Genomic DNA, 69,717 nt, shown 5'->3' on the forward strand with positions numbered 1-69,717 from the left:
CTAAGAGACTTATAGAGCAGCCTGATAATAAGGAGTTGACCTAAGAGACTTATAGAGCAGCCTGATAATAAGGAGTTGACCTAAGAGACTTATAGAGCAGCCTGATAATAAGGAGTTGACATAAGAGACTTATAGAGCAGCCTGATAATAAGGAGTTGACATAAGAGACTTATAGAGCAGCCTGATGATAAGGAGTTGACTTAAGAGACTTATAGAGCAGCCTGATAATAAGGAGTTGACATAAGAGACTTATAGAGCAGCCTGATAATAAGGAGTTGACCTAAGAGACTTATAGAGCAGCCTGATAAGGAGTTGACTTAAGACTTATAGAGCAGCCTGATAATAAGGAGTTGACCTAAGAGACTTATAGAGCAGCCTGATAATAAGGAGTTGACATAAGAGACTTATAGAGCAGCCTGATGATAAGGAGTTGACTTAAGAGACTTATAGAGCAGCCTGATAATAAGGAGTTGACTTAAGAGACTTATAGAGCAGCCTGATAATAAGGAGTTGACCTAAGAGACTTATAGAGCAGCCTGATTATAAGGAGTTGACTTAAGAGACTTATAGAGCAGCCTCATAATAAGGAGTTGACCTAAGAGACTTATAGGGCAGCCTGATAATAAGGAGTTGACCTAAGACTTATAGAGCAGCCTGATAATAAGGAGTTGACCTAAGAGACTTATAGGGCAGCCTGATAAGGAGTTGACCTAAGACTTATAGGGCAGCCTGATAATAAGGAGTTGACCTAAGAGACTTATAGAGCAGCCTCATAATAAGGAGTTGACCTAAGAGACTTATAGAGCAGCCTGGTAATAAGGAGTTGCAGTAATCCAGTCTTGAAGTAACGAATGCGTGAACCAATTGTTCTGCATCTTTTTGAGACGTGCCTGGTTGTTTCAACGTAGATGAAAGAATGCAGTCCTTGAGATGTTCTTCACGTGGAGTTAAAGGACCCGATCAAAGAGAACAGAGGTTCTTTACATGGTGTTGGATGCTAGAGCAATGCCTCTACAGAAACCACATCACCAGATCATTGATCTCTCAGGTGTTCAGAGTAAAATTACTTCAGTTTTGTCTGAGTTTAACATCAAGAAGTTGCAGGTCATCCATGTTTTTATGTCTTTAAGACATGCTTGAATTTTACCGAGTTGGTTGCTCTCCTCTGGTTTTATCCATAGATATAGTTGAGTATCATCTGCATAGCAATGAAAGTTTATGGAGTGTTTCCTGATAATATTGCCCAGAGGAAGCATGTATAAGGTAAATAAAATTGGTCCCAGCACAGAACCTTGTGGAACTCCGTGACTAACGTTGGTGGTTATATATCTGTGTATATATATGCATATATTGCTGATATTACTGCTTTTATTACTAATGATATGAATCAGTTGTCATATGTTGTTCACATGACCTTCATCCTGATTCATTAACCAACATCTTGAGCCAAGCTCACATAATGCACCAGACAGGAAGTAGTACTCTCAACACACAGACACTATTTAGTGAGTTGATGTTTTATTGTGAAAAGCAGGAAGCTGGAGGCTCCAGCAGCCGGAGCCACACCCCCATCCAAAGGCAGACATCCGCTCCACCTGCCCCCGTTGGCCAGGGTTTAGAGGCGGAGCTTCATAAAAAGGAAGGGGGAGGGGCTTGGTGCTGAACAGCCAATCAGCTGACAGACAGGCGGTCTGAACGCCACCCAGCTGGTCCACAGGAAGCTGCTCAAGCCTTCCTGTGGGCAGAGCCGGGGACAGACAGACAGACACACACACACACACACACACACACACACACACACACACACACACACACACACACACACACACACACACACACACACACACACACACACACACACACACACACACACACACACACACACACACACACACACACACACACACACACACACACACACACACACACACACACACACACACACACACACACACACCTATGACAGGCTGGGGGCGGGGCTAGCAGAGTTGTCCTGATTGGCTGCCGGGCTCCCTCTTGGCGGCACCTCGATGATGCGTGGCTTCTCGATGATTCGCGCGCGGCGGTCGCCTTTCTCCACGATGCCGATGATCCAGGCTCCTCCGGCGGCGCCCTGACCCCCTGCTGAGCCCTGGCTCTTCATCTCGGAGCAGAACTTGGCGGCCTGTTCCCTGGGGAGGCAGACCAGCAGCCCACCTGGGGGGGGGGGGGTGGTTATTACACACACACACACACACCTGTCCTCGTGTGGATCAGTCGTACCCGACGTCTCGGCCGACGTGCCCTGGATGAGGTTGAACATGTTCCCACAGGCCTTGCTGATGGCGGCCATCTTGGCGATGACGGGCAGGTTGTGGATCACGAAGGCGACCTCGCTGCGCTGCGCCGCCGCCAGGTTGTGGGCGTGGCCCAGCAGCCCGAAGCCCGTCACGTCCGTAGCGGCGTGGGCCTGGAACTTATGCATCAGGCCGGCCGCTGGGGACGAGAACCATTCAGACACGAGGTTCTGCTGGACCAGCACCATCATCATCATCACCATCACCATAAATAAAACAATAAAACTTCTCTGCATCCTGAGTTACTAAGAGCAGCTGAGGGTTCAGTGCCTACGAGGAGAGCGGGGATGGAACCGGGGACCTGGTGGTTACCATGACGACCACTCTCCCATGAGCTGCAGCCCTCTCAGCTCTTCACTAACAAACCACGTGGGGGTCTCATTGAGGTCTACCTGTCAAGTGTGACCCTAGTGGTGGAGGTCGGTACAGCAGCTCAGTTTGGGTCTGCTCTACAGAACCACGAGGCAGGAGCCTCCTCACAGGTGGGCGTGAGCTCCGCAGGTGTGTGTACCTGTGCGGTTGAGTGTTGCCATGGAGAACATGGCTTCCTGGTAGGCCTCTCGGACTTCCTCCTTGGTGACCACCAGCTTGATCTTGTTCCAGCGTTCCGTCTGACAGGAAGTAACAGAGACATGAGACAGCACACCAAGAGGACTCAACACCTGTCCATGTGGGAGGAGCCTCACCTGGTCCAACCACTGGTGAGCGTTCACAGCCACCTGCGTGCCCAGAGGTTTGGTCAGAACCAGGACGTCTCCGGGGACAGCGCCATCGGGCCTGAGGCGACACGGAGGACACGGTTACCAGAGACGGCTTCCTGAGGTCAGACAGGTGAGAGGACGTTCTACAGGAGGCCCGGGACACCTCCCCCTGCTGGACAGGTGAGAGGACGTTCTACAGGAGGCCCGGGACACCTCCCCCTGCTGGACAGGTGAGAGGACGTTCTACAGGAGGCCCGGGACACCTCCCCCTGCTGGACAGGTGAGAGGACGTTCTACAGGAGGCCGGGACACCTCCCCCTGCTGGACAGGTGAGAGGACGTTCTACAGGAGGCCCGGGACACCTCCCCCTGCTGGACAGGTGAGAGGACGTTCTACAGGAGGCCCGGGACACCTCCCCCTGCTGGACAGGTGAGAGGACGTTCTACAGGAGGCCGGACACCTCCCCCTGCTGGACAGGTGAGAGGACGTTCTACAGGAGGCCCGGGACACCTCCCCCTGCTGGACAGGTGAGAGGACGTTCTACAGGAGGCCCGGGACACCTCCCCCTGCTGGACAGGTGAGAGGACGTTCTAGCTGGGATGCTTATGATCATGTCGGCTCTGGCCCCCTGCTGGTGGATTTTATGGCTGCAACTAACCAACACTTCAGTAATAATGGACAAATAGTGAGTCAAGTTGTGATCTATTTCCCACAGGTCAAAGGTCAACCAAAACTCTCCACTGAAGCTGGAACAAGGTGATGAAACCCCTCGTGACTCACGCGATGCCCTCGCGTCTCACGCGATGACCTCGCGTCTCACGCGAGGTCATCGCGACGACCTCGCGACTCACGCAACGACCTCGCGACGACCTCGCGTCTCACGCGACGACCTCGCGTCTCACGCGACGACCTCGTGTCTCACACGATGACCTCGTGACTCACATGATGACCTCGTTAGGCTGGCACACAACAGACGCGACTCCTCCCACGATGATCCAGGGGTTGATGACGGTCTGGCCGCCCGTCACTGAAGTCCCGCCCTCCTCCGCAGCGTCCCGGAAGCCTTGAATGATGAGCGGCATCACGCGCTCACGGTCCTGACACACACACACACACACACAGAGTAGCTACAACAGCTGGTTTAGCAGGAACACGCAGGCGGCGAGGAGCCTCTAGGGGGAGGAGCCTCTAGGGGGAGGAGCCTCTACATGGCGAGGAGCCTCTAGGGGGAGGAGCCTCTACATGGCGAGGAGCCTCTAGGGGGAGGAGCTTCCCCACCTTGTCGTTCATCTTCTGGCTGACGCTCAGCAGCATCAGCATGTTGTCACACTCCGTGATGCCCATGGCGTAGAGGTCACTGAGGACGTTGGCGCACGCTATCCGGCCCTGAGGGAGGACAGGGGTCAACACAAGAGACACGGGGGGGGGGGGGGGGGGGTACTCACCATCATGTAGGGGTCGTCCACCAGGGGGGGTACTCACCATCATGTAGGGGTCGTCCACCAGGGGGGGTACTCACCATCATGTCACCATCATGTGAGGCCCTCAACCAGGGGTACTCACCATCATGTAGGGGTCGTCCACCAGGGGGTAGAAGAAGTCCGTGGTCTGGACCAGAGAGAGTCCTCCGTGCCTCAGAGGGATCACACAGCAGTCCATCCCCACACCTGGAGAGGGACAGTCAGGTCACCTGGTCACCTTCCTGGAGCCCGCTGGCCACCGGGACTGGGGGAATGGTACTGGGGGGACTGGTACTGGGGGGAATGGTACTGGGGGAATGGTACTGGGGGAATGGTACTGGGGACTGGTACTGGGGACTGGTACTGGGGGACTGGTACTGGGGGGACTGGTACTGGGGGGACTGGTACTGGGGGACTGGTACTGGGGGGACTGGTACTGGGGGACTGGTACTGGGGGGACTGGTACTGGGGGACTGGTACTAGGGGACTGGTACTGGGGGGACTGGTACTGGGGGACTAGCAGCTCCCTGGAGACCAGCGTCACGTGACGCACCTCAGGCGATGAACCATCGACCTCAACTGTCTGTTAAACATCAGTTGATCCACTAAACTGACCTCAGATCTGCCCTGAGAACAAACACTGGGAAAGCTAGCTTTACTTTGTACTGTAAATTATATTCCACACACGCGCGCGCACCGCCTCCAACAAAGCTACACTAAGTAACATCTCTAGCTCGTGTAGGTGAATATGTGACCTCGCGTGACCTCCTGTGACCTTTGACCTCGCGTCGTTCTGCTGTGTCACATCTGGTCATTTGACAAGTCGCGTGTCTCTTAGCTCAGTGGCTAACGAGTGGCTAACTAGCTACTGACGCTAACTACGGGTTGGGGTTAGCTCGCTGATAGCTCACCGCCGGCTGAAGTAGCTGCTTATATGTATGTTATGTATAAATAAGACTGAAAACCACAAGCTGCCCATCTGTCACATGACTAACTGTTAGCATCAGAGTTAGCAACAGTGATGCTAGGTGACGGACAGACGTGAACCAGCTTCGTGACGTCAGCGCTAGCTCTGCTCCCCCAGGACGAGTCTCTTACCGAGGCGAGGCAGCTGTTGGCCGAGCTCTGGAGCCTGGTCTTCGGCCTTGCCGGCCCCCTCGGCCCGGTCCGCCTCCAGTCCCGCCAGGAGCTTGAGCAGAGTCTCCTGCGGGACCTTGCAGCCTCATCCTTTCAGGTCCGAGAACGCCGTGAGACGGAAGCCGCGTTCGAGGCCGTGCTCCTCGGGCTTGAAGGGCTTGTACCCGGGGGGGAAGCAGCCCTCGGCCGCCGCAGTCTCTGCCGAGCGAGGCGGGGAAGTTGAGCCTGACATGCCGGGATCAAGAGCTTCAGACATACGGCCACCGGCAGCTGAAGGCGCAATGAATGGAGCGTTGAACCGAGACGTCAAACGGACCAAAGCGACTTCCGGTCGGAACCTTCACAATAATGTTCATGTCGTGCACGTCTCACGGATCCTACCCCGCACATGTCCACCATGCCCGGCCGTAGACTGTGGAGTAGACCTACTACGGGAGAACAAGTCTCTTTAAAGCCAAAGCGACGGCTCAGTTGTCATGAGATATCGGCGTGAACTTTACTTTGAAGGGCGGCCGTGACCACTTCCGGTTCAGGTCTGTGTCTCCCTGTTCAACTTCATTCAGCTCAGAGCTCGTTAACATCGGCTCTGTCAATTATTTACATTTATATCAATTATTTACTGTAGAACTATTTGCACAATTGCCGTTAAAACTGAATGTAGAGAAGCTAAAAGAACATTTATGATTAACAGCTCGTGAATCCCTAACTCGCCACAGCCGGTCCTCTGGACCACGTGACCCAGTGGTGCTGGACTAAAGAGAGCCGGTCCTCTCTTCTGGATGGATTTGTCACACGGTGTGCACTCAACACTGATTCATTATTATTTTATTTCGTAAATCAACAGTTCTGAAACATCTTTTGCACCAAATGATGGATAATTGCCGACAATATTCACACAACGTTTAAAAGCCCCTCAATGTGCTTACCTGGGCGGATACAGGGCCACAGGTAAAGAGGGGCCTGTGGGGTCAAAGGTCATCAGAGACAAAGCAGTGGTACTGAGTAAATCCATCTCTGATACATAACACTACATGTTTGATGCAGCAACATGTATGACCAACACAGACTTGAATATTCTATATTAAAGCTCACGAGGTTGTTCTGCCCAGCGATGGAGAACGTGCACGAGACGACGTCATCAGGAGCACGAGACCGATGAGGTCAGGCCAGAGGAAAGGGGCGGGGTCGCTGCAGCACATTTATAATCCACAGCGTCTGATTGGTCGTCTGCATCCCATCACAGGAGGACGTGCACCTGTCCAGGCTGAGCCACCAGGGGGCGCCCCAGGAGCACGCGCGTGTGTGTGTGTGTGTGTGTGCGCGCGCGTGCGTGTGCGTGTGCTGCTCATGCTACTGTATACAGTCCATGACGTGGATCTGCAGAGTGTCCATATCCGGGGCCTGGTAGTGGCACTTAGGACAGCAGAGGTGTGGCAGCTCCTCGGCGCCGGCGGGCCCCTGGTCCCCCGGCGGTACCGGGCCCTGGTTCCTGAACGAGGGGGCCGGGGGGGCCGTGTTGAACGCTGCAGGGGGAGCACACGTCCAGCAAGCCCTCCGTTATAACTTTATACTAATGTCACTCTGGGGAGAGATTATTATATAATACAAGATGATGATAATACTATATGATGATACTATGTGATAATAATACTATATAATAATACTATGTGATAATAATACTATATGATAATACGAGATGATGATAATACTATATGATGATAATACTAAATAATAATACTATATGATGATAATACTATATGATAATACGAGATGATGATAATACTATATGATGATAATACTATATAATAATACTATGTGATAATAATACTATATGATAATACGAGATGATGATAATACTATATAATAATACTATGTGATAATACTATATAATAATACTATGTGATAATAATACTATATGATGATAATACTCAATTATAATACTATATGATGATAATACTATATGATAATACTATGTGATGATAATACGATGTGATGATAATACTATATAATAATACTATGTGATGATAATACTATATGATGATAATACTAAATAATAATACTATATGATGATAATACGATGTGATGATAATACTATATAATAATACTATGTGATAATAATACTATATGATAATACGAGATGATGATAATACTATATAATAATACTATGTGATGATAATACTATATGATAATACTATATAATAATACTATGTGATAATACTAAATGATGATAATACTATATGATGATAATACTATATGATGATAATACCAAATAATAATACTATGTGATGATAATACTATATGATGATAATACTATATAATAATACTATGTGATGATAATACTATATGATAATACTAAATAATAATACTATATGATGATAATACGATGTGATGATACTATATGATGATACTATATGATAATACGATGTGATGATACTATATGATGATACTATATGATAATACTATATGATAATACGATGTGATGATACTATATAATACTATATGATGATACTATATGATAATACTATACTATATGATGATAATACAATATAATAATACTATGTGATAATAATACTATATGATAATACTATATGATGATAATACTATATAATAATACTATGTGATGATAATACTATGATGATAATACTATATAATAATACTATGTGATAATAATACTATATGATAATACGAGATGATGATAATACTATATGATAATACTATATAATAATACTATGTGATGATAATACTAAATAATAATACTATATGATGATAATACAATATAATAATACTATGTGATGATAATACTAAATAATAATACTATGATGATAATACAATATAATAATACTATGTGATGATAATACTATATGATAATACTAAATGATGATAATACTATATGATGATAATACTATATAATACTATATATGATGATAATACTATATGATGATAATACTATATAATAATACTATATGATAATACTATATATTAATACTATATGATGATACTATATATTAATACTATATGATGATAATACTATATAATAATACTATATGATATGATGATAATACAATATAATAATACTATATGATGATAATACTATATAATAATACTATATGATAATACTATATAATAATACTATATGATGATAATACTATATAATAATACTATATGATGATAATACTATATAATAATACTATATGATGATAATACTATATAATAATACTATGTGATGATAATACTATGATGATAATACTATATAATAATACTATGTGATAATAATACTATATGATAATACGAGATGATGATAATACTATATAATAATACTATGTGATGATAATACTAAATAATAATACTATATGATGATAATACAATATAATAATACTATGTGATGATAATACTATATGATGATAATACTATGTGATGATAATACTAAATAATAATACTATATGATGATAATACAATATAATAATACTATGTGATGATAATACTATATGATAATACTATATGATGATAATACTATATAATACTATATATGATGATAATACTATATAATAATACTATATGATGATAATACAATATAATAATACTATATGATGATAATACTATATAATAATACTATATATTAATACTATATGATGATACTATATATTAATACTATATGATGATAATACTATATAATAATACTATATGATATGATGATAATACTATATAATAATACTATGTGATGATAATACTATATGATGATAATACTATGTGATGATAATACTAAATAATAATACTATATGATGATAATACAATATAATAATACTATGTGATGATAATACTATATGATAATACTAAATGATGATAATACTATATAATACTATATATGATGATAATACTATATAATAATACTATATGATGATAATACAATATAATAATACTATATGATGATAATACTATATAATAATACTATATGATAATACTATATATTAATACTATATGATGATAATACTATATATTAATACTATATGATATGATGATAATACTATATAATAATACTATATGATAATACTATATAATAATACTATATGATGATAATACTATATAATAATACTATATGATGATAATACTATATAATAATACTATATGATAGAATAGAATAGAATATACACTTTTATTAATCCCCAAGGGGAAATTAGTTCTCTGCATTTAACCCATCCTTGGTTATTAAGGAGCAGTGGGCTGCGGTGAAGCGCCCGGGAAGCAACTGGGGGTTCAGTGCCTTGCTCAAGGACACTTCGACTTGCAACTAATGGGGAGAGCGGGGATCGAACCCACAACCCTGCGGTTGCAGGACGGCCCTCTTACCCCACTGAGCTAAAGCCGCCCTAAATACTATATGATATATAAATGATAATACTATATGATGATAATACTACAAATCAGAATAACTCAATATGCTGCATCACTTTTATTTAAATTGAGGATAAGGGTGATGATGTCAGAACATAGGGGGAGGGGCCTCAGCTTAGCGAATCACAGCTTTCGTAGAATATGGATATTTTATTTCTTATTTTAATATTGGTCAAACAAATGAATTTTCAAAATGAAAGAAAGTAAAGAATTAATCCGGGCTCAACACAACCTTTAAGATTCTCCACGCTGGCCACGAGGCCTCAGCTTTGGGGCCAGAACTACAAACATGGCTGCTGTTATCAATGAAGATGTGATGCAGCTTCATAGTGACATGTGGAAATACAAGAGGTCACTTATGACATCATCAAGATGTGTGAACGCAGCTCTCACCTTGAGGGGGGGGGATGTGGGGGGCCCGGGACGGGAAGTCCTCCAGGTGCCTCAGCTTCATCTGCTCCATACGGGCCCTGAAACACCACCAGCACCTCATGAGGGGGAGGAGCCAGGGGGAGGAGCCAGGGGGAGGAGCCTGTGTGAGTGTGTGTGTGTTACCGTGACGTGGCCTCCTGCTTCAGCCGGTCTCTCTCCACCACGGCCTGCGTCAGCTGGTCTTGTAGCTCCTCCTTCTTCTGGTTCAGCTTCTCTCGAGCTTCTCGCTCCGCCAGGAAGTCGGCCTTATAGATCTCAGCCTGAGGAGACAGGAGACAGGAGAGACAGAGGAGACAGAGGAGTCAGGAGACAGGAGAGACAAGAGTCAGAGGAGTCAGGAGACAGAGGAGACAAGAGTCAGAGGAGTCAGGAGACAGGAGAGACAGAGGAGTCAGGAGACAGAGGAGTCAGGAGACAGGAGAGACAGAGGAGACAAGAGTCAGAGGAGTCAGGAGACAGAGGAGACAGGGGAGTCAGGAGACAGGAGAGACAGAGGAGACAAGAGTCAGAGGAGTCAGGAGACAGAGGAGACAAGAGTCAGGAGACAGAGGAGACAAGAGTCAGAGGAGTCAGGAGACAGGAGTCAGAGGAGACAAGAGTCAGAGGAGTCAGGAGACAGGAGAGACAGAGGAGACAGGAGAGACAGAGGAGTCAGGAGACAGAGGAGTCAGGAGACAGGAGAGACAGAGGAGTCAGGAGAGACAGAGGAGTCAGGAGACAGAGGAGACAGGGGGGCGTGGCTAATGGAGGCTGGTGTTTACTTCAAGTGTAGAAATTAGGGCTGTCAGCGTTAACGCGTGCGATTAATTTGGCCGCGTTAACACACTAAAATATTTTAACGCAATTAACGCATTTTTTTTTTTTTTAAACCGCGGCAGTACGGTTTGACACTGTTTCCGTTTTTAAAACAATCATTTCTCCGCGAAGATAAGGAGCAGAAATCAGTTTAACTCGTGGATGAATCAGTCGGGTTTCCTCCTGCTCCTCCTTCCTCCCGTCTCCCCCTCTGATACACAGAGGAACGGAGGGGCGACGTGTCGGGGGACGCGGCGCGGAAAGAACTCGTCACACGAAACCTTCACCGTGATTGGTCAATCCGTTTGTCTGTCAACATTTTGGCGAAAAAACAACCAATGAACACTCAGTAAATCACAAAGGACCTCCCACCTCACAGGTGAGGCTCATTAGCAGCCTGTCAGTCAGAGAGCAGAGAACACGGCACCAGGACAACTGAGCCTCATTTCAGAGCTGAGATTGTTCTGGAATGTTTGATGTATAACACGTGGGGATGTGTCACATGCAAAAGACTTTAAACGGTGAATTTAATTTATTTTGTAAAATGTATAAAATGCCCCCAGCCTCCAGAGGGTTAACGTGACATATGTGAATGTCAGTCAGTTACCAAGGCCACTGGTTCTGCTGCTCAGTGGTAAAGATGACAGGACCAATGGGGTCTCAATGTACTTCTTTTTTTTTTACTAATCTGATGTTTCACTGAAGAAACAATTTATCATCCACGATATTAAATACCTCGCTGGCACTTTATAGGTAGGAGCCTCTTTGAAACACAGCTCTGTGGGAAGTTTGGTCTTTAAAAAGAATGAACTTTTAACTGCGATTAATCGCGATTAATCGTGATTAATTAATCGCAATTTCAAAATGTGCGATTAATTAGTTAATTTTTTTTAATCGATTGACAGCCCTAGTAGAAATACTTTCTTAAATGCATATATATACACACATATATACACACATATATATATGTGTAGATAATATATACACATATATATATTATATATACACACACATATACTTACATATGTGTGTATATATATATGTGTATATATTATATACACATATATATATATACACACACATATATATTATATATATATATACACACACATATACACATACATATGTGTGTATATATATATATGTGTATATATTATATACACACACATATATATATATATTAGTGCTGTGAAAAATAACGCGTTAACTCAGTTAATTCAATTTCAGGTTTAACTAGTTTTTTTTTTTTAACGCATTTAACGCATGCGCAGAATGAGCTTCCAATCCGTCTGTTGTTGGTCGTCGGGACGAAAAGAAAGTCACTTGCAAAATGAGCTTCCAATCCACCACTTCAATCTGAACTCTGTCCGCTCTCATGCAGACGGTCTGTTCATCGGTAATGATCCTTCCGCAGGTTCACCTCCGGAAACCTTGTGACGACTTTTACTTCCTGTAGATCAGGGTCTCAACACGTCGATCGCGACCTGCCAGTCGATCGCGGCGTAGTGTCGGTAGATCAATGACATTAAAAAGATCGGCCCGCCCCCTGACATGTTCTCTATAGCACGTCTTTGTTCTTTTATTAAACTAAACGTCTGTTGTTGATCGTATCTCCACAGCAGCATGTCATTTCTGTCTCTTCAGAGCTCCGTGCGCGCGCATCGGGACCGAGCAAAAAAAAAGTCACTTGTCAATCTGTCCACCTGTCCGGGCCGGTGAGGTTTCAGCTTTGCAGCGGTGTCCCCGCCGTCCCTTTCATCACGGCCCAGTTCATGAAGAAAACCCACACAGTCAGTTTGCCTCAGCAGCTGCTAGAGGAAGACTAGAGGCCTTTAGATTGTATCATGGTGGAGTTAATGGTTGACAAACAAGAGAAAAATGTTCTGTTTAACCTCCTGTTACCTTTACATTTACTAACATATTTTACCCTCGGGGTCAATTTGACCCCAGCAATTAAAACCTCCAGAAAATTATTAGAATTAATATTGCTTCCCAAGTTTAAGTGTGAGGTACTTTATGTTTGGTTGTTGACTACCTAAATAGCCCTTTAAATAAATAAAAAAGTTGATATTTCTTATGTTTGACACAGTGAAAAACAGCCTGTGTATATGTGTATTTATATATACTAGGGCTGTGAAACGATTAAAATTTTTAATCGGGTTAATCACAGGTTTTTGTGGATTAATCATGATTAATCACATATTACCGATATTCTCGGTATATTTTGTGAGAACATAAGAGATTTATGACAAAAGACGGATATATACATTTATACATTCTTCTATACAATGGTGCTGCAACTCAGCAGTTATTTTGCAGTTTTCTTCCATATGGAACATTAATACATCTTCATCCGAAACAGAATGTTTAACCCTCCTGTTACCTTTCGGGTCAATTTGACCCCATTCAATGTTTAATGTCGGTGTTCTTTGGGGTCAATTTGACCCCAGGCTGTTTTTCACTGTGTCAAACATATCAGAAATATCAACTTTTTTATTTATTTAAAGGGCTATTTAGGTAGTCAACAAACAAACATAAAGTACCTCACACTTAAACTTGGGAAACAATATTAATTCTAATAATTTTCTGGAGGTTTTAATTGCTGGGGTCAAATTGACCCCGAGGGTAAAATATGTTAGTAAATGTAAAGGTAACAGGAGGGTTAAACAGAGCATTTTTCTCTTGTTTGTCAACCATTAACTCCACCATGATACAACCTAAAGGCCTCTAGTCTTCCTCTAGCAGCTGCTGAGGCAAACTGACTGTGTGGGTTTTCTTCATGAACTGGGCCGTGATGAAAGGGACGGCGGGGACACCGCTGCAAAGCTGAAACCTCACCGGACACGGACACCGACAGGTGGACAGATTGACAAGTGACTTTTGTTTTGCTCGGTCCCGATGCGCGCGCACGGAGCTCTGTGGCGCGCGGGACGGAGATCGATAAGTGTTAACGCAACGCGAAGAGACAGAAATGACATGCTGCTGTGGAGATACGATCAACAACAGACGTTTAGTTTAATAAAAGAACAAAGTCGTGCTCTAGAGAACATGTCAGGGGGCGGGCCAATCTTTTTAATGTCATGCGATCTACCGACACTACGGGGCGATCGACTGGCAGGTCGCGATCGACGTGTTGAGACCCTGATCTACAGGAAGTAAAAGTCGTAACAAGGTTTCCGTAGGTGAACCTGCGGAAGGATCATTACCGATGAACAGACCGTCTGCATGAGAGCGGACAGAGTTCAGATTGAAGTGGTGGATTGGAAGCTCATTTTGCAAGTGACTTTTTTTTCGTCCCGACGACCAACAACAGACGGATTGGAAGCTCATTCTGCGCATGCGTTAAATGCGTTAAAAAAAACAAACTAGTTAAACCTGTAATTGGATTAACTGAGTTAACGCGTTATTTTTCACAGCACTAATATACATATATATATATGTATATATAAACACATATATACACATACACATTCATATCAATATACACATACATATATATATTTGTGTGTAATTCTGTGTGTGTATACACATTTATGGACATGTGTGTGTGTGTACCTGTGTGTGTGTGTACCTGTGTGTGTGTGTGTGCACCTGTGTGTGTGTGTGTGTACCTGTGTGTGTGTGTGTGTGTGTGTGTGTACCTGTGCAGTGAGGACCGGGACCGTCTCCAGGGAGCCTCTCTGCTGCTCCACCTCCTCCTTCAGCTTATCGATCAGGTCCTGCTTCAGGGCCAGAGCTCGCTCCGCCTCCTCCAGGCGGCTGCACAGGTCTCCACCCTGGAGTGTGCAGTAGAGGGCTAGATGAAGCTCAGTAGAGGGCTAGATGAAGCTCAGTAGAGGACTAGATGAAGCTCAGTAGAGGGCTAGATGAAGCTCAGTAGAGGACGAGATGAAGCTCAGTAGAGGACTCGATGAAGCTCAGTAGAGGACGAGATGAAGCTCAGTAGAGGGCTAGATGAAGCTCAGTAGAGGACGAGATGAAGCTCAGTAGAGGGCTAGATGAAGCTCAGTAGAGGGCTAGATGAAGCTCAGTAGAGGACTAGATGAAGCTCAGTAGAGGGCTAGATGAAGCTCAATAGAGGACTAGATGAAGCTCAATAGAGGGCTAGATGAAGCTCAGTAGAGGGCTAGATGAAGCTCAGTAGAGGGCTAGATGAAGCTCAGTAGAGGACGAGATGAAGCTCAGTAGAGGGCTAGATGAAGCTCAGTAGAGGACTCGATGAAGCTCAGTAGAGGGCTAGATGAAGCTCAATAGAGGGCTAGATGAAGCTCAGTAGAGGACTAGATGAAGCTCAGTAGAGGGCTAGATGAAGCTCAGTAGAGGGCTAGATGAAGCTCAGTAGAGGGCTAGATGAAGCTCAGTAGAGGGCTAGATGAAGCTCAGTAGAGGGCTAGATGAAGCTCAGTAGAGGGCTAGATGAAGCTCAGTAGAGGGCTAGATGAAGCTCAGTAGAGGACTAGATGAAGCTCAGTAGAGGGCTAGATGAAGCTCAGTAGAGGGCTAGATGAAGCTCAGTAGAGGGCTAGATGAAGCTCAGTAGAGGGCTAGATGAAGCTCAGTAGAGAGCTAGATGAAGCTCAGTAGAGGGCTAGATGAAGCTCAGTAGAGGGCTAGATGAAGCTCAGTAGAGGTGTACCTCAGTCTTCAGCTTGGAGTCGTAGTCTCTGAAGAGGCAGGTGTAAGCGTGCTGCAGCTGGGTCAGCTTCTTCCTAGGGGGACAGAGGACAAGCCGTTACCGCTGTGGTCAATGTGCTGCTACCAGCACCTGGAGGCCTGAGGCCTAGAGGCCTGAGACCTAGAGGCCCGAGGCCTAGAGGCCTGAGACCTAGAGGCCTGAGGCCCGAGGCCTGCAGACGCTCCTCTGGGGGACCCACTTCTCCTCGGTGACCACGTGTCTCTCCGTCTTCAGGCCCTGCTCCAGGCTCTGGGTCTGCAGCAGCAGCTTGTCCATGGCCACATGGTGCTGCTTCCTCTGCTGCTCCAGCTCCCGCTCGGCCGCCTGCAGGGCCTTCACCTTGCTGCACAGCCTGGACCACAGAGAACCAGGAGAACATCACAGGAGAACCAGGAGAACATCACACAGGAGAACATCACACAGGAGAACCAGGAGAACATTACACAGGAGAATCAGGAGAACATCACACAGGAGAACATCACACAGGAGAACCAGGAGAACCTCACAGATGTCCTTACTTGTCCTCCGTGGCTCGGCGGTCCTGCTCGCTCTTCTCCAGGCAGCTCTGCCTCTCGTTCAGTTCTCCTAGCAGAGACGTGGCCTGAGCCTTCAGGGCCTCGCAGTCCTTAGAGAGCTGAGCACAGGACAGGGTGATGTCATACCTGGACTACTGTAGAGGGGTGATGTCATACCTGGACTACTGTAGAGGGGTGATGTCATACCTGGACTACTGTAGAGGGGTGATGTCATACCTGGACTACTGTAGAGGGGTGATGTCATACCTGGACTACTGTAGAGGAGTGATGTCATACCTGGACTACTGTAGAGGGGTGATGTCATACCTGGACTACTGTAGAGGGGTGATGTCATACCTGGACTACTATAGAGGAATGATGTCATACCTGGACTACTGTAGAGGGGTGATGTCATACCTGGACTACTGTAGAGGGTGATGTCATACCTGGACTACTGTAGAGGAGTGATGTCATACCTGGACTACTGTAGAGGGTGATGTCATACCTGGACTACTGTAGAGGGTGATGTCATACCTGGACTACTATAGAGGAGTGATGTCATACCTGGACTACTGTAGAGGGTGATGTCATACCTGGACTACTGTAGAGGGTGATGTCATACCTGGACTACTGTAGAGGGGTGATGTCATACCTGGACTACTGTAGAGGAGTGATGTCATACCTGGACTACTGTAGAGGGTGATGTCATACCTGGACTACTGTAGAGGGTGATGTCATACCTGGACTACTGTAGAGGAGTGATGTCATACCTGGACTACTGTAGAGGGTGATGTCATACCTGGACTACTGTAGAGGGATGATGTCATACCTGGACTACTGTAGAGGGTGATGTCATACCTGGACTACTGTAGAGGGTGATGTCATACCTGGACTACTGTAGAGGGTGATGTCATACCTGGACTACTGTAGAGGGTGATGTCATACCTGGACTACTGTAGAGGGGTGATGTCATACCTGGACTACTGTAGAGGGTGATGTCATACCTGGACTACTGTAGGGGTGATGTCATACCTGGACTACTGTAGAGGGGTGATGTCATACCTGGACTACTGTAGAGGGTGATGTCATACCTGGACTACTGTAGAGGGTGATGTCATACCTGGACTACTGTAGAGGGGTGATGTCATACCTGGACTACTGTAGAGGGTGATGTCATACCTGGACTACTGTAGAGGGTGATGTCATACCTGGACTACTGTAGAGGGTGATGTCATACCTGGACTACTGTAGAGGAGTGATGTCATACCTGGACTACTGTAGAGGGGTGATGTCATACCTGGACTACTGTAGAGGAGTGATGTCATACCTGGACTACTGTAGAGGAGTGATGTCATACCTGGACTACTGTAGAGGGGTGATGTCATACCTGGACTACTGTAGAGGAGTGATGTCATACCTGGACTACTGTAGAGGAGTGATGTCATACCTGGACTACTGTAGAGGGGTGATGTCATACCTGGACTACTGTAGAGGGGTGATGTCATACCTGGACTACTGTAGAGGGGTGATGTCATACCTGGACTACTGTAGAGGGGTGATGTCATACCTGGACTACTGTAGAGGGGTGATGTCATACCTGGACTACTGTAGAGGAGTGATGTCATACCTGGACTACTGTAGAGGGGTGATGTCATACCTGGACTACTGTAGAGGGGTGATGTCATACCTGGACTACTGTAGAGGAGTGATGTCATACCTGGACTACTGTAGAGGGGTGATGTCATACCTGGACTACTGTAGAGGAGTGATGTCATACCTGGACTACTGTAGAGGGGTGATGTCATACCTGGACTACTGTAGAGGGGTGATGTCATACCTGGACTACTGTAGAGGAGTGATGTCATACCTGGACTACTGTAGAGGAGTGATGTCATACCTGGACTACTGTAGAGGGTGATGTCATACCTGGACTACTGTAGAGGGTGATGTCATACCTGGACTACTGTAGAGGGGTGATGTCATACCTGGACTACTGTAGAGGGGTGATGTCATACCTGGACTACCGTAGAGGGGTGATGTCATACCTGGACTACCGTAGAGGGGTGATGTCATACCTGGACTACCGTAGAGGGGTGATGTCATACCTGGACTACTGTAGAGGGTGATGTCATACCTGACCACCGTAGAGGGTGTCTCTACCTGGACTACCGTAGAGGGGTGATGTCATACCTGGACTACCGTAGAGGGGTGATGTCATACCTGTCCTATCATAGAGGCGTGTCTCTACCGGTCCTATCATAGAGGCGTGTCTCTACCTGTCCTATCATAGAGGCGTGTCTCTACCTGTCCTATCATAGAGGCGTGTCTCTACCTGTCCCATCATAGAGGCGTGTCTCTACCTGTCCTATCATAGAGGCGTGTCTCTACCTGTCCCTATCATAGAGGCGTGTCTCTACCTGTCCTATCATAGAGGCGTGTCTCTACCTGTCCCATCATAGAGGCGTGTCTCTACCTGTCCCATCATAGAGGCGTGTCTCTACCTGTCCCTATCATAGAGGCGTGTCTCTACCTGTCCTATCATATAGGCGTGTCTCTACCGGTCCTATCATAGAGGCGTGTCTCTACCTGTCCTATCATAGAGGCGTGTCTCACCGGTCCCTATCATAGAGGCGTGGCTCTACCTGTCCTATCATAGAGGCGTGTCTCTACCGATCCTATCATAGAGGCGTGTCTCTACCTGTCCCTATCATAGAGGCGTGTCTCACCGGTCCTATCATAGAGGCGTGTCTCTACCTGTCCTATCATAGAGGCGTGTCTCTACCTGTCCTATCATAGAGGCGTGTCTCTACCTGTCCTATCATAGAGGCGTGTCTCTACCTGTCCTATCATAGAGGCGTGTCTCTACCTGTCCTATCATAGAGGCGTGTCTCTACCTGTCCTATCATAGAGGCGTGTCTCTACCTGTCCTATCATAGAGGCGTGTCTCTACCTGTCCTATCATAGAGGCGTGTCTCTACCGGTCCTATCATAGAGGCGTGTCTCTACCTGTCCTATCATAGAGGCGTGTCTCTACCGGTCCTATCATAGAGGCGTGTCTCTACCTGTCCTATCATAGAGGCGTGTCTCTACCGGTCCTATCATAGAGGCGTGTCTCTACCTGTCCTATCATAGAGGCGTGTCTCTACCGGTCCTATCATAGAGTCGTGTCTCTACCGGTCCTATCATAGAGGCGTGTCTCTACCTGTCCTATCATAGAGGCGTGTCTCTACCTGTCCTATCATAGAGGCGTGTCTCTACCTGTCCTATCATAGAGGCGTGTCTCTACCGGTCCTATCATAGAGGCGTGTCTCTACCTGTCCTATCATAGAGGCGTGTCTCTACCGGTCCTATCATAGAGGCGTGTCTCTACCGGTCCTATCATAGAGGCGTGTCTCTACCGGTCCTATCATAGAGTCGTGTCTCTACCTGTCCTATCATAGAGGCGTGTCTCTACCGGTCCTATCATAGAGGCGTGTCTCTACCTGTCCTATCATAGAGGCGTGTCTCTACCTGTCCTATCATAGAGGCGTGTCTCTACCTGTCCTATCATAGAGGCGTGTCTCTACCTGTCCTATCATAGAGGCGTGTCTCTACCTGTCCTATCATAGAGGTGTGTCTCTACCTGTCCTATCATAGAGGCGTGTCTCTACCTGTCCACAGTCCTTGTCCTTCTGCTTCAGCAGAGCTTCAGTTCTGTCCCTCTGAGCTGAACTCTTCTGAAGATAATCCAGCTTCTCCTCCAAGTCACGATACCTACGACAGGTACACAACTCAATGTATACATTATATATTTATACATGTGTGTGTGTATATATATATATTATTGTTTTCCTTATTAGGAAGTGAACAACAGAGTTATAAAGTAACATGCACACAGTGAGAAGAGGAAGCCTCACAGAGCTGTGGGCTCACCTGCCCTGTGTGGCCTGGAGCTGCTCTGTGAGTTTAGCCAGACTAGAGCTGAGGAGGAGGAGGAGGGTTATGGTGGAGGGTGTTGGTGGAGGAGATAAAAGACAGGGAGGAAGAGGAAGAAGAAGAGAAGGAAGACATGTCACATGTATTAGGAGTAAGAAGTGACTCTCAGGTTTAAACTCAGGTTAATAAACAGGAAGTCCATTCAGGGCGAGTCGTACCTGTCAGAGGAATGTTGAGCCTCAGAGCGATGAAGAGGCACCTCCTCAGGAGCACTGCTGGCCTGGAACACAGGAGAGGAGCAGCTACTACAGGGGCTCAGCCTTAGAGATAGGGTAAGGAGATGAGGTTCCTCTAGGAGCCTTAGAGATAGAGTAAGGAGATGAGGTTCCTCTGTAGGAGCCTTAGAGATAGAGGAAGGAGATGAGGTTCCTCTATGAGCCTTAGAGATAGAGTAAGGAGATGAGGTTCCTCTAGGAGCCTTAGAGATAGAGGAAGGAGATGAGGTTCCTCTAGGCGCCTTAGAGATAGAGGAAGGAGATGAGGTTCCTCTAGGAGCCTTAGAGATAGAGGAAGGAGATGAGGTTCCTCTAGGAGCCTTAGAGATAAGGTAGGGAGATGAGGTTCCTCTAGGAGCCTTAGAGATAGAGTAAGGAGATGAGGTTCCTCTAGGAGCCTTAGAGATAGAGGAAGGAGATGAGGTTCCTCTAGGAGCCTTAGAGATAGAGGAAGGAGATGAGGTTCCTCTGTAGTAGCCTTAGAGATAGAGTAAGGAGATGAGGTTCCTCTGTAGGAGCCTTAGAGATAGAGGAAGGAGATGAGGTTCCTCTAGGAGCCTTAGAGATAGAGGAAGGAGATGAGGTTCCTCTGTAGGAGCCTTAGAGATAGAGGAAGGAGATGAGGTTCCTCTAGGAGCCTTATAGATAGAGGAAGGAGATGAGGTTCCTCTGTAGGAGCCTTAGAGATAGAGTAAGGAGATGAGGTTCCTCTAGGAGCCTTAGAGATAGAGTAAGGAGATGAGGTTCCTCTAGGAGCCTTAGAGATAGAGGAAGGAGATGAGGTTCCTCTAGGAGCCTTAGAGATAGAGGAAGGAGATGAGGTTCCTCTAGGAGCCTTAGAGATAGAGGAAGGAGATGAGGTTCCTCTAGGAGCCTTAGAGATAGAGTAAGGAGATGAGGTTCCTCTAGGAGCCTTAGAGATAGAGGAAGGAGATGAGGTTCCTCTGTAGGAGCCTTAGAGATAGAGGAAGGAGATGAGGTTCCTCTAGGAGCCTTAGAGATAGAGGCAGGAGATGAGGTTCCTCTAGGAGCCTTAGAGATAGAGTAAGGAGATGAGGTTCCTCTAGGAGCCTTAGAGATAGAGGAAGGAGATGAGGTTCCTCTAGGCGCCTTAGAGATAGAGGAAGGAGATGAGGTTCCTCTAGGAGCCTTAGAGATAGAGGAAGGAGATGAGGTTCCTCTAGGAGCCTTAGAGATAAGGTAGGGAGATGAGGTTCCTCTAGGAGCCTTAGAGATAGAGTAAGGAGATGAGGTTCCTCTAGGAGCCTTAGAGATAGAGGAAGGAGATGAGGTTCCTCTAGGAGCCTTAGAGATAGAGGAAGGAGATGAGGTTCCTCTAGGAGCCTTAGAGATAGAGGAAGGAGATGAGGTTCCTCTGTAGGAGCCTTAGAGATAGAGTAAGGAGATGAGGTTCCTCTGTAGGAGCCTTAGAGATAGAGGAAGGAGATGAGGTTCCTCTGTAGGAGCCTTAGAGATAGAGGAAGGAGATGAGGTTCCTCTAGGAGCCTTATAGATAGAGGAAGGAGATGAGGTTCCTCTGTAGGAGCCTTAGAGATAGAGTAAGGAGATGAGGTTCCTCTAGGAGCCTTAGAGATAGAGTAAGGAGATGAGGTTCCTCTAGGAGCCTTAGAGATAGAGGAAGGAGATGAGGTTCCTCTGTAGGAGCCTTAGAGATAGAGGAAGGAGATGAGGTTCCTCTAGGAGCCTTAGAGATAGAGGAAGGAGATGAGGTTCCTCTAGGAGCCTTAGAGATAGAGGAAGGAGATGAGGTTCCTCTGTAGTAGCCTTAGAGATAGAGTAAGGAGATGAGGTTCCTCTAGGAGCCTTAGAGATAGAGGAAGGAGATGAGGTTCCTCTAGGAGCCTTAGAGATAGAGTAAGGAGATGAGGTTCCTCTAGGAGCCTTAGAGATAGAGGAAGGAGATGAGGTTCCTCTGTAGGAGCCTTAGAGATAGAGGAAGGAGATGAGGTTCCTCTAGGAGCCTTAGAGATAGAGGAAGGAGATGAGGTTCCTCTGTAGGAGCCTTAGAGATAGAGGAAGGAGATGAGGTTCCTCTAGGAGCCTTAGAGATAGAGGAAGGAAATGAGGTTCCTCTAGGAGCCTTAGAGATAGAGTAAGGAGATGAGGTTCCTCTAGGAGCCTTAGAGATAGAGGAAGGAGATGAGGTTCCTCTGTAGGAGCCTTAGAGATAGAGGAAGGAGATGAGGTTCCTCTAGGAGCCTTAGAGATAGAGGAAGGAGATGAGGTTCCTCTAGGAGCCTTAGAGATAGAGGAAGGAGATGAGGTTCATCTAGGAGCCTTAGAGATAGAGGAAGGAGATGAGGTTCCTCTAGGAGCCTTAGAGATAGAGTAAGGAGATGAGGTTCCTCTGTAGGAGCCTTAGAGATAGAGGAAGGAGATGAGGTTCCTCTGTAGGAGCCTTAGAGATAGAGTAAGGAGATGAGGTTCCTCTAGGAGCCTTAGAGATAGAGTAAGGAGATGAGGTTCCTCTCGGAGCCTTAGAGATAGAGGAAGGAAATGAGGTTCCTCTAGGAGCCTTAGAGATAGAGTAAGGAGATGAGGTTCCTCTGTAGGAGCCTTAGAGATAGAGGAAGGAGATGAGGTTCCTCTAGGAGCCTTAGAGATAGAGGAAGGAGATGAGGTTCCTCTGTAGGAGCCTTAGAGATAGAGGAAGGAGATGAGGTTCCTCTAGGAGCCTTAGAGATAGAGTAAGGAGATGAGGTTCCTCTAGGAGCCTTAGAGATAGAGTAAGGAGATGAGGTTCCTCTGTAGGAGCCTTAGAGATAGAGGAAGGAGATGAGGTTCCTCTATGAGCCTTAGAGATAGAGTAAGGAGATGAGGTTCCTCTAGGAGCCTTAGAGATAGAGGAAGGAGATGAGGTTCCTCTAGGCGCCTTAGAGATAGAGGAAGGAGATGAGGTTCCTCTAGGAGCCTTAGAGATAGAGGAAGGAGATGAGGTTCCTCTAGGAGCCTTAGAGATAAGGTAGGGAGATGAGGTTCCTCTAGGAGCCTTAGAGATAGAGTAAGGAGATGAGGTTCCTCTAGGAGCCTTAGAGATAGAGGAAGGAGATGAGGTTCCTCTAGGAGCCTTAGAGATAGAGGAAGGAGATGAGGTTCCTCTGTAGTAGCCTTAGAGATAGAGTAAGGAGATGAGGTTCCTCTGTAGGAGCCTTAGAGATAGAGGAAGGAGATGAGGTTCCTCTAGGAGCCTTAGAGATAGAGGAAGGAGATGAGGTTCCTCTGTAGGAGCCTTAGAGATAGAGGAAGGAGATGAGGTTCCTCTAGGAGCCTTATAGATAGAGGAAGGAGATGAGGTTCCTCTGTAGGAGCCTTAGAGATAGAGTAAGGAGATGAGGTTCCTCTAGGAGCCTTAGAGATAGAGTAAGGAGATGAGGTTCCTCTAGGAGCCTTAGAGATAGAGTAAGGAGATGAGGTTCCTCTAGGAGCCTTAGAGATAGAGGAAGGAGATGAGGTTCCTCTGTAGGAGCCTTAGAGATAGAGGAAGGAGATGAGGTTCCTCTAGGAGCCTTAGAGATAGAGGAAGGAGATGAGTTTCCTCTAGGAGCCTTAGAGATAGAGGAAGGAGATGAGGTTCCTTTAGGAGCCTTAGCGATAGAGTAAGGAGATGAGGTTCCTCTAGGAGCCTTAGAGATAGAGGAAGGAGATGAGGTTCCTCTAGGAGCCTTAGAGATAGAGTAAGGAGATGAGGTTCCTCTGTAGGAGCCTTAGAGATAGAGTAAGGAGATGAGGTTCCTCTAGGAGCCTTAGAGATAGAGGAAGGAGATGAGGTTCCTCTAGGAGCCTTAGAGATAGAGGAAGGAGATGAGGGTCCTCTTGGAGCCTTAGAGATAGAGGAAGGAGATGAGGGTCCTCTAGGAGCCTTAGAGATACGGTAAGGAGATGAGGTTCCTCTAGGAGCCTTAGAGGTAGAGGAAGGAGATGAGGTTCCTCTAGGAGCCTTAGAGATAGAGTAAGGAGATGAGGTTCCTCTAGGAGCCTTAGAGATAGAGGAAGGAGATGAGGTTCCTCTGTAGGAGCCTTAGAGATAGAGGAAGGAGATGAGGTTCCTCTAGGAGCCTTAGAGATAGAGTAAGGAGATGAGGTTCATCTAGGAGCCTTAGAGATAGAGTAAGGAGATGAGGTTCCTCTGTAGGAGCCTTAGAGATAGAGTAAGGAGATGAGGTTCCTCTAGGAGCCTTAGAGATAGAGTAAGGAGATGAGGTTCATCTAGGAGCCTTAGAGATAGAGTAAGGAGATGAGGTTCCTCTAGGAGCCTTAGAGATAGAGTAAGGAGATGAGGTTCCTCTGTAGGAGCCTTAGAGATAGAGGAAGGAGATGAGGTTCCTCTAGGAGCCTTAGAGATAGAGGAAGGAGATGAGGTTCCTCTAGGAGCCTTACAGATAGGGTAACTTGGACCTTACCTGAGCCAGTTTGCCTCGCAGCTGGTCGACACAGCACCGCATCTGCTCTCTCTCTTTCTCGCCCTCCTCCCTCTCCCTCTCCAGCTCCTCGTTCTTCCTCTTCATCTCTCTCATCCCTTCCTCCAGCTTCTCTTTGTGGCTCTTCAGCAGCTGGAGGAACTCGTTCGCCCCTTCCTCTGGCTGAAAGTGAGAGAGGCTGAATGAGAAGGTGATGACAGCGACAACCACGTTCACCCTGAGCCAGAGGACACCAAAGAACTACAGCCAGAGGAGTAGAACTACAGCCAGAGGAATAGAACTACAGCCAGAGGAGTAGAACTACAGCCAGGAGTAGAACTACAGCCAGAGGAATAGAACTACAGCCAGAGGAATAGAACTACAGCCAGAGGAGTAGAACGACAGCCAGAGGAGTATAACTACAGCCAGGAGTAGAACTACAGCCAGAGGAATAGAACTACAGCCAGAGGAGTATAACTACAGCCAGAGGAGTAGAACGACAGCCAGAGGAGTAGAACTACAGCCAGGAGTAGAACTACAGCCAGAGGAATAGAACTACAGCCAGAGGAATAGAACTACAGCCAGGAGTAGAACTACAGCCAGAGGAGTAGAACTACAGCCAGAGGAATAGAACTACAGCCAGAGGAGTAGAACTACAGCCAGAGGAATAGAACTACAGCCAGAGGAGTAGAACTACAGCCAGAGGAGTAGAACTACAGCCAGGAGTAGAACTACAGCCAGAGGAATAGAACTACAGCCAGAGGAATAGAACTACAGCCAGAGGAGTAGAACTACAGCCAGAGGAATAGAACTACAGCCAGAGGAGTAGAACTACAGCCAGAGGAGTAGAACGACAGCCAGAGGAGTAGAACTACAGCCAGAGGAGTAGAACGACAGCCAGAGGAATAGAACTACAGCCAGAAGAGTAGAACTACAGCCAGAGGAGTAGAACTACAGCCAGAAGAGTAGAACGACAGCCAGAGGAATAGAACTACAGCCAGAAGAGTAGAACGACAGCCAGAGGAATAGAACTACAGCCAGAAGAGTAGAACTACAGCCAGAGGAATAGAACTACAGCCAGAAGAGTAGAACTACAGCCAGAGTAGTAGAACTACAGCCAGGAGTAGAACTACAGCCAGAAGAGTAGAACTACAGCCAGAGGAGTAGAATAGGATGCACTGCTGTGTGTTAATGGATCCCAGAGCTCAGGTACAAGGAGAACACGTGACAGCATGCATATATACACACATTATACATATATATGATTAAAGGTGTTTAAATGCTGCGTGCTGATTGGTTCCAGAGCCTCACATAATGTGGTATGAGGCCTTGGACCAGGCACAGGGTGAGTGGGGGTGGGAAGCAGTGAGCAGGCTCACCTGGCCATGTTCCCTGCCCTCCCCCTCCCCCTCTGAGAGGGAGAGGGAGGGGGAGGGGGAGGGGGAGGGGAGGGCGCTACTCAAGGAGCTCCGCCCACTGGCGGCGCCCTAGACACACGGACACAGCGGTTAGATGGAGACACACCGACACGTCAACGCTGCCAGCACAGCGGCACGCGGCTCACCAGGCTGCGGGGGGGCGTGGTCTGAGTGTGGCGCTCCGCCTCCTCCAGCCTCCTCTTCTCCCGCTGGTCCAGAGTCTGAACCAGGAGAACCAGAGGAGGAGAAATCCATGAACAGCATCACGACACAGCAGCACCCTGAGTGAGGACTTAAGGACTCTGACCTGAGGCCCCTCCAGGGCTCGGGTCCTGGCCGGGCTCCCCTGCAGCTCCGGGCCCTGGCTGGAGGCCGGCCCGTTCACCAGGCCCTGTAGGGACCGGTTCTCCTGGGCCAGCCGCTCCACCAGGGCACGGGCCTCCTGGAAGCGGCAGCTGAGGAAGTCCCTCTCTCCTCGGGTCCTCTGCTGCCAGCCCTCCATCTCCTCACAGCGCTGCCGCAGGGCCATGTTGCTGCGCCGCAGGGCCTCTGGGGGGAGGGGGGGAGGTGAGAGGAGAGGAGGAGAGAGGAGGAGAGAGGAGGAGAGAGGAAGGGAACACTCCTACCTCTGAGCTGCTGGTTGTCACCCAGCAACCTGGTCACCACCTCATTGGACGCCAGCTCAGGTGGGACTCTGAGCGTCCCGCCCCCCTCCTCACCTGACATCTCCCACTGCAGGGGGCCGTCAGGCTGGGGCTGCACCATGCCTACACACACACACACACACACACACACACGCACACACACACACACAGACACACACACACACACACCATCAGGACTGACTCACATAGCGACCCTCAGGGGACTGAGGTGGACCCTGACCTCTGACCCCAGGGTCACACACCTCATCCCGGCGAGGCGGCCTCAGTTTCTCTTTCCCTTTGATCTGTCAGGACCCGGGTCCCGGTCTGAGGAGCCCGCTGGTCTCAGGACTCACTGGTGGGGGGGTCATGCTCCTCTATGTAGAGGAGGGACACATGACGTCATTCCCTATACCACGAGGAATACCTGGACGTGCTTCCTCCGCACCACGTGACCCGGGTAACGCAGCGGGGGACCTGAACCCCGTCGACCCCCTGACTGAGACACGAGGGGCCGGAGCCCTCTTACCCGCGGCTGCTGCTCGCTGCTGCTCGCTGCTGCCGTCCGAGAGTACAGGTGAGTGTCCGGTGCTATCCGGTGAGCCCGTTAGCTGGCTAGCCGATGCTAGATCGAGAGCTCGCGCTGTGACGGTCGCGCGTGAGCCCCTCAGTCTCCGAGGCGCGTGACACAAACAACGACCCGCACCAACGGACGGAAGTCGTTTGTATCCGTAATGTTATCCCGTGCGTGTGCGCGCGCGCGCGCGGGAAGCTGGTCGAGGTTATCTGTCAGAGCGACTGTTTTTAGCAGGTTGCGGCGGGTTGTTCGCCCTGCGCGAGGCCTCGCAGGCAACACTTCCGTTCCGCTGCACACACAGATAATAATGTTGTAATCACTGCATGGCATTCACCTCTAAACCTCCATGACACACACACACACACAACACCGGCTCCGTGACTCTGTTCCGAGGTTGTATTTGTATTGAACTCTGAATGCGCCTCTGTGGTGTGTGGAGGGGGCGCGGCTGAGAGGAGTGCTGCCTGAGAGTCGGTACTCAGGGCAGCAGTCCTGAATGAGGAAATCCCCTTCTTCTTCCGCAGTGGTGGATGACGTCACGTGTCTGCAGCATCACAGTGCCGCGGTGAGGAGCTCCGTGATGCGCCCTGCCACCGGGAGAATCGCTAGTGTGTCGCTGTTGGCCCCTCCGCGCGGCCCCGAGGAACTACTTTATGTGTCTGTGGCGGACTCAGACTGACTACACCTGAAGTGAACCCACAGCAGTACCTCCGCTCCTCCACCAGGTGGAGCAGTGATCTGATCCTCCTCATCTACTGGGAACTAAACACACACATATATATATTATATATATATATATATAAGGGCAGTCAATCGATTACAAAAAATTAACTAATTAATCGCACATTTTGAAATTCATTAATCGCGATTAAAAGTTTTTTTTTCTTCAAAAGACTAAATCTTCTAAATGAACGAGTAATCCCTTCAGACAGCGTGTATTTCAGACACTTGTTTAATTGTATTCTTTTTTAAAGACTAAACTTCCCACAGAGCTGTGTTTTCAAAGAGGCTCCTACCTATAAAGTGCAGTGAGGTATTTAATATTGTGGATGATGAATTGTTTCTTCAGTGAAACATCAGATTAGTAAACAAGGTGCATTAGAGACCCCATTGGTCCTGTCATCTTTAACATTGAACAGCAGAACCAGTGGCCTTGGGAAACTGACCAATATGTCACGTTAACCCTCTGGAGGCTGGGGGCATGTTCTCGATTTTACAAAAACATGTAAATTCACCTTTTAAAGTCTTTTGCATGTGACACATCCCAGTGTTTCCCCACCATTCTATCAGGGTGAGGCCCCGCCCCCCTGTCATGTTCTCTATAGCGCCAGATTACAGCAGAAGTAATGTACGGTTCTTTCCTTAGAGACGTCTTTGTTCTTTATTAAACTAAACGTCTGTTGTTGGTCGTCTCTCCAGCAGAAGTAATGTACGGTTCTTTCCTTAGAGACGTCTTTGTTCTTTATTAAACTAAACGTCTGTTGTTGGTCGTCTCCAGCAGAAGTAATGTACGGTTCTTTCCTTAGAGACGTCTTTGTTCTTTATTAAACTAAACGTCTGTTGTTGGTCGTCTCTCCAGCAGAAGTAATGTATGGTTCTTTCCTTCTAGACGTCTTTGTTCTTGTATTAAACTAAACGTCTGTTGTTGGTCGTCTCTACAGCAGAAGTAATGTACGGTTCTTTCCTTCTAGACGTCTTTGTTCTTGTATTAAACTAAACGTCTGTTGTTGGTCGTCTCTCCAGCAGAAGTAATGTACGGTTCTTTCCTTAGAGACGTCTTTGTTCTTTATTAAACTAAACGTCTGTTGTTGGTCGCCCTCCAGCAGAAGTAATGTACGGTTCTTTCCTTCAAGACGCTTTGTTCTTTATTAAACTAAACGCCTGTTGTTGGTCGCCTCTACAGCAGAAGTAATGTACGGTTCTTTCCTTAGAGACGTCTTTGTTCTTTATTAAACTAAACGCCTGTTGTTGGTCGCCTCCAGCAGAAGTAATGTACGGTTCTTTCCTTCAAGACGTCTTTGTTCTTTATTAAACTAAACGTCTGTTGTTGGTCGCCTCCAGCAGAAGTAATGTACGGTTCTTTCCTTAAAGACGCTTTGTTCTTTATTAAACTAAACGCCTGTTGTTGGTCGCCTCCAGCAGAAGTAATGTACGGTTCTTTCCTTAAAGACGCTTTGTTCTTTATTAAACTAAACGTCTGTTGTTGGTCGCCCTCCAGCAGAAGTAATGTACGGTTCTTTCCTTAGAGACGTCTTTGTTCTTTATTAAACTAAACGTCTGTTGTTGGTCGCCCTCCAGCAGAAGTAATGTACGGTTCTTTCCTTAGACGCTTTGTTCTTTATTAAACTAAACGCCTGTTGTTGGTCGCCTCCAGCAGAAGTAATGTACGGTTCTTTCCTTAGAGACGCTTTGTTCTTTATTAAACTAAACGCCTGTTGTTGGTCGCCTCCAGCAGAAGTAATGTACGGTTCTTTCCTTAGAGACGTCTTTGTTCTTTATTAAACTAAACGTCTGTTGTTGGTCGCTCTCCAGCAGAAGTAATGTACGGTTCTTTCCTTAGAGACGCTTTGTTCTTTATTAAACTAAACGTCTGTTGTTGGTCGCCTCCAGCAGAAGTAATGTACGGTTCTTTCCTTAGAGACGTCTTTGTTCTTTATTAAACTAAACGCCTGTTGTTGGTCGCCTCCAGCAGAAGTAATGTACGGTTCTTTCCTTAGAGACGCTTTGTTCTTTATTAAACTAAACGTCTGTTGTTGGTCGCCTCCAGCAGAAGTACTGTACGGTTCTTTCCTTAGAGACGCCTTTGTTCTTTATTAAACTAAACGCCTGTTGTTGGTCGCCTCCAGCAGAAGTAATGTACGGTTCTTTCCTTAGAGACGCTTTTGTTCTTTATTAAACTAAACGCCTGTTGTTGGTCGCCTCCAGCAGAAGTAATGTACGGTTCTTTCCTTAGAGACGTCTTTGTTCTTTATTAAACTAAACGCCTGTTGTTGGTCGTCTCTCCAGCAGAAGTAATGTACGGTTCTTTCCTTAGAGACGTCTTTGTTCTTTATTAAACTAAACGCCTGTTGTTGGTCGCTCTCCAGCAGAAGTAATGTACGGTTCTTTCCTTAGAGACGCCTTTGTTCTTTATTAAACTAAACGTCTGTTGTTGGTCGCCTCCAGCAGAAGTAATGTACGGTTCTTTCCTTAGAGACGCCTTTGTTCTTTATTAAACTAAACGTCTGTTGTTGGTCGCTCTCCAGCAGAAGTAATGTACGGTTCTTTCCTTAGAGACGCCTTTGTTCTTTATTAAACTAAACGCCTGTTGTTGGTCGCCTCCAGCAGAAGTAATGTACGGTTCTTTCCTTAGAGACGCCTTTGTTCTTTATTAAACTAAACGTCTGTTGTTGGTCGTCTCTCCAGCAGAAGTAATGTACGGTTCTTTCCTTAGAGACGTCTTTGTTCTTTATTAAACTAAACGCCTGTTGTTGGTCGCCTCCAGCAGAAGTAATGTACGGTTCTTTCCTTAGAGACGTCTTTGTTCTTTATTAAACTAAACGCCTGTTGTTGGTCGCTCTCCAGCAGAAGTAATGTACGGTTCTTTCCTTAGAGACGCCTTTGTTCTTTATTAAACTAAACGTCTGTTGTTGGTCGCCTCCAGCAGAAGTAATGTACGGTTCTTTCCTTAGAGACGCCTTTGTTCTTTATTAAACTAAACGCCTGTTGTTGGTCGCTCTCCAGCAGAAGTAATGTACGGTTCTTTCCTTAGAGACGCCTTTGTTCTTTATTAAACTAAACGCCTGTTGTTGGTCGCCTCCAGCAGAAGTAATGTACGGTTCTTTCCTTAGAGACGCCTTTGTTCTTTATTAAACTAAACGTCTGTTGTTGGTCGCCTCCAGCAGAAGTAATGTACGGTTCTTTCCTTAGAGACGCCTTTGTTCTTTATTAAACTAAACGTCTGTTGTTGGTCGCCTCCAGCAGAAGTAATGTACGGTTCTTTCCTTAGAGACGCCTTTGTTCTTTATTAAACTAAACGTCTGTTGTTGGTCGCCTCCAGCAGAAGTAATGTACGGTTCTTTCCTTAGAGACGTCTTTGTTCTTTATTAAACTAAACGTCTGTTGTTGGTCGCCTCCAGCAGAAGTAATGTACGGTTCTTTCCTTAGAGACGTCTTTGTTCTTTATTAAACTAAACGTCTGTTGTTGGTCGCCTCTCCAGCAGAAGTAATGTACGGTTCTTTCTTTAGAGACGTTTTAGTTCTTTATTAAACTAAACGCCTGTTGTTGGTCGCTCTCCAGCAGAAGTAATGTACGGTTCTTTCCTTAGAGACGCCTTTGTTCTTTATTAAACTAAACGCCTGTTGTTGGTCGCCTCCAGCAGAAGTAATGTACGGTTCTTTCCTTAGAGACGCCTTTGTTCTTTATTAAACTAAACGCCTGTTGTTGGTCGCCTCCAGCAGAAGTAATGTACGGTTCTTTCCTTAGAGACGCCTTTGTTCTTTATTAAACTAAACGTCTGTTGTTGGTCGCCTACAGCAGAAGTAATGTACGGTTCTTTCCTTAGAGTCGTCTTTGTTTTTTATTAAACTAAACGCCTGTTGTTGGTCGCTCTCCAGCAGAAGTAATGTACGGTTCTTTCCTTAGAGACGCCTTTGTTCTTTATTAAACTAAACGTCTGTTGTTGGTCGCCTCCAGCAGAAGTAATGTACGGTTCTTTCCTTAGAGACGCCTTTGTTCTTTATTAAACTAAACGCCTGTTGTTGGTCGCCTCCAGCAGAAGTAATGTACGGTTCTTTCCTTAGAGACGCCTTTGTTCTTTATTAAACTAAACGTCTGTTGTTGGTCGCCTCCAGCAGAAGTAATGTACGGTTCTTTCCTTAGAGACGCCTTTGTTCTTTATTAAACTAAACGTCTGTTGTTGGTCGCCTCCAGCAGAAGTAATGTACGGTTCTTTCCTTAGAGACGTCTTTGTTCTTTATTAAACTAAACGCCTGTTGTTGGTCGCCTCCAGCAGAAGTAATGTACGGTTCTTTCCTTTTCCTTAGAGACGCCTTTGTTCTTTATTAAACTAACGCGTCTGTTGTTGGTCGCCTCTCCAGCAGAAGTAATGTACGGTTCTTTCCTTAGAGACGCCTTTGTTCTTTATTAAACTCGCCTCACAGCAGAAGTAATGTACGTTTCTTTCCTTAAAGATCGCCTTTTTAAACTAAACGCCTGTTGTTGGTCGCCTCCAGCAGAAGTAATGTACGGTTCTTTCCTTAAGACGCCTTTGTTCTTTATTAAACTAAACGCCTGTTGTTGGTCGCCTCCAGCAGAAGTAATGTACGGTTCTTTCCTTAGAGACGCTTTTGTTCTTTATTAAACTAAACGCCTGTTGTTGGTCGCTCTCCAGCAGAAGTAATGTACGGTTCTTTCCTTAGAGACGCCTTTGTTCTTTATTAAACTAAACGCCTGTTGTTGGTCGCCTCCAGCAGAAGTAATGTACGGTTCTTTCCTTAGAGACGCCTTTGTTCTTTATTAAACTAAACGTCTGTTGTTGGTCGCTCTCCAGCAGAAGTAATGTACGGTTCTTTCCTTTCTTTATTAAACTAAACGCCTGTTGTTGGTCGCCCTCCAGCAGAGTAATGTACGTTTCCTTAGAGACGCCTTTTGTTCTTTATTAAACTAAACGCCTGTTGTTGGTCGCCTCTACAGCAGAAGTAATGTACGGTTCTTTCCTTAGACGCCTTTGTTCTTTATTAAACTAAACGCCTGTTGTTGGTCGCCTCCAGCAGAAGTAATGTACGGTTCTTTCCTTAGAGACGCCTTTGTTCTTTATTAAACTAAACGCCTGTTGTTGGTCGCCTCCAGCAGAAGTAATGTACGGTTCTTTCCTTAGAGACGCCTTTGTTCTTTATTAAACTAAACGTCTGTTGTTGGTCGCCTCCAGCAGAAGTAATGTACGGTTCTTTCCTTAGAGACGCCTTTGTTCTTTATTAAACTAAACGTCTGTTGTTGGTCGCCTCCAGCAGAAGTAATGTACGGTTCTTTCCTTAGAGACGCCTTTGTTCTTTATTAAACTAAACGCCTGTTGTTGGTCGCCTCCAGCAGAAGTAATGTACGGTTCTTTCCTTAGAGACGCCTTTGTTCTTTATTAAACTAAACGCCTGTTGTTGGTCGCCTCCAGCAGAAGTAATGTACGGTTCTTTCCTTAGAGACGCCTTTGTTCTTTATTAAACTAAACGTCTGTTGTTGGTCGCCTCCAGCAGAAGTAATGTACGGTTCTTTCCTTAGAGACGCTTTGTTCTTTATTAAACTAAACGCCTGTTGTTGGTCGCCTCTCCAGCAGAAGTAATGTACGGTTCTTTCCTTCAAGACGCTTTGTTCTTTATTAAACTAAACGTCTGTTGTTGGTCGTCTCTCCAGCAGAAGTAATGTACGGTTCTTTCCTTAGAGACGCCTTTGTTCTTTATTAAACTAAACGCCTGTTGTTGGTCGCCTCCAGCAGAAGTAATGTACGGTTCTTTCCTTAGAGACGCCTTTGTTCTTTATTAAACTAAACGCCTGTTGTTGGTCGCTCTCAGCAGAAGTAATGTACGGTTCTTTCCTTAGAGACGCTTTGTTCTTTATTAAACTAAACGCCTGTTGTTGGTCGCCCTCACAGCAGAAGTAATGTACGGTTCTTTCCTTCAAGACGCCTTTGTTCTTTATTAAACTAAACGCCTGTTGTTGGTCGCTCTCCAGCAGAAGTAATGTACGGTTCTTTCCTTCAAGACGCTTTGTTCTTTATTAAACTAAACGCCTGTTGTTGGTCGCCTCCAGCAGAAGTAATGTACGGTTCTTTCCTTAGAGACGCCTTTGTTCTTTATTAAACTAAACGCCTGTTGTTGGTCGCCTCCAGCAGAAGTAATGTACGGTTCTTTCCTTAGAGACGCCTTTGTTCTTTATTAAACTAAACGCCTGTTGTTGGTCGCCTCCAGCAGAAGTAATGTACGGTTCTTTCCTTAGAGACGCCTTTTGTTCTTTATTAAACTAAACGTCTGTTGTTGGTCGCCTCCAGCAGAAGTAATGTACGGTTCTTTCCTTAGAGACGCTTTGTTCTTTATTAAACTAAACGCCTGTTGTTGGTCGCCTCCAGCAGAAGTAATGTACGGTTCTTTCCTTAGAGACGTCTTTGTTCTTTATTAAACTAAACGTCTGTTGTTGGTCGCCTCCAGCAGAAGTAATGTACGGTTCTTTCCTTAGAGACGCTTTGTTCTTTATTAAACTAAACGTCTGTTGTTGGTCGCCTCCAGCAGAAGTAATGTACGGTTCTTTCCTTAGAGACGCCTTTGTTCTTTATTAAACTAAACGCCTGTTGTTGGTCGCCTCCAGCAGAAGTAATGTACGGTTCTTTCCTTAGAGACGCCTTTGTTCTTTATTAAACTAAACGCCTGTTGTTGGTCGCCTCCAGCAGAAGTAATGTACGGTTCTTTCCTTAGAGACGCCTTTGTTCTTTATTAAACTAAACGTCTGTTGTTGGTCGCCTCCAGCAGAAGTAATGTACGGTTCTTTCCTTAGAGACGCCTTTGTTCTTTATTAAACTAAACGTCTGTTGTTGGTCGCCTCCAGCAGAAGTAATGTACGGTTCTTTCCTTAGAGACGCCTTTGTTCTTTATTAAACTAAACGCCTGTTGTTGGTCGCCTCCAGCAGAAGTAATGTACGGTTCTTTCCTTAGAGACGCCTTTGTTCTTTATTAAACTAAACGCCTGTTGTTGGTCGCTCTCCAGCAGAAGTAATGTACGGTTCTTTCCTTCAAGAGACGCCTTTGTTCTTTATTAAACTAAACGCCTGTTGTTGGTCGCCTCCAGCAGAAGTAATGTACGGTTCTTTCCTTAGAGACGCCTTTGTTCTTTATTAAACTAAACGCCTGTTGTTGGTCGCCTCTCCAGCAGAAGTAATGTACGGTTCTTTCCTTAGAGACGCCTTTGTTCTTTATTAAACTAAACGCCTGTTGTTGGTCGCCTCCAGCAGAAGTAATGTACGGTTCTTTCCTTAGAGACGCCTTTGTTCTTTATTAAACTAAACGCCTGTTGTTGGTCGCCTCTCCAGCAGAAGTAATGTACGGTTCTTTCCTTAGAGACGCCTTTTGTTCTTTATTAAACTAAACGCCTGTTGTTGGTCGCTCTCCAGCAGAAGTAATGTACGGTTCTTTCCTTAGAGACGCCTTTGTTCTTTATTAAACTAAACGCCTGTTGTTGGTCGCCTCCAGCAGAAGTAATGTACGGTTCTTTCCTTAGAGACGCCTTTGTTCTTTATTAAACTAAACGTCTGTTGTTGGTCGCTCTCCAGCAGAAGTAATGTACGGTTCTTTCCTTAGAGACGCCTTTGTTCTTTATTAAACTAAACGCCTGTTGTTGGTCGCCTCCAGCAGAAGTAATGTACGGTTCTTTCCTTAGAGACGCCTTTGTTCTTTATTAAACTAAACGTCTGTTGTTGGTCGCTCTCCAGCAGAAGTAATGTACGGTTCTTTCCTTAGAGACGCCTTTGTTCTTTATTAAACTAAACGCCTGTTGTTGGTCGCCTCCAGCAGAAGTAATGTACGGTTCTTTCCTTAGAGACGCCTTTGTTCTTTATTAAACTAAACGCCTGTTGTTGGTCGCCTCCAGCAGAAGTAATGTACGGTTCTTTCCTTAGAGACGCTTTTGTTCTTTATTAAACTAAACGCCTGTTGTTGGTCGCCTCCAGCAGAAGTAATGTACGGTTCTTTCCTTAGAGACGCCTTTGTTCTTTATTAAACTAAACGCCTGTTGTTGGTCGCCTCCAGCAGAAGTAATGTACGGTTCTTTCCTTAGAGACGCCTTTGTTCTTTATTAAACTAAACGCCTGTTGTTGGTCGCCTCCAGCAGAAGTAATGTACGGTTCTTTCCTTAGAGACGCCTTTGTTCTTTATTAAACTAAACGCCTGTTGTTGGTCGCCTCCAGCAGAAGTAATGTACGGTTCTTTCCTTAGAGACGCCTTTGTTCTTTATTAAACTAAACGCCTGTTGTTGGTCGCCTCCAGCAGAAGTAATGTACGGTTCTTTCCTTAGAGACGCTTTTGTTCTTTATTAAACTAAACGTCTGTTGTTGGTCGCCTCCAGCAGAAGTAATGTACGGTTCTTTCCTTAGAGACGCCTTTGTTCTTTATTAAACTAAACGTCTGTTGTTGGTCGCCTCCAGCAGAAGTAATGTACGGTTCTTTCCTTAGAGACGCCTTTGTTCTTTATTAAACTAAACGCCTGTTGTTGGTCGCCTCCAGCAGAAGTAATGTACGGTTCTTTCCTTAGAGACGCCTTTGTTCTTTATTAAACTAAACGCCTGTTGTTGGTCGCCTCCAGCAGAAGTAATGTACGGTTCTTTCCTTAGAGACGCCTTTGTTCTTTATTAAACTAAACGCCTGTTGTTGGTCGCCTCCAGCAGAAGTAATGTACGGTTCTTTCCTTAGAGACGCCTTTGTTCTTTATTAAACTAAACGCCTGTTGTTGGTCGCCTCCAGCAGAAGTAATGTACGGTTCTTTCCTTAGAGACGCCTTTGTTCTTTATTAAACTAAACGCCTGTTGTTGGTCGCCTCCAGCAGAAGTAATGTACGGTTCTTTCCTTAGAGACGCCTTTGTTCTTTATTAAACTAAACGCCTGTTGTTGGTCGCCTCCAGCAGAAGTAATGTACGGTTCTTTCCTTAGAGACGCCTTTGTTCTTTATTAAACTAAACGCCTGTTGTTGGTCGCCTCCAGCAGAAGTAATGTACGGTTCTTTCCTTAGAGACGCCTTTGTTCTTTATTAAACTAAACGCCTGTTGTTGGTCGCTCTCCAGCAGAAGTAATGTACGGTTCTTTCCTTAGAGACGCCTTTGTTCTTTATTAAACTAAACGCCTGTTGTTGGTCGCCTCCAGCAGAAGTAATGTACGGTTCTTTCCTTAGAGACGCCTTTGTTCTTTATTAAACTAAACGCCTGTTGTTGGTCGCCTCCAGCAGAAGTAATGTACGGTTCTTTCCTTAGAGACGCCTTTGTTCTTTATTAAACTAAACGCCTGTTGTTGGTCGCCTCCAGCAGAAGTAATGTACGGTTCTTTCCTTAGAGACGCCTTTGTTCTTTATTAAACTAAACGCCTGTTGTTGGTCGCCCTCCAGCAGAAGTAATGTACGGTTCTTTCCTTAGAGACGCCTTTGTTCTTTATTAAACTAAACGCCTGTTGTTGGTCGCCTCCAGCAGAAGTAATGTACGGTTCTTTCCTTAGAGACGCCTTTTGTTCTTTATTAAACTAAACGCCTGTTGTTGGTCGCCTCCAGCAGAAGTAATGTACGGTTCTTTCCTTAGAGACGCCTTTGTTCTTTATTAAACTAAACGTCTGTTGTTGGTCGCCTCCAGCAGAAGTAATGTACGGTTCTTTCCTTAGAGACGCCTTTGTTCTTTATTAAACTAAACGCCTGTTGTTGGTCGCCTCCAGCAGAAGTAATGTACGGTTCTTTCCTTAGAGACGCCTTTGTTCTTTATTAAACTAAACGCCTGTTGTTGGTCGCCTCTCCAGCAGAAGTAATGTACGGTTCTTTCCTTAGAGACGCCTTTGTTCTTTATTAAACTAAACGCCTGTTGTTGGTCGCCTCCAGCAGAAGTAATGTACGGTTCTTTCCTTAGAGACGCTTTTGTTCTTTATTAAACTAAACGCCTGTTGTTGGTCGCCTCCAGCAGAAGTAATGTACGGTTCTTTCCTTAGAGACGCCTTTGTTCTTTATTAAACTAAACGCCTGTTGTTGGTCGCCTCCAGCAGAAGTAATGTACGGTTCTTTCCTTAGAGACGCTTTGTTCTTTATTAAACTAAACGCCTGTTGTTGGTCGCCTCCAGCAGAAGTAATGTACGGTTCTTTCCTTCAAGACGCCTTTGTTCTTTATTAAACTAAACGTCTGTTGTTGGTCGCCTCCAGCAGAAGTAATGTACGGTTCTTTCCTTAGAGACGCTTTGTTCTTTATTAAACTAAACGTCTGTTGTTGGTCGCCTCCAGCAGAAGTAATGTACGGTTCTTTCCTTAGAGACGCTTTGTTCTTTATTAAACTAAACGCCTGTTGTTGGTCGCCTCCAGCAGAAGTAATGTACGGTTCTTTCCTTCAGAGACGCCTTTGTTCTTTATTAAACTAAACGCCTGTTGTTGGTCGCCTCCAGCAGAAGTAATGTACGGTTCTTTCCTTAGAGACGCTTTGTTCTTTATTAAACTAAACGCCTGTTGTTGGTCGCTCTCCAGCAGAAGTAATGTACGGTTCTTTCCTTCTAGAGACGCTTTGTTCTTTATTAAACTAAACGTCTGTTGTTGGTCGCCTCCAGCAGAAGTAATGTACGGTTCTTTCCTTCTAGACGCTTTGTTCTTTATTAAACTAAACGCCTGTTGTTGGTCGCCTCCAGCAGAAGTAATGTACGGTTCTTTCCTTAGACGCCTTTGTTCTTTATTAAACTAAACGCCTGTTGTTGGTCGCCTCCAGCAGAAGTAATGTACGGTTCTTTCCTTAGAGACGCCTTTGTTCTTTATTAAACTAAACGCCTGTTGTTGGTCGCCTCCAGCAGAAGTAATGTACGGTTCTTTCCTTAGAGACGCCTTTGTTCTTTATTAAACTAAACGCCTGTTGTTGGTCGCCTCCAGCAGAAGTAATGTACGGTTCTTTCCTTAGAGACGCCTTTTGTTCTTTATTAAACTAAACGCCTGTTGTTGGTCGCCTCCAGCAGAAGTAATGTACGGTTCTTTCCTTAGAGACGCCTTTGTTCTTTATTAAACTAAACGCCTGTTGTTGGTCGCTCTCCAGCAGAAGTAATGTACGGTTCTTTCCTTAGAGACGCCTTTGTTCTTTATTAAACTAAACGCCTGTTGTTGGTCGCCTCTACAGCAGAAGTAATGTACGGTTCTTTCCTTAGACGCCTTTGTTCTTTATTAAACTAAACGCCTGTTGTTGGTCGCCTCCAGCAGAAGTAATGTACGGTTCTTTCCTTAGAGACGCCTTTGTTCTTTATTAAACTAAACGCCTGTTGTTGGTCGCCTCCAGCAGAAGTAATGTACGGTTCTTTCCTTAGAGACGCCTTTGTTCTTTATTAAACTAAACGCCTGTTGTTGGTCGCCTCCAGCAGAAGTAATGTACGGTTCTTTCCTTAGAGACGCTTTGTTCTTTATTAAACCAAACGCCTGTTGTTGGTCGCCTCTACAGCAGAAGTAATGTACGGTTCTTTCCTTAGAGACGCCTTTGTTCTTTATTAAACTAAACGCCTGTTGTTGGTCGCCTCCAGCAGAAGTAATGTACGGTTCTTTCCTTAGAGACGCCTTTGTTCTTTATTAAACTAAACGCCTGTTGTTGGTCGCCTCCAGCAGAAGTAATGTACGGTTCTTTCCTTAGAGACGCCTTTGTTCTTTATTAAACTAAACGCCTGTTGTTGGTCGCCTCCAGCAGAAGTAATGTACGGTTCTTTCCTTAGAGACGCCTTTGTTCTTTATTAAACTAAACGCCTGTTGTTGGTCGCCTCCAGCAGAAGTAATGTACGGTTCTTTCCTTAGAGACGCCTTTTGTTCTTTATTAAACTAAACGCCTGTTGTTGGTCGCCTCCAGCAGAAGTAATGTACGGTTCTTTCCTTAGAGACGCCTTTGTTCTTTATTAAACTAAACGCCTGTTGTTGGTCGCCTCCAGCAGAAGTAATGTACGGTTCTTTCCTTAGAGACGCCTTTGTTCTTTATTAAACTAAACGCCTGTTGTTGGTCGCCTCCAGCAGAAGTAATGTACGGTTCTTTCCTTAGAGACGCCTTTGTTCTTTATTAAACTAAACGCCTGTTGTTGGTCGCCTCTACAGCAGAAGTAATGTACGGTTCTTTCCTTAGAGACGCCTTTGTTCTTTATTAAACTAAACGCCTGTTGTTGGTCGCTCTCTACAGCAGAAGTAATGTACGGTTCTTTCCTTAGAGACGCCTTTGTTCTTTATTAAACTAAACGCCTGTTGTTGGTCGCCTCCAGCAGAAGTAATGTACGGTTCTTTCCTTAGAGACGCCTTTGTTCTTTATTAAACTAAACGCCTGTTGTTGGTCGCCTCCAGCAGAAGTAATGTACGGTTCTTTCCTTAGAGACGCCTTTGTTCTTTATTAAACTAAACGCCTGTTGTTGGTCGCCTCCAGCAGAAGTAATGTACGGTTCTTTCCTTAGAGACGCCTTTGTTCTTTATTAAACTAAACGCCTGTTGTTGGTCGCCCTCCAGCAGAAGTAATGTACGGTTCTTTCCTTAGAGACGCCTTTGTTCTTTATTAAACTAAACGCCTGTTGTTGGTCGCCTCCAGCAGAAGTAATGTACGGTTCTTTCCTTAGAGACGCCTTTGTTCTTTATTAAACTAAACGCCTGTTGTTGGTCGCCTCCAGCAGAAGTAATGTACGGTTCTTTCCTTAGAGACGCCTTTTGTTCTTTATTAAACTAAACGCCTGTTGTTGGTCGCCTCCAGCAGAAGTAATGTACGGTTCTTTCCTTAGAGACGCCTTTGTTCTTTATTAAACTAAACGCCTGTTGTTGGTCGCCTCTCCAGCAGAAGTAATGTACGGTTCTTTCCTTAGAGACGCCTTTGTTCTTTATTAAACTAAACGCCTGTTGTTGGTCGCCTCCAGCAGAAGTAATGTACGGTTCTTTCCTTAGAGACGCCTTTGTTCTTTATTAAACTAAACGCCTGTTGTTGGTCGCCTCCAGCAGAAGTAATGTACGGTTCTTTCCTTAGAGACGCCTTTGTTCTTTATTAAACTAAACGCCTGTTGTTGGTCGCCTCCAGCAGAAGTAATGTACGGTTCTTTCCTTAGAGACGCCTTTGTTCTTTATTAAACTAAACGCCTGTTGTTGGTCGCCTCCAGCAGAAGTAATGTACGGTTCTTTCCTTAGAGACGCCTTTGTTCTTTATTAAACTAAACGCCTGTTGTTGGTCGCCTCTACAGCAGAAGTAATGTACGGTTCTTTCCTTCAAGACGCCTTTGTTCTTTATTAAACTAAACGCCTGTTGTTGGTCGCCTCCAGCAGAAGTAATGTACGGTTCTTTCCTTAGAGACGCCTTTGTTCTTTATTAAACTAAACGCCTGTTGTTGGTCGCCTCCAGCAGAAGTAATGTACGGTTCTTTCCTTAGAGACGCCTTTGTTCTTTATTAAACTAAACGTCTGTTGTTGGTCGCCTCCAGCAGAAGTAATGTACGGTTCTTTCCTTAGAGACGCCTTTGTTCTTTATTAAACTAAACGCCTGTTGTTGGTCGCCTCCAGCAGAAGTAATGTACGGTTCTTTCCTTCAAGACGCCTTTGTTCTTTATTAAACTAAACGCCTGTTGTTGGTCGCCTCCAGCAGAAGTAATGTACGGTTCTTTCCTTAGAGACGCCTTTGTTCTTTATTAAACTAAACGTCTGTTGTTGGTCGCTCCAGCAGAAGTAATGTACGTTCTTTCCTTAGAGACGCTTTGTTCTTTATTAAACTAAACGCCTGTTGTTGGTCGCCTCCATGAGGACACGCTGATGTCATGAGGACACGCTGATGTCTGATGTCAGAGACACACTGATGTCATGAGGACACGCTGATGTCATGAGGACACGCTGATGTCATGAGGACACACTGATGTCATGAGGACACACTGATGTCATGAGGACACGCTGATGTCATGAGGACACACTGATGTCATGAGGACACGCTGATGTCATGAGGACACGCTGATGTCTCCATGAGGACACACTGATGTCATGAGGACACGCTGATGTCATGAGGACACACTGATGTCATGAGGACACGCTGATGTCATGAGGACACTGATGTCATGAGGACACGCTGATGTCATGAGGACACGCTGATGTCATGAGGACACGCTGATGTCATGAGGACACACTGATGTCATGAGGACACGCTGATGTCATGAGGACACACTGATGTCATGAGGACACGCTGATGTCATGAGGACACGCTGATGTCATGAGGACACGCTGATGTCATGAGGACACACTGATGTCATGAGGACACGCTGATGTCATGAGGACACGCTGATGTCTCCATGAGGACACACTGATGTCATGAGGACACGCTGATGTCATGAGGACACGCTGATGTCATGAGGACACACTGATGTCTCCATGAGGACACGCTGATGTCATGAGGACACGCTGATGTCATGAGGACACGCTGATGTCATGAGGACACGCTGATGTCATGAGGACACGCTGATGTCATGAGGACACACTGATGTCATGAGGACACGCTGATGTCATGAGGACACGCTGATGTCATGAGGACACGCTGATGTCATGAGGACACACTGATGTCATGAGGACACGCTGATGTCTCCATGAGGACACGCTGATGTCTCCATGAGGACACGCTGATGTCATGAGGACACACTGATGTCATGAGGACACGCTGATGTCTCCATGAGGACACACTGATGTCTCCATGAGGACACGCTGATGTCTCCATGAGGACACACTGATGTCATGAGGACACACTGTCTCCATGAGGACACGCTGATGTCATGAGGACACACTGATGTCTCCATGAGGACACGCTGATGTCTCCATGAGGACACACTGATGTCTCCATGAGGACACACTGATGTCATGAGGACACGCTGATGTCTCCATGAGGACACACTGATGTCTCCATGAGGACACGCTGATGTCATGAGGACACACTGATGTCTCCATGAGGACACGCTGATGTCATGAGGACACGCTGATGTCTCCATGAGGACACACTGATGTCTCCATGAGGACACGCTGATGTCTCCATGAGGACACGCTGATGTCTCCATGAGGACACGCTGATGTCTCCATGAGGACACGCTGATGTCATGAGGACACGCTGATGTCTCCATGAGGACACGCTGATGTCATGAGGACACGCTGATGTCATGAGGACACACTGATGTCTCCATGAGGACACGCTGATGTCATGAGGACACGCTGATGTCATGAGGACACGCTGATGTCTCCATGAGGACACGCTGATGTCATGAGGACACGCTGATGTCTCCATGAGGACATGCTGATGTCATGAGGACACGCTGATGTCTCCATGAGCACACGCTGATGTCATGAGGACACGCTGATGTCATGAGGACACGCTGATGTCTCCATGAGGACACGCTGATGTCATGAGGACACGCTGATGTCTCCATGAGGACACACTGATGTCTCCATGAGGACACGCTGATGTCATGAGGACACACTGATGTCTCCATGAGGACACGCTGATGTCATGAGGACACACTGATGTCATGAGGACACGCTGATGTCTCCATGAGGACATGCTGATGTCATGAGGACACGCTGATGTCTCCATGAGGACACGCTGATGTCTCCATGAGGACACGCTGATGTCATGAGGACACACTGATGTCTCCATGAGGACACGCTGATGTCTCCATGAGGACACGCTGATGTCATGAGGACACACTGATGTCATGAGGACACACTGATGTCTCCATGAGGACACGCTGATGTCTCCATGAGGACACGCTGATGTCTCCATGAGGACACGCTGATGTCATGAGGACACACTGATGTCATGAGGACACGCTGATGTCATGAGGACACGCTGATGTCTCCATGAGGACATGCTGATGTCATGAGGACACACTGATGTCTCCATGAGGACACGCTGATGTCTCCATGAGGACACACTGATGTCTCCATGAGGACACGCTGATGTCTCCATGAGGACACACTGATGTCATGAGGACACACTGATGTCATGAGGACACGCTGATGTCATGAGGACACGCTGATGTCTCCATGAGGACACGCTGATGTCATGAGGACACGCTGATGTCTCCATGAGGACACACTGATGTCTCCATGAGGACACACTGATGTCATGAGGACACGCTGATGTCTCCATGAGGACACGCTGATGTCTCCATGAGGACACACTGATGTCATGAGGACACGCTGATGTCTCCATGAGGACATGCTGATGTCATGAGGACACACTGATGTCTCCATGAGGACACGCTGATGTCTCCATGAGGACACGCTGATGTCATGAGGACACACTGATGTCATGAGGACACACTGATGTCTCCATGAGGACACGCTGATGTCTCCATGAGGACACGCTGATGTCATGAGGACACACTGATGTCATGAGGACACACTGTCTCCATGAGGACACGCTGATGTCATGAGGACACACTGTCTCCATGAGGACACGCTGATGTCATGAGGACACACTGATGTCTCCATGAGGACATGCTGATGTCATGAGGACACACTGATGTCTCCATGAGGACACACTGATGTCATGAGGACACACTGATGTCTCCATGAGGACACGCTGATGTCTCCATGAGGACACGCTGATGTCATGAGGACACACTGATGTCATGAGGACACGCTGATGTCTCCATGAGGACACACTGATGTCTCCATGAGGACACACTGATGTCTCCATGAGGACACGCTGATGTCATGAGGACACGCTGATGTCTCCATGAGGACACACTGATGTCTCCATGAGGACACGCTGATGTCTCCATGAGGACACACTGATGTCTCCATGAGGACACGCTGATGTCATGAGGACACGCTGATGTCTCCATGAGGACACGCTGATGTCTCCATGAGGACACGCTGATGTCATGAGGACACACTGATGTCTCCATGAGGACACACTGATGTCTCCATGAGGACACGCTGATGTCTCCATGAGGACACGCTGATGTCTCCATGAGGACACGCTGATGTCATGAGGACACACTGATGTCTCCATGAGGACACACTGATGTCTCCATGAGGACACGCTGATGTCTCCATGAGGACACGCTGATGTCATGAGGACACGCTGATGTCTCCATGAGGACACGCTGATGTCTCCATGAGGACACACTGATGTCTCCATGAGGACACGCTGATGTCTCCATGAGGACACACTGATGTCTCCATGAGGACACACTGATGTCTCCATGAGGACACGCTGATGTCTCCATGAGGACACGCTGATGTCATGAGGACACAATGATGTCTCCATGAGGACACGCTGATGTCATGAGGACACGCTGATGTCATGAGGACACACTGATGTCTCCATGAGGACACGCTGATGTCATGAGGACACACTGATGTCATGAGGACACGCCCCCCCTGGTGCAGTCTGGGTCTTTCCTCCATTAGTAGTGATGTGTTCAGCTCACGACTCAGAACAGGAAGTCACAGGACAATCTAGATTCTGCTTTAAGAAGGGTGACCTTCAAGAAGGGTGACCTTCAAGATGGGTGACCTTCAAGAAGGGTGACCTTCAAGATGGGTGACCTTCAAGATGGGTGACCTTTAAGATGGGTGACCTTCAAGAAGGGTGACCTTCAAGTCCTTGAGACCAGCTGTCTCCCCGGTTACGGGAGGCTGACCTCTCCTACAGGTGCTCTGACCTTTCCAGGCCTTCTTGAAGGCTTCACACAGGAAGCTGTGTTTGTGAACTATCAGAACTCCCATGATGCAGCAGGATGACCACGCTGACACATGGAGACCCGGTTCTCCTCTCCTATGTTCTGACCGTGGTTCTGGTTGATGGACCTCTTCTCGTTCCCTTCGTCGGTCCTCATGTCGACATCATTTGATACTTTTGACCAGTCAGCGACTTCCTGTTCCCGACGAGCCGCTGGAGAACCTCGTGGCGCCTCCTCCTGTGTCGAGACGTTTTGGCCACGCTGTCGTCTCGTGTTGACCTTTGACCCGTGACAGGAAGCCGAGGCTCCAGACCGATTGACCCCGCCCCCTCCAGGCTGAACCCGCTGCCATGATCAAAGAATAGAGGCCGTCAGAAACGACTTCAACACACGTGTCGTCATAAAGGGAAGAATCATTTATTAAAGCACAGCTCCAGTTTCATCTGAACAACATCTGGGACACGAGCCGCGGACACGTAGAAAAGGTCAAAACAACAGATGACCGGGGCCTTCAGTGCCACGGGGACGAGGTCGCTAAAGGTCAGGAACAGCAATTACAAAACGGTTCAACTCCGGAGGCCCTGGTACGCCTGCTGATGCTCCCAGGAGGAGAAGACGCCTCCTCCTCTCTCAGGGAGGTGTCTTCAGAGGACGCCTCCTCCTCTCTCAGGGAGGTGTCTTCAGGGGACGCCTCCTCCTCTCTCAGGGAGGTGTCTTCAGAGGACGCCTCCTCTCTCAGGGAGGTGTCTTCAGGGACGCCTCCTCCTCTCAGGGAGGTGTCTTCAGGGGACGCCTCCTCCTCTCTCAGGGAGGTGTCTTCAGAGGACGCCTCCTCCTCTCTCAGGGAGGTGTCTTCAGAGGACGCCTCCTCCTCTCTCAGGGAGGTGTCTTCAGAGGACGCCTCCTCTCTCAGGGAGGTGTCTTCAGAGGACGCCTCCTCCTCTCTCAGGGAGGTGTCTTCAGGGGACGCCTCCTCCTCTCTCAGGGAGGTGTCTTCAGAGGACGCCTCCTCCTCTCTCAGGGAGGTGTCTTCAGAGGACGCCTCCTCCTCTCTCAGGGAGGTGTCTTCAGAGGACGCCTCCTCTCTCAGGGAGGTGTCTTCAGAGGACGCCTCCTCCTCTCTCAGGGAGGTGTCTTCAGAGGACGCCTCCTCCTCTCTCAGGGAGGTGTCTTCAGGGGACGCCTCCTCCTCTCTCAGGGAGGTGTCTTCAGAGGACGCCTCCTCCTCTCTCAGGGAGGTGTCTTCAGAGGACGCCTCCTCCTCTCTCAGGGAGGTGTCTTCAGGGGACGCCTCCTCCTCAGGAGGTGTCTTCAGAGGACGCCTCCTCTCTCTCAGGAGGTGTCTTCAGGGACGCCTCCTCTCTCAGGAGGTGTCTTCAGGGGACGCCACCTCCTCTCTCAGGGAGGTGTCTTCAGAGGACGCCTCCTCCTCTCTCAGGGAGGTGTCTTCAGGGGACGCCTCCTCTCTCAGGAGGTGTCTTCAGAGGACGCCTCCTCTCTCAGGAGGTGTCTTCAGAGGACGCCTCCTCTCTCAGGAGGTGTCTTCAGAGGACGCCTCCTCTCTCAGGGAGGTGTCTTCAGAGGACGCCTCCTCCTCTCTCAGGGAGGTGTCTTCAGAGGACGCCTCCTCTCTCAGGAGGTGTCTTCAGGGACGCCTCCTCTCTCAGGAGGTGTCTTCAGAGGACGCCTCCTCTCTCAGGGAGGTGTCTTCAGAGGACGCCTCCTCCTCTCTCAGGGAGGTGTCTTCAGGGGACGCCTCCTCCTCTCTCAGGGAGGTGTCTTCAGAGGACGCCTCCTCCTCTCTCAGGGAGGTGTCTTCAGGGCGTCTTCTTAGTGTTCAGACACGGTGAGGTGCTGCATCTTCTGGGCGGCCTCTTCGGAGACCTTCTTGCTGGTCTTCTCGGGGCTGGGGGCGGGGCTTGGGTTGGGCGTGTTGGCGGCGCTGTTGGGATACTCCCTGTTGCCGAAGATCACGCTGCCCACCCGCACGTTGGTGGAGCCCACCTCGATCTTCACGGAGGACAAGGAGGGAAGAGGACAGGGAGGGAGGAGGACAGGGAGGGAGGAGGACAAGGAGGGAGGGAGGACAGGGAGGGAGGAGGACAGGGAGGGAGGAGGACAAGGAGGAGGACAAGGAGGAGGACAGGTGTCATGTTCTCTCAGCTGAATCTCAACTTGTTGACATAACATCTTCTGGAGGTCGACCCTCATCTTCTCCAACGCCAGCCAATCAGACGTCTGCAGTCTGACAAGAGGGGCGTGGCTTAGAGACTCACCGCGTGCTCAAAGTCGGAGGACATGCCCATGCTGAGCTCCACCTCCTCCTCAGGCAGCGCCAGCCCGGCGCACACCTCCCGCCGCCGGCTCAGCAGCATCTGAGGAGAGGAGGAGGCGCAGTGAGCGCTCAGCCTGAGGAGGAGGCGCTCTGGAGCCCCGCCTCTGGCGCTCCCCACGGCGTACCTGGAAGTCGGGGTTGGGGCCCAGCGAGAGGTCGTACCCGGAGCGCCCCACGGTCATGAGGCCGGAGAAGTGCAGCGCGGCGCAGCGCGACAGGATGTGCTCCACCGTGGCCAGCGTCTCCTCCGGGGCCAGCCCCCGTTTACCTGCAACACACGGCGGCGTGAGCGCGGCTCGCGGCCGCGGGGCGGCGAGGAGACTCACTCTGCTCTCCGCTGGTGTTGAGCTGCACCATGACCTTTAACCTCGGGGCGCCGGCTCCTCGGACGCGCCGCCACGAGCGGTTCACCTGGTCGGCCAGTTTGGCCGAATCCACCGTCTCCAGGAGGAAGAGGTTGGGCACACCTGGGGAGGAGGAGCAGGAGGAGGAGAAGAGCTCAGAGCTGCTCCTCCTCCTGCTCCTCCTCCTCCTCCTCCTCTCCTCACCCAGCAGCTTGTTGACGTTGTTCTTCTGCAGGTGGCCGATGAAGTGCCACTTGATGTCTGGACACGAGGTCACGACCTGAGGACAGAGAGACGCTGAACCGGTCACCTGACCTACGACCTATGACCTATGACCTACCAGAGGGTCCGACGCCTTGTCCACCAGCTCGTTGACCTGCAGGGGCAGAAAGGACCAGGTCAAGTTCTACGACCACGGTGCTCCCCCTGAGAGCTCCTTGTGGTCCACATGGGTCCACATGGGTCCACAGGGGTCCACATGGGTCCACATGGGACCACAGGGGTCCACATGGGACCACATGGGTCAACATGGGACCACATGGGTCCACATGGGTCCACATGGGACCACATGGGACCACAGGGGTCCACAGGGGACCACAGGGGTCAACATGGGTCCACATGGGTCAACATGGGACCACATGGGACCACATGGGTCCACATGGGATCACATGGGACCACATGGGTCCACATGGGACCACATGGGACCACATGGGTCAACATGGGACCACATGGGACCACATGGGTCCACAGGGGTCCACATGGGTCCACAGGGGACCACATGGGACCACATGGGACCACATGGGTCCACAGGGGTCCACATGGGACCACATGGGACCACATGGGTCAACATGGGACCACAGGGGTCCACAGGGGACCACATGGGACCACATGGGACCACAGGGGTCCACAGGGGTCCACATGGGTCCACAGGGGTCCACATGGGTCCACAGGGGTCCACATGGGTCCACATGGGTCCACAGGGGTCCACAGGGGTCCACAGGGGTCCACATGGGTCCACAGGGGTCCACAGGGGTCCACATGGGTCCACAGGGGTCCACATGGGTCCACATGGGTCCACAGGGGACCACATGGGTCCACAGGGGTCCACAGGGGTCCACATGGGTCCCTACCAGCAGCCTGACACTCACATAGTTCTCTCCGAAGTCGCGCTGGCCTTGCCGGTAGGCCTCCACGACCATCTCGGGCGGCTTGGTCTTGCTGACAGCGACGAGTCGGGGCGGCACGGCCGGCAGCGCCTGAGGAGGACAGCAGGGGGTCAGGTCTCCATCAGGACCAGCGTGATGGGGTCAGGTCTCCATCAGGACCAGCGTGATGGGGTCAGGTCTCCATCAGGACCAGCGTGATGGGGTCAGGTCTCCATCAGGACCACTGAGACCCGAGCAGCCCACACACACACGCGTGAACACTGTGCACGAGCAGCCGCTGACACCCACGCGCATGCAGCTCTATGATAACCCGGATGCCCGTGCATGTTATGGACGCGCCGCCGCCGCGCAGCGACGCGGCCCGGAGGCCCCGGGAGGCCCCAGGAGGCGGCTACCTTGGGCCGGCGGGCCGCCGCCTGATTCACCCGCTCCGCCACCGACTGGAGCGCCTTCCCGACCTCCTCCGACATGGCTGCTCTCCACATACGGTCACACGAGACACGTCACGAAGCGCGTCCACGATGACGACAGTAGCCTTTCAAAATAAAAGTCCGCCTGAGGAGGAAGTCCGTCCTTCAGATAGAGCGCCCTCTACTGGTTCAGTTCACCCGGAAGTTCGTATCCCAATAAGTAAAGGATCTAAATATGATCCAGTGATCACTCATCTTCACACGTCAGGCTTTCAGTTGGAGCCTTTGAGCTTTTACTTTTTACATTTGTTTCATGTCACTGTAGATTTGGTAAATGTGAATTTAAGAAAATCCATATAAAGTTGTCAGTTTTAGAAGTTTACCATAAGTAATTAATTTTATCACTTTTATTTTTGTGCTTCTGCATTTAATTATAGCCCTCATATATTCCATGTGTTCACTCAGTCGGCCTCATGATGAGTTTCTACCAAGTGGAGCTTCATGTTGATCACATGTCACCGCTCTGATCTTATGATTATTGTAGGACTCATGTGGAGTGCTCTGAACAACCAGCTCATATTCTTCTACATGGATAAACATTGAAAGTTATTCAAACTTAGAATAAATGAATTCTGTCTGGAGAACAAAGTGAAGAGCTGTTCCTCCAGCGGCTGGCAGCTCCCATCATGCATTGCTTTGGTTCATATTCTGTCATTCATCTCTTCAGACGGGCTCCTCCCCTCCTCACGCCGACCTGACGGGGGAGAACCTGAACCTCAGAGACCCGTCTTCTTCACATAGTAAAGAGGAGAACTGGACTGGTCCTGCTCCTCGGTGAACGTCGTCTCCTGCAGTCTCCGCCCCTTACGCTCCAGAGCTCAGCGCTGCAGACCGTCACACGTCAGGAACACACGACACGGAATACAAAGAGCGGGATTTATTCACAAGATTACACAATTCAAAATATGTCCAAAGAATCCGCCGCTGAGCAGCCAGCCGGCAACAGAAAGTGACGGCGTGGTCCGGCTCTAGACGCGCTCCAAGGCCTCCAACATGATGATGCTGTTGCCCCTGATCACCTGAGAGGAAGGAGAGCACACAGGGGTCAGTCTGGGTCACCGTGACGACTCAGCGCCGCTCTCATTGGAGGCGTGGCCTTGGCACTGTGGGGTCACTGTGGGGTCAGCGGACCCCACCCCAATGAGCTCAGTGCACGGCAGTAGGACACGGAGCTACTGACCACCATGCCGATGGTGTTCTGCTGGCCTCCGGGGCCCATCTCCAGAGAGTCGTCCACCACCAGGTTCATGAAGGGGTCGAAGCCCCGCAGGATGCCCTGCACGTGCCGGCCTCCATTCAGCTTCACTAGAGGACCACAGAAGAAGAAGTTCGGCTCCTGCGCGGCGGCTTTCATCTGTGCAGGCGCTGCTAACCGGCTCCCCGCGGAGACACGGCCTTAAATCTCTCAAACGGGATCATTTAGTCATGAAGGCCCGTGGATGGGCTGAGTTTACTCACGTGACAGCTTCTTGTCCATGAACCTAGAGAGGAGACCAGAGTGAGTTCAGACGAGCCACCGTTAGCTCGCGTTACGTTTAGAGACGAGCTACCGTTAGGTTTAGAGACGAGCTAACGTTAGCTCGCGTTAGGTTTACGGAGACAAGCTACCGTTAGCTCGCGTTAGGTTTACGGAGACAAGCTACCGTTAGCTCGCGTTACGTTTAGAGACGAGCTACCGTTAGCTCGCGTTAGATTTACGGAGACGAGCTACCGTTAACTCGCGTTAGATTTACGGAGACGAGCTAACATTAGCTCGCGTTAGGTAGAGAGACGAGCTAACGTTACCTTGCGTTAGGTTTACAGAGACGAGCTAACATTAGCTCGCGTTAGGTAGAGAGACGAGCTAACGTTAGCTTGCGTTAGGTTTACAGAGACGAGCTAACATTAGCTCGCGTTAGGTTTACAGAGACGAGCTAACGTTAGCTCGCGTTAGGTTTACAGAGACGAGCTAACGTTAGCTCGCGTTAGGTTTAGAGAGACGAGCTACCGTTAGCTCACGTTAGGTTTAGAGAGACGAGCTAACGTTAGCTCGCGTTAGGTAGAGAGACGAGCTAACGTTAGCTCACGTTAGGTTTACAGAGACGAGCTAACATTAGCTCGCGTTAGGTTTACAGAGACGAGCTAACGTTAGCTCGCGTTAGGTAGAGAGACGAGCTAACGTTAGCTCACGTTAGGTTTAGAGAGACGAGCTACCGTTAGCTCGCGTTAGGTTTACAGAGACGAGCTACCGTTAGCTCGCGTTAGGTTTACAGAGACGAGCTACCGTTAGCTCGCGTTAGGTTTACAGAGACGAGCTACCGTTAGCTCGCGTTAGGTTTAGAGACGAGCTACCGTTAGCGCGTCTCCAACAGAACAACGGCGGCTGTGTTTAATACAACACAAAGCGGGTTCAACACACATTCCCGCTTCATTTAAACATCTCCAAACTTACTTCTTCAGCTCCGGAGGATGCGCTTTGCTCATGTTGTCTGTTAGTGACCTGAAGCCGCCGCAGTTGTTCAGATGTTTAACGCTTTGCGAAGCCAACGGAAGGAAAACGTGCTGCGCGGGACCGGAAGTTCACCGGTAAACACCAGAGCGGATATGCTCCCGCTGCTCCTTCCCCACAGCGCCCCCACGAGGCCCGGAGGAAACACTGCAGGGGGGGGGGGGGTGTATAAGCGGACATATTTATTTCAGTACTAAAGGCAAGAAAATCAACTAGAATCAACACTCCGGATCCTCTTCAGAGTTCTACTTCTTTAACGGACCGCATTTTTATGGAAGCCCGTTTCCGCCACTGTGATAAAAAAATTATAGCTGCCGGGGGACGTTTTAGGATGCACTGAGTACCTATCTCCTCTTTTTTCTCTCCTTAAGGATGAATTTTCATCTCTCAATCACACGTTACTAACTCTGCTTTCTCCCCGGAGTCCTTTTGACTTCACGTCTCATGGGGTCATCGGACCCTATGAGACGGCATAGATCCTATCTGCCTGATGGATCATCGAGGTCTGGGTCGTGGAATTCCTGCTCCTGACTACGCCACTGTCCTGTTGAGACTCCGCCCACTGTTGAGACTCCGCCCACTCCTCGTCCCCACCGCCATCTGCCTGATGGATCGTGGAGGTCTCCATCGTGGAATATGCCTACTATGAACTATTCATACACTCTGTCATATTCATTGAATGTATTTTAACTCTAAATCTGTCCTTCTGGTCACATGACATCTATTGTTCTGTCCATCCTGGAGAGGGATCCTCCTCTGTTCTCTCCTCAAGGGTTCTGACCTTTTTTCCCCCTAGAGGGGTTATTTGAGAGTTGTTCCTGATCCGATGTGAGGTCAAAGGTCAAAGGTCAGGGATGTCTATGTGTACAGATTGTAAAGCACTCCGAGACAAATTTGTAATTTGTGAAATTGGGCTATACAAATAAACTGAATTGAATTGAATTGACACAGACAGCGCTGCTGCTGCCAGCCCAATCTTTCATCGAGTTTGTCTTTGATAATAGCCATCAATAAAAGCATTTTTAACAAATGACGGGATTCCATCCACAGAAACGCTCGAGGGCTTTTAATTTGAAATGGATACAGGAAGTATTAATACATTATATATCTTTTTTATTTCACTTCTGTGATATATTCTACAGATATACATTGAAACTGTAGCAAACCTTGATAGCTATATTGACATCATAGCAGTCTAGCTGACAGTTTCTCATACCACATATTTCATTCCCCCAGCCCATCAGTAATCATTTGACGAAGTCTTAGATACAAGTCCGTAATTTCATACAGATCATCGGACATTGCCAGATTGTGCTCAGCCATAAGTTCCATACATAAGTGAAACACATCCTCATCACAAGGATAGTCTTTAAAACAACAGTCCTCTCGGCATATTTCTATTATCATTTGATCAGCTGACTGCAAGAAATTCTGAGCCCCATAAAGGTTGGGAACCGCATACATTATGGAGGGTCGACCATTAGGAGCCCGAGGATTGTTTGGTCTTCTGATGCGATCGTCATTCCAGGCAGTTACAACTTCATCAAGTTCCTCCTATATATGGACAGAAAGAGTGAAAAACATTTTTAGAAAATAATTTGTGTTTTATGCCCTTATCTCTCATGGGAGACCAGGGATGGTTTGAACAACAACACTCGTAGGTCATCACCAATAAGGGATGACCTACGAGTTACAGAGCTTGGACAAAAAGTGTTACAATCGTCCTCAGTCTCTGTGTTAATACTGTAATCAACAGGATTTTAGAATACTGTACCTGTATGGTATTTTGGAAGCAAAACTGGATCAGTGATTTGTCAATGAAGTTGTCAACAAAATAGCCATCTGCTTTCAGCTGGTCGAAATGGTCCATCCAAAACTGGGCGCATTCACTTGCTTCTGTTGCTTTACCGCATATAAGGAAACACACATGCCTGTGAAACGTTTCTCAATATTATGAGATGTCATTTGCTGATATCTTAACCAGCGCTGTGGTGAAGTAAAACTTCCGCGACACCGCGGTCAAAATAGCGGAAAATAACGCTATTCTACAAGTTGTTGAGCGGCCGGTCGCCTCCTCTCATTGGCTTTTACCTGCGAAGGTTGTATTGCAGGTACAGTGACAAGGTAGTTGCTGTTAGCTCAAACCTTATCTTGACTTCACCTGGTTCACTGTTTCTTCAACACAGCTTCCCTGCTCTGCTTTGTTACGCCCCACCCTGTCAGTATCTAAGTCCAAATTATGAGATACTATCTCATAATTATGAGATAGTAAGTCGAAATTATGAGATAGTATCTCATAATTATGAGATAGTAAGTCGAAATTATGAGATAGTGAAGTCATAATTATGAGATAGTAAGTAGAAATTATGAGATAGTGAAGTCATAATTATGAGATAGTATCTCATAATTATGACTTACAGGATCTTAATTTTTTTCATCACAGTGGCAGAAACGGGCTTCCATACATTTTATAGAACATTTAAGTTTTTCTATTTTATTGTGATCTTGTTTGCTGATGCTACAAACAAAATGAATTAAGAATACCTCTATTACTTTATGACTGAATACATTGTAGGCAGGGACAAGATTAAAACAATGTCCTACTACACTATATTTTCAACACGGAGTATTCTGTCCTAGCAATTGTGTGCATCCTTACAAGGCACAGACAGATAGCCAGAGTGCAGAAGGAATGACGCTCCAGAATGTTTAGTTGATGAACTTTACTTTCAGATGTTCATTCTTTAGATAACTCTGTTGCTCTTCTTTTCTCTCTTTTTTCAGGTAAAAGGACGTATTTACTCCAAGGATCTGACCGCTAGAAACCGCTTCGATCCATACAGCTCTTTGAACACGTTAGGACTGGATTTTGCTGGCGGGACAAAACAAAGGCACTTAAGGTGCGATACCAAAATACACCAGCAGGTGTCTTCTTGGACAAGCTTAAACAATAAAGAGAGCAAACTCAGTAAATTAAGTCAGAACACTCCCCGTCTGGTATGATTAATATTATACCACTACATTACTACATTATCCCGGGAAAGCAGCAAAACAACATCGTTAATGGGTCTCAGATATTCTGTTACAGTCCCTTGATTTACAGTCTTGACCGTGACGAACTCTGTTGTCGCTGCTCGGTATGGCTTTGTGATAAGTCCTACTGGCCACTCTTTGCGTTTCACCTGACAGTCTTTGAGCAGGACGACGTCACCTTCCTGAAGGTTCGGCCTGTTCTGTCCATTTCCTTCGAGGCTGTCGACTCTGTCGAGTTGTTAGATATTCCTGTCTCCATCTTTTCCAGAAAGAGTCCGCCATGTTCTGGACTTGTCGCCACTGACTTTTGTGCAGATGATCCATTTTGAAGTCGCCCGGAGGGGCAGGAGCGATGCTTGCTTTCTGGGTCAGTAGCATCGCAGGTGAGAGGACTTGAGGAACCTCTGTGTCGGACAATATGGGGGTCAAAGGTCGAGAGTTCATGATGGCTATGACCTCAGCCATAAGTGTGGTCAACACTTCGTGTGTGAGTCGTGTGGCGCTGTTTGTCAACACAAGTCCATCGAGGATGTGCCGTGCGACGCCGATCATTCTCTCCCGCTCCTCCCAGGCTCCTCCCACGCTCCTCCCACGCTCCTCCCACGCTCCTCCCATGCGGTGAATCACCAGGTGCAGCCTCGGTCTTGCAAGAAGCTTTTGATCTCTGGATCTTGTGTTGATTGGTCGCTCTCTGCAGGACAAAGTGTGTGCCTCTGTCTGACCCCCTAATAGCCAGGACACGACGGAGGGCATTGATGAAGCTTGACGTTGACTCTCGGTCACCCGCAGGTGACCAGCAGCAACATGCCGGCCCACCTTTTGTTCTCTGCGCTCCGCCTCTTGTGCGTCACAACGCTCCGGGGGCCAGAGACCTCCAGCCCTGTGTGTGAAGGGAGGATCCACAGACACTCTGTCCGCTGGCAGATCGGACATTTTCTGATTTTCAAGCCTTCCTCTCATCTTCCTACACGTGACGCATTGGTGGATTAGACCAGAGATTTGACCTTTAAGGATCCACAGTCCCGCGCTGAGTATCGCGCCCACGGTGAAGTGACGGCCTTGACTGTGGTCGTGCTGAATGAGCAGATTGGCTACGGGGGTTTGGTGGCATGATCAGAGGATGCTCTTCTTGGTCAGAAAGATCAGCTGCTTGTAAGCCACCGCCCACTCGTCAGTCCCTCGCTGTGGATGAAGGGATCGAGTCTCTCGAGCCGTCTTGTGACACTTCTGTGTTGTTAGGCTTTTGAATTCATCTTTGGACGCTTGTCGCTGTCCAGCTTTGATGATGGTCGCCTTGGCTTGTGAACGTTCTGTCGTGCCAGGTTTCATGCACGTATGCCATTTCTTACAGGTCTGTGTGTCAGTCGATTGAGAGAATGACTTTGCTACATGGGTGAGTGTGGCAACAGCTCTCACAAGAGATTTCCAGCTAGAAAAGCATTGGAATCTGTGTGTGCCTAGCGACGGGTTTGTGACCTTGGTGGCCAATGTGGGTACTTGGGGTCGAATCTCCACGTCCAGATCTGGGCCTATGAGCTGGAAATGCTCCACCCCACTGTTTCCTGCTGCATCTGGCTGTTGCAGGAACGCAGGTCCAGAGAACCAGTTTGTGAGCTGGAGGCATGGGTCTGGTGCCGTGGTCGGCTGGATTCCGATCTGTCCGGACATATTGCCACTGATGAGGTGCTGTGGATGTTCGTATCCACGTTACTCTGTTGGCTACGTACATGTGGAATCTTCTTGTCGTGAATGTAGCCGAGCTCTACACGGCTGTCTGTGTCGAACTTCACACACAGTTCTGTGTCTAATTCGTCCTTTATGAGCTCCATGAGCTCGACAGCTCTAAGCGCGGGACAGTGAGAGCTTGGCCTCGCTCATCACTAATCCAACATGGCACTGACCTTTTGAATCTTTGACCCTCAGATACGCCACTGCTGCTATGGCCAGAATGGATGCGTCTGAGAAGACACACAGCTCTTTGTCATGGGCTTGAGAGACTGGAACATAAGGTCTTGGAATGTGCAGGAGCTCGAGGTCGGTGAGGGATGCCGTCCATGCTGCCCACTGAGCCCTCTTCTGTCGGGAGAGGCTCATCCCAGTCTTGCTGCAGAGAGGTGGAGTCTCTGACAAGAGCCTTTCCTTGCACTGTGATTGGAGACGCAAGTCCCAGAGGGTCATCCAGGCTGACCGTTGAGAGCGTCCCTCTCCTCGTGAACGGGTTGACTTCTCGTGACACTGAATGTGAAGCGGTCTGTTGTTAAATCCCAGCTAATGCCAAGACTCCGCTGAAGAGGTCATGTGTCAGCACTCAAATCAAAGTCCTTCAGTTCCTTTGCTCTCTCCTCAGGGGGAAAGCCTCCATGACTGGTGCTGTTAGACGCCACCTTGTGGAGTCTCAGCTTGGTTTCTGCCAGCATTCTTTGTGTCCTTCTCAGAAGATCAACAGCCAGGTTTTCGCTGGAGACAGAAGTAATCCCATCGTCGACGTAAAAGTTGCGCAAAACAAATCCTTTGGCGTCTTTGCCGTATTCTGCTTCGCCACGTTCTGCTGCGCGCTGGAGCCCGGAGATCGCTCCAGCTGGGGAGGGGCTGTTCCCGAACACATGGAGTCATTCTGGAGTCAATGATTTGCTGGGGCAGTTGTCTTTGTGCCACAGAAAGCAAAGATAGTTGCGGTGGTCTTCTCTCACCTTGAAGCTGAAACACATTTGCTCAATGTCAGCAGTCATGGCAATCTTTTCTTTGCGGTAGCGTAGCAGGACGCCAGTCAGTGTGTTATTGAGGTCAGGCCCGGTGAGTAGGACATCATTGAGTGAGATGTTGTGAAACTGAGCACTAGAGTCGAACACCACTCTAATTTTGTCTGGCTTTTGGGGGTGATAAACTCCAAAGATCGGCAAATACCACAACTCCTCACCAGGCTGCGTGGGTGGAGCGGGTTCGGCTTGACGGTTTTCGATGACCTTCTGCATGGACTCAAAGAAGTGTTCTTTCATACCTGCGCTGTGACAAAGTCAGTCTCTTCATTGCCTGGTCCTTGTTGTTCGGCAGCCGTGTTCTCGGCGAGCGGAATGGCGCCACCCAGTGGTTGTCTACGTCGAGAAACACACCGTTGTCCATCGCCTCCAGGAAGATGTTGTCTTCGATTGAGAGGGCACGTTTTTCGTCATTTGCGTTTCTCTTGAACATGTTCTCTCCAAGGCGGTCTTGGTCGATGAGGTGCATGAGTGACAAGCTTCACGTGGTGAGTCAGGGCGGCACGAGGGCACCAGGGCCCCCTCGCTCTTTGACTCGGATGCTTTTAGGTGTGAAGAATGAGGTTCCGCCATTAGAGAGTATGTTCGTCTTGTAGACATTAACTTCAGCTGGCTGATGGACCCTGTCGAGGCAGATCTCGCCTACGATGACCCAGCCCAAATCTAAGCGCTGTGCATACGGTGTGTTGTGAGGTCCATTGTACTGCTCACGTACCTTGGGCACTCTCAGGACGTCTCTCCCCAGGAGAAGAAGTATCTGCGCATCCGGATCTAGAGGTGGTATCTTGTCTCGCACCGGAGAGAGGTGAGCAAAGTGTCGTGTGATGTCCGCCGTTGCAATTTCTGACTTGTCATCTGTCATTGTGTTGCATTCGATGAGGGGAGGAAGTGCTCCTGTAGGTTTCCCATCGAGTGACTCGACTGTGAAGCGACATGCCGTCTAACTGTGCCTGAGCACGTCCTCAGCGCGTGGGGAGAGGAGTCGCCTCCAATGCGGAACAGGTGGAAGAGCGGTGTCTTGGCCACTGACCTGTTGCTCTGGTCATCCAATACTGCATAAACATGTTGAGCTCTTTCACGATGTTTTGAAGGATAAACTTTGACCAGGCATACTTTGGAGCACGACCTGGGCTGGGGAGAGGTGCCACATATTTCTGTGCATTTCGTGGTGACATCAAGTTGCTGTTCGCTTTGCTCTGGTTCACTCTTGGTCTCTTCAGATGACCAGGGGGCGGGACCAGGATGTAGGGCAGACACATGCTTGTCACTGCCACATTCTCTGCACTTAACAGACAGTTTGCAGTCTTTTGCAACATGTTTAGTGGAGGCACAGCAACGATAACAAATATAATTTTCTCTAAGATAGGCGTTACGGTCATCCAGGTGCTTAATCCTAAAGGCCCGACACTTGAAGAGGGGGTGAGGTTTGTTGTGGATGGCACAACGTTTGTCTGGTTCATTGTTTTGCTTGTCTGTTGGGAAAGTTTAGAGTCCCTGCTGACACCTCAGTTTTCTTAACAAAGACGGATGGTTTGTCACATTGACTGCTCTGTCTGTTTCATGCTGTTTGAGTCATTGGATGAGGAGAAGAAGAAACTCGGGTCATTTCGAGTCTTTGCTTGATTGCAGATAAACTTCACGAAAAAAACTGAAAGGTGGAAATGATACCTTGAACTCTTCTTTGTGTCTGGAGCCTTGTGTGACCCATTTTTCTTGAAGGCCGTATGGGAGTTTTTCAACTATGGGTTTCACACCTCTAGCCAAGTCGAGATAGGCAAGCCCCGGTGTTAGGCCGCTCCACTTGGCAGACTCTAGCTCTTGTAGCAGGTCTCCCAGCTCTCAGTTGGCGAGGGTCTTTATTTGAGACGCGAGGGAAGTCTTCAAGCCGTTTCAGTCGGGCATGTTGGATCACCTCTGGGCAGCCGTCGCAGTCCTCTAGACGCTGCCATATGGTCTCCACTGCTTTATCTGGACTTGTGACATGGACGGACCTGATTCGCTTGGCACGAGTGGCTGACTCCGGACCAAGCCATTTGACGAGTAGGTCAAGTTCTTCTGTGTCAGGTTGAGGTCCTGTGTGATGCTTTGGAAAGACGTTTTCCATGCCCAATAGTTCTCTGGGCGCTCGACGAATTGGGTCAATCCTGAGCTCACCATCTCTTTCCTTGTCAAGTATGTGGAGAAGTCTGGCATTGGAGGTGGCGCACCAGTGCAGGGGTCCGATGTCGCATGAGAAGGGGGCGCTAGGGGGGACCCGCTCGGCGTTGGAATGTTCTTTGGGCCCACGTAGTCGGCTCCGCGAGGCAGTGGGAGGTTGGCTGTGTGAGAAGAGGCTATTATGGGGTGCCTGCTTGATGGTGATCGTCATGGAGACCCGCTCAGCTGTGGGAACAATTGAGCAGCGGAGCGGTTGCTTGAAGAGGACGGCCTGGTCCTCTGAGCTCCGCCTCCAGCGCCTGAATCCAGTCGCTGGTCGTCTTCCCGCTCGGCTGCAGCCTGACGGACGTCTGCTTCTCTGACTGTCGTGTGAAGACCAGCCTCCACCTGCTAGACGGCGTGTTGCTTCAGCTCATACTTTCTGCTTTTGTTCTTCAATGAGAGCTTTCTCCCGAAGCAGAACGGCTTCCTTCTCTGCGGAGGCAAACTCACTTTTGATGCTCCAGCCGCAGCTCTTGTGGCAGCGCTGCTAGCTGCTGATGCGCTGGACCTGCTGATTACGCGAGACCTCGTTTCTAAAGTCGCTTGTGCTTTATCTTCTTGCCAGGTCGTCATTTTGTAGCTGTGCGTTTCTGAGAGTTGAGTGATTCGAAGTTGCTTCTTTGTCTTCACCCGCTGTGTATTCGTCCTCTTACTATTCTGTCTGAGCAATTGTGTGCATCCTTACAAGGCACAGACAGATAGGGAGTGAGAAGGAATGAGGCTCCAGAATGCAGGGCGCTCAAGTCTTGAAGGGTTAGGGTTACCCCCCCCCCCCCGCCTAGAGCCATACAGCTCTTTGACAAAACAAAGGCACTTAAGGTGCGATGCCAAAATACACCAGCAGGTGTCCTTCCTAGACGAGCTTCAACAATAAAGAGAGCAAACTCAGTAAATTAAGTCAGAACAGGAGTACGCCTACATTTGAGTTTATCTTATTTTATAGCTTCACATTTCTTTTTATTTAAATGATGTGTGATGAAAAAAAAAACAGAGACACAAAACATTTAATGAGAATTGTTTTAATTATAATCATCTAGAAAGAGCCAAAAACAAATTTAGAGACCTTGAAAAAATAAAAGTGGAAGCATCAAACATAAATCACTGTTTACATTTTCACAGTTAAACTTTGAAAACCGTAACTCAAAATCCTGAACAACAACAACAACCTGGTGTTGATCATTGTGAATTCACCAAAGCAAATAGAGCGTGTCGAGCAGCGGCTCGTCAACATGTCAACACGCCGGATCCCTCAGTGATGTCAACACGTCAACACGCCGGATCTCTCAGTGATGTCAACACGTCAACACGCCGGATCCCTCAGTGACGTCAACACGCCGGATCCCTCAGTGATGTCAACATGTCAACACGCCGGATCCCTCAGTGACGTCAACGCGTCAACATGTCAACACGCCGGATCCCTCAGTGACGTCAACACGTCAACACGCCGGATCCCTCAGTGACGTCAACACGCCGGATCCCTCAGTGACGTCAACACGTCAACACATCAACACGTTAACACACCAACATGTCAAAACATCAACATGTCAACACGTTAACATGTCAACACATCAACATGTCAACACACCAACATGTCAAAACATCAACATGTCAACACTCCAACATGTCAACACATCAACATCTCAACACGTCAACACATCAACACGTCAAAACATCAACATGTCAACACTCCAACATGTCAACACGTCAACATCTCAACACGTCAACACATCAACACGCTAACATGTCAACACATCAACACGTTAACATCTCAACACGTCAACACATCAACACACTAACATGTCAACACATCAACATGTCAACACACTAACATGTCAACACATCAACACACTAACATGTCAACACATCAACACACTAACATGTCAACACATCAACACGCTAACATGTCAACACATCAACATGTCAACACACTAACATGTCAACACATCAACACACTAACATGTCAACATGTCAACACATCAACACACTAACATGTCAACACATCAACACTAACATGTCAACACACTAACATGTCAACACATCAACACACTAACATGTCAACACATCAACATGTCAACACATCAACACACTAACATGTCAACACATCAACACACTAACATGTCAACACATCAACACACTAACATGTCAACACATCAACACACTAACATGTCAACACATCAACATGTCAACACATCAACACGCTAACATGTCAACATCTCAACACATCAACACACTAACATGTCAACACATCAACACACTAACATGTCAACACATCAACACACTAACATGTCAACACATCAACACGCTAACATGTCACCACATCAACATGTCAACACACTAACATGTCAACACTCCAACATGTCAACACACTAACATGTCAACACATCAACACACTAACATGTCAACACATCAACACGCTAACATGTCACCACATCAACACGTTAACACACCAACATGTCAACACATCAACACGTCAACACTCCAACATGTCAACACGTCAACACTCCAACATGTCAACACTCCAACATGTCAACACATCAACATCTCAACACGTCAACATCTCAACACGTCAACACTCCAACATGTCAACACATCAACATGTCAACACTCCAACATGTCAACACTCCAACATGTCAACACATCAACACATCAACATCTCAACACGTCAACACTCCAACATGTCAACACGTCAACACACCAACACTCCAACATGTCAACACTCCAACATGTCAACACTCCAACATGTCAACACGTCAACACTCCAACATGTCAACACATCAACACGTCAACAGCTCAACACGTCAACACATCAACACGCTAACATGTCAACACGCTAACATGTCAACACATCAACACATCAACACGTTAACATGTCAACACATCAACACTCCAACATGTCAACACTCCAACATGTCAACACATCAACACGTCAACACTCCAACATGTCAACACACTAACATGTCAACACATCAACACGTTAACACTCCAACATGTCAACACTCCAACATGTCAACACGTCAACACGCTAACATGTCAACACATCAACATGTCAACACGCTAACATGTCAACACATCAACACTCCAACATGTCAACACTCCAAAATGTCAACACGTCAACATGCTAACATGTCAACACATCAACATGCTAACATGTCAACACATCAACACGCTAACATGTCAACACATCAACACGTTAACACATCAACACTCCAACATGTCAACACGTCAACACATCAACACGCTAACATGTAAACACGTCAACACTCCAACATGTCAACACAACACGTCAACATCTCAACACATCAACACTCCAACACGTCAACACATCAACACTCCAACATGTCAACACATCAACACGTCAACAGCTCAACACGTCAACACATCAACACGCTAACATGTCAACACGCTAACATGTCAACACATCAACACGTTAACATGTCAACACATCAACACTCCAACATGTCAACACTCCAACATGTCAACACATCAACATGTCAACACGTCAACACTCCAACATGTCAACACACTAACATGTCAACACATCAACACGTTAACACTCCAACATGTCAACACTCCAACATGTCAACACGTCAACACGCTAACATGTCAACACATCAACACGCTAACATGTCAACACATCAACACTCCAACATGTCAACACTCCAAAATGTCAACACGTCAACATGCTAACATGTCAACACATCAACATGCTAACATGTCAACACATCAACACGCTAACATGTCAACACATCAACACGTTAACACATCAACACTCCAACATGTCAACACGTCAACACATCAACACGCTAACATGTCAACACGTCAACACTCCAACATGTCAACACAACACGTCAACATCTCAACACATCAACACTCCAACACGTCAACACATCAACACGCTAACATGTCAACACATCAACACGCCGTCCACACGTCGCCAACAGTCTTGCCCAAGGCAGGGCGCCTCCCTCTCGGTCCCAGACAAAACGCCACTGACGAATTATTGCAAAATGTGTAAGAAAAATAACTAAAATACAGCAGACGACATCTGGTGTAAAAATAGAGTGATCAATAGAGTGACCAATAGAGTGATCAATAGAGTGACCAATAGAGTGATCAATAGTGACCAATAGAGTAACCAATAGAGTGATCAATAGAGTGATCAATAGTGACCAATAGAGTGATCAATAGTGACCAATAGAGTGATCAATAGAGTGACCAATAGAGTGATCAATAGAGTGACCAATAGAGTGATCAATAGTGACCAATAGAGTGACCAATAGAGTGATCAATAGTGACCAATAGAGTGACCAATAGAGTGATCAATAGTGACCAATAGAGTGACCAATAGAGTGATCAATAGAGTGATCAATAGATCTCTGGCTCCTCAGAAAAGCTTCCTGCTTGTGGATCCGTCCTTAAGGCTGCTCGCGGCTTCTCTTCACTGGACCGTTAGGGGTCAGAGGGGTCGGAGGGGTCAGAGCTCCTGCTGCTCGTGGGGTTCACACAGGGCCCTCGTCTTATTGGTCACTGATGACTTCACAGCAGCTGAAGTGCAGCTGGACCACCAGCAGGTGGCGCCTGTCAGAACCGGTTGACAGAGAGAACTCTGGGAGGCTTCAGGATACGGTCGGCAGTGAACAACTTAAACACGGCCGCTCTGGTGCCGTGAGCTCGTTGTGTTCCAGCCTCCATGACAACTCCCCCGGCCCACAGGTACCGGCCCACAGGTACCGGCCCACAGGTACCGGCCCACAGGTACCGGCGGAGCGTCGGGGGCAGGTGGACCCACACGGGGTCAGAAGGTCTCATCGCGCTCCTCAAGGCAACAAGGCAAATGCTGACAGCATTCGGGCGGCCCTCAGGCTTTGCCGACGCCGTCCTCCTCCACCCGGACCCTCAGGTGCTCCTGGCAGTGTTCTAGGAAGGAGTCCAGAGCGGAGAAGCCCTGCAGACAAGGCCCGCAGTGGTACGGCCGCCGCCTCCTGGAGCCCGGCCGCCCGCAGGCCTCCACCTGGCTGCTGCACACGCTGCACGGCCGGCTCTTCACGGAGGCCCGGTGCAGCTCCTCGTGCTGCTGGAGCTGCGCCTGCAGAGAGAAGACCTCAGCACACGAGGGGCACGGGAACTCCCTCTCCTCCTCCTCCTCCTCCTCCTCCTCAGGCTCGGCTCGGCACCGCCCCGGACCAGGAGCCTTGTTCTCGGCTCTGACCGCCTTCCTGGGCCTCCCTGGCCCGGCCCTCGCCGGCTGCTCGTCTGCTGTGCCGGGTCCGTGTGGTCCGTGTTGCGGTGGCTCTTTGGTGGCGCCCCCTACAGGAGGACTTTGGGATGGGTTGGTGCTGAGGCTGCAGGTGGGGTGCTGCCTGCAGTGGGCCCTGAGGGACAGGTGGTGGAAGAAGACCTTGCTGCAGACCGGACATGCGTAGGTGCACGCTCTCCTGCGCCTGGCGGGCCGCGGCGCCGGCAGGACTCTCTTCTCCCGGCTGTGCGCCTCCTTCCTGTGCAGCTGCAGCTTGGAGATGCTCCTGAAGGCCAGGTCACAGGACCGGCAGTCCAGAAGCTTGGTTCTGGATGCGGGCATTTTAATCAGATCTCCGGTCACCTCGGCGCTCCGCTCCGTCTTCACGTCGCCACCGCGACCGTCTCCTTTGACCTTTGACCCCGGCTCTGCGCGGTGGGTCGTGTGGCGTTGCAGCGCCGCCTGAGTGCCGCTGGGCCCCGGGGGGGGCGAGCGGCTCGAGGCTCCGGCAGAAGCCGGAGGACAATCACCTGTCGGGATCCTTGCACCGGCTACACCTGCCGGGTGCGGCGCCGCGCAACCACCGGCGTGCTGATGGAGGCCCCGCGGGGCTGTGCACGCGGGGCCCGGGGCCCCCGGCGGAGAGCCCCCAGGACGGAGCTCACGGCCGCACCGGTGCAGCCGGAGGGTCGACTTGAGGGAGAACTCGCGCCCACAGGACGCGCAGCCGTGCAGCTTGGGCAGCGCGCGGCTCGCCCCCCGGGGCCGCTCGCCGCATCCCGGACACGCGGCCCGGGGGCCCGGCTGCTCCAGGTCCCGGGGGCCCGGCTGCTCCAGGTCCCGCTGGGGCCCGGCCCGCGCGATGAGGCGGGCCAGCCTGGACAGCGTGTCCGCGGCGGTCTTGGAGCGGCTGAATGACTCCCGGAGCCCAGAGGAGCTCCAGAGGACACCATCCATCTCCACCTGCGGAGAGCAGCGTTAGTCACGACACGAGCTACCGGGGCTACCGGAGACTACAGCTACCGGAGCTACCGGGGCTACCGGAGACTACAGCTACCAGAGCTACCGGGGGCTACCGGAGACTACCGGGGCTACCGGAGACTACAGCTACCGGAGCTACCAGGGCTACCGGAGACTACAGCTACCGGAGCTACCGGAGCTACCGGGGGCTACCGGGGGCTACCGGGGACTACAGCTACCGGAGCTACCAGAGACTACCGGAGACTAACGGAGACTACTAGGGGCTATCGGAGCTACCGGAGACTACCGGAGCTAGCGGAGCCGCTACTCACCAACCGCGACAGGAGACCAGCAGACCCGCAGCTCAGCAGCCCGGGCCCGACATGGCAGCGGGAGGACCGGATGAGGCTAGAGGTTCCTCCTGGACCCGGTTCTTCCTGGACCCGGTTCTTCCTGGATCCGGTTCCTCCTGGACCCAGTTCCTCCAGACGCGTCGTGCTGCGGACGTTAGCTTGTCGCGAGCTGCGCTAAAATGTCTTGAACGCGCCGGCTTCCGTACGCGGAAACGTCCCGGACGGACCCGGACTTCCCTCTGATGCGGGTCCACGGGGGTCCGGCGGACGGGTTCACTCCTCGGGGTTCCGAGGGGACCGGAACGACGTGAACGACGTGAACGCCGCCATGGCTACCGAAGTGAAACCGACGTTTATGCTGCGTTCACGGACCTCGGAGTTGTCAACATCACTTCCGGCGCTTCACGTGCTCGTTTCAGGACAGGACGGATTTATTCAGTTAGCGACATTAATTTAAGATAACTGAGTGACGTCATGTGTATCGGTTTGAATGGAGCCAGGTTTATTAGTCAACATGAGGACCTGTACACAACAACATGGAGTAAACACGCAGGTGAATGAAAACAACAACTAACTACTTTAAGGCTAAAGGCATACATTCAACAACAACACTCAGATGGTAGATGAGCACCACATTATAGCTTTAATGAACCATAAATAAGTATTCAACAGTGTTCAAGGACCGTGGTGCCTTCAGGGGCACTTCGTACAATGAAGTCACGGAGACTTCCTGGTCGAGCCCTCGTGTTTCAGAGGGAATCTAACTCCTGAATATGAATTAAGACTCAATTAGTAGAATACAAGGTCCCGGAGGAGGAAGGTCCAGCTTCAACATGCCTGGAGACAACTGGAGACACGCGGCCCTGGACGAGATGACGAGGGGACGAGATGACGAGGGGACGAGGAGACGAGGAGACGAGGGGACGAGATGACGAGGGGACGAGATGACGAGGAGACGAGGGAGAGACGAGGGACCAGGACAGAGACGAGATGACGAGGGACGAGAGGCAGGAGACCGAGGGACCAGATGACGAGAGGACCAGAGACGAGGGACCAGATGACGAGGACCCAGGAGACGAGGAGACCAGACGAGGGACCAGATGACGAGGACCCAGGAGACCAGGACGAGGGACCAGATGACGAGGGAGAGGATCGACCAGATGACCCAGGAGACCAGAGACCCAGGATGACGAGGAGACCAGGATGACGAGGGACCAGATGACCAGAGACGAGGGACCAGATGACCCAGGAGGACCAGATGACCCAGGGACCAGATGACGAGAGACCAGGGACCCAGATGACTGAGGAGACCAGATGACCCAGGACCAGATGACCATGACCAGGACGAGGACCAGGGACCAGATGACCAGGAGACGAGGACCAGATGACCAGAGGACCGAGGAGACCAGGAGAGATGACAGATGACGACCAGACGACCCAGGACCAGATGACGAGATGACGAGGACAGAGACCAGGGACCAGGGACAGATGACCCAGAGGACCAGGACCGAGGGACCCAGATGACGAGGAGACCTGAGGACCAGATGACCCAGGACCCAGATGACGAGGACCAGGGACCAGACCGAGACGAGGGACCAGATGACCAGAGACAGGACCCAGATGACAGGGACCAGAGACCCAGAGACGAGGACCAGGGACCAGATGACAGGACCAGGAGACGAGGACCCATGACGAGAGACGAGGACCAGATGACCCAGAGGACCAGGATGACGAGGACCAGATGACAGGGACCAGAGGACCCAGATGACCAGGACGAGGGACCCAGATGACCAGGACCAGACGACCGAGCGAGACCAGCGGGACCAGACGACCGAGGACCCAGATGACCAGGACCCAGATACCGACAGGACCCATGACGATGGGACCCAGACGACCATGGGACCCAGGACCGAGGACCAGGATGACCATGAGGGACCAGGACAGGAGGCCAGGACAGACGATGACCAGGACGAGCAGATGGCGAGACGAGGATGACGAGGACCAGATGACGGACAGACGACCTATGGGACCCAGACGACCCAGATGACGAGGACCCAGACGAGACGGGACCAGATGACCAGGACCCAGAGACCCAGAGGACCCAGGAGGACCAGACGACTAGGGACCAGATGACCCAGGGACCAGATGACCAGGACCCAGAGACAGACCGATGACGGGACCAGATGACCAGGACCAGGATCAGAGACCCAGGGACCAGGATGACCATGGGACCCAGGATGACGAGGGACCAGATGACCGAGGGACAGACGACGAGACAGGGCGAGATGACCCAGAGACCA

The 69,717-nt window shown here is 48.5% G+C and overlaps 5 protein-coding genes across 11 annotated transcripts; all 5 read right to left on the reverse strand.

Annotated features, from left to right (window-relative positions):
• Window positions 1-1,864: 1,864 nt before the first annotated feature.
• LOC130199063 (selenide, water dikinase 3-like) lies at window positions 1,865-5,957 on the reverse strand. Its single transcript, XM_056422262.1, has 8 exons — window positions 5,596-5,957; window positions 4,601-4,704; window positions 4,316-4,423; window positions 3,980-4,134; window positions 3,023-3,113; window positions 2,848-2,947; window positions 2,263-2,475; window positions 1,865-2,196 (listed from the first exon to the last, which is right to left on the reverse strand). Exons 2-8 carry the CDS (start codon window positions 4,694-4,696, stop codon window positions 1,958-1,960), a joined length of 1,002 nt encoding a protein of 333 aa, XP_056278237.1. The 5' UTR covers window positions 4,697-4,704; window positions 5,596-5,957; the 3' UTR covers window positions 1,865-1,957.
• A 485-nt stretch (window positions 5,958-6,442) lies between these two features.
• ikbkg (inhibitor of nuclear factor kappa B kinase regulatory subunit gamma) lies at window positions 6,443-46,363 on the reverse strand. 6 transcript variants are annotated; one of them, XM_056422259.1, is made up of 17 exons: window positions 27,640-28,193; window positions 27,374-27,487; window positions 27,093-27,233; window positions 26,774-27,015; window positions 26,613-26,687; window positions 26,428-26,535; window positions 25,052-25,231; window positions 20,574-20,635; window positions 20,353-20,400; window positions 20,091-20,193; window positions 16,444-16,559; window positions 16,125-16,277; window positions 15,887-15,959; window positions 14,892-15,026; window positions 10,579-10,715; window positions 10,417-10,493; window positions 6,443-7,157 (listed from the first exon to the last, which is right to left on the reverse strand). In XM_056422259.1, the coding sequence occupies exons 3-17, from the start codon at window positions 27,229-27,231 to the stop codon at window positions 6,985-6,987; spliced, it is 1,821 nt and encodes a 606-aa protein (XP_056278234.1). In that variant the 5' UTR covers window positions 27,232-27,233; window positions 27,374-27,487; window positions 27,640-28,193; the 3' UTR covers window positions 6,443-6,984. The 6 variants fall into 6 exon arrangements, with proteins under 6 accessions (XP_056278234.1, XP_056278231.1, XP_056278233.1 ...); XM_056422256.1 differs by lacking the exons at window positions 27,374-27,487; window positions 27,640-28,193 and adding an exon at window positions 46,185-46,363; XM_056422258.1 differs by lacking the exon at window positions 27,374-27,487 and having other exon boundaries at window positions 27,640-28,192.
• A 1,390-nt stretch (window positions 46,364-47,753) lies between these two features.
• plpbp (pyridoxal phosphate binding protein) lies at window positions 47,754-50,445 on the reverse strand. Of its 2 annotated transcripts, none has more exons than XM_056422264.1 (8): window positions 50,318-50,445; window positions 49,905-50,012; window positions 49,097-49,132; window positions 48,961-49,036; window positions 48,739-48,879; window positions 48,538-48,707; window positions 48,354-48,452; window positions 47,754-48,087 (listed from the first exon to the last, which is right to left on the reverse strand). In XM_056422264.1, exons 1-8 carry the CDS (start codon window positions 50,405-50,407, stop codon window positions 47,908-47,910), a joined length of 900 nt encoding a protein of 299 aa, XP_056278239.1. In that variant the 5' UTR covers window positions 50,408-50,445; the 3' UTR covers window positions 47,754-47,907. The 2 variants fall into 2 exon arrangements, with proteins under 2 accessions (XP_056278239.1, XP_056278238.1); XM_056422263.1 differs by having other exon boundaries at window positions 47,755-48,087; window positions 48,538-48,680; window positions 50,318-50,444.
• Window positions 50,446-51,254: 809 nt separating this feature from the next.
• Window positions 51,255-52,958, reverse strand: snrpg (small nuclear ribonucleoprotein polypeptide G). Its single transcript, XM_056422265.1, has 4 exons — window positions 52,824-52,958; window positions 51,851-51,873; window positions 51,573-51,697; window positions 51,255-51,411 (listed from the first exon to the last, which is right to left on the reverse strand). The coding sequence occupies exons 1-4, from the start codon at window positions 52,853-52,855 to the stop codon at window positions 51,361-51,363; spliced, it is 231 nt and encodes a 76-aa protein (XP_056278240.1). The 5' UTR covers window positions 52,856-52,958; the 3' UTR covers window positions 51,255-51,360.
• Window positions 52,959-62,887: 9,929 nt separating this feature from the next.
• Window positions 62,888-67,818, reverse strand: si:ch211-148l7.4 (uncharacterized protein LOC563603 homolog). Its single transcript, XM_056423826.1, has 2 exons — window positions 67,397-67,818; window positions 62,888-67,067 (listed from the first exon to the last, which is right to left on the reverse strand). The coding sequence occupies exon 2, from the start codon at window positions 67,059-67,061 to the stop codon at window positions 65,727-65,729; it is 1,335 nt and encodes a 444-aa protein (XP_056279801.1). The 5' UTR covers window positions 67,062-67,067; window positions 67,397-67,818; the 3' UTR covers window positions 62,888-65,726.
• Window positions 67,819-69,717: the final 1,899 nt, after the last annotated feature.

This window comes from Pseudoliparis swirei, chromosome 9, assembly GCF_029220125.1.
Source record: "Pseudoliparis swirei isolate HS2019 ecotype Mariana Trench chromosome 9, NWPU_hadal_v1, whole genome shotgun sequence".
Lineage (NCBI taxonomy): Eukaryota > Metazoa > Chordata > Actinopteri > Perciformes > Liparidae > Pseudoliparis > Pseudoliparis swirei.

Bases quoted from the DNA above. Each gene is read 5' to 3' on its own strand.
- LOC130199063 (XM_056422262.1), bottom strand. From the start codon at position 4,696: ATGGACTGCTGTGTGATCCCTCTGAGGCACGGAGGACTCTCTCTGGTC. The intron at 2,948-3,022 runs GTGAGGCTCCTC...ACTTCCTGTCAG, and splicing joins CTCACCAGTGGTTGGACCAG to ACGGAACGCTGGAACAAGAT. The intron at 2,197-2,262 runs GTACGACTGATC...CCCCCCCCCCAG, and splicing joins CACGTCGGCCGAGACGTCGG to GTGGGCTGCTGGTCTGCCTC.
- ikbkg (XM_056422256.1), bottom strand. From the start codon at position 46,233: ATGAGGACCGACGAAGGGAACGAGAAGAGGTCCATCAACCAGAACCAC. The intron at 20,194-20,352 runs GTGAGCCCACAG...TACCTGTCGTAG, and splicing joins CTCCAGGCCACACAGGGCAG to GTATCGTGACTTGGAGGAGA. The intron at 7,158-10,416 runs GTGAGAGCTGCG...CTCCCCCTGCAG, and splicing joins CCACATCCCCCCCCCTCAAG to CGTTCAACACGGCCCCCCCG.
- plpbp (XM_056422264.1), bottom strand. From the start codon at position 50,407: ATGTGGAGAGCAGCCATGTCGGAGGAGGTCGGGAAGGCGCTCCAGTCG. The intron at 48,708-48,738 runs GTGAGTCTCCTC...CGCGGCCGCGAG, and splicing joins CAACACCAGCGGAGAGCAGA to CCGCGCTCACGCCGCCGTGT. The intron at 48,453-48,537 runs GTACGCCGTGGG...TCCTCTCCTCAG, and splicing joins GCCCCAACCCCGACTTCCAG to ATGCTGCTGAGCCGGCGGCG.
- snrpg (XM_056422265.1), bottom strand. From the start codon at position 52,855: ATGAGCAAAGCGCATCCTCCGGAGCTGAAGAA. The intron at 51,874-52,823 runs GTAAGTTTGGAG...TCTCCTCTCTAG, and splicing joins CATCCTCCGGAGCTGAAGAA to GTTCATGGACAAGAAGCTGT. The intron at 51,698-51,850 runs GTGAGTAAACTC...GTGGTCCTCTAG, and splicing joins CATGGACAAGAAGCTGTCAC to TGAAGCTGAATGGAGGCCGG.
- si:ch211-148l7.4 (XM_056423826.1), bottom strand. From the start codon at position 67,061: ATGGATGGTGTCCTCTGGAGCTCCTCTGGGCTCCGGGAGTCATTCAGC.